The sequence below is a fragment of the Lathyrus oleraceus genome, chromosome 1, assembly GCF_024323335.1.
Source record: "Lathyrus oleraceus cultivar Zhongwan6 chromosome 1, CAAS_Psat_ZW6_1.0, whole genome shotgun sequence".
NCBI lineage: Eukaryota > Viridiplantae > Streptophyta > Magnoliopsida > Fabales > Fabaceae > Lathyrus > Lathyrus oleraceus.
In genome coordinates, this window is record NC_066579.1 from 83,415,295 (window position 1) to 83,487,383 (window position 72,089).

The 72,089-nt window shown below is 37.5% G+C and overlaps 2 protein-coding genes and 3 non-coding genes across 6 annotated transcripts; 3 read left to right on the top strand and 2 right to left on the bottom strand.

Moving 5' to 3' along the window:
- Positions 1–7,554: 7,554 nt before the first annotated feature.
- Positions 7,555–7,661, bottom strand: LOC127116208 (small nucleolar RNA R71). The gene has a single exon (XR_007801179.1). It is a non-coding gene; the product is annotated as a small nucleolar RNA R71 (small nucleolar RNA).
- A 21,433-nt stretch (positions 7,662–29,094) lies between these two features.
- Positions 29,095–29,201, top strand: LOC127117194 (small nucleolar RNA R71). The gene has a single exon (XR_007801952.1). It is a non-coding gene; the product is annotated as a small nucleolar RNA R71 (small nucleolar RNA).
- A 6,402-nt stretch (positions 29,202–35,603) lies between these two features.
- LOC127116322 (small nucleolar RNA R71) lies at positions 35,604–35,710 on the top strand. The gene has a single exon (XR_007801274.1). It is a non-coding gene; the product is annotated as a small nucleolar RNA R71 (small nucleolar RNA).
- A 29,312-nt stretch (positions 35,711–65,022) lies between these two features.
- On the top strand, positions 65,023–67,539 carry LOC127117504 (sugar transport protein 14). Its single transcript, XM_051047547.1, has 4 exons — positions 65,023–65,427; positions 65,575–65,897; positions 66,156–66,785; positions 66,900–67,539. Exons 1-4 carry the CDS (start codon positions 65,286–65,288, stop codon positions 67,335–67,337), a joined length of 1,533 nt encoding a protein of 510 aa, XP_050903504.1. The 5' UTR covers positions 65,023–65,285; the 3' UTR covers positions 67,338–67,539.
- A 167-nt stretch (positions 67,540–67,706) lies between these two features.
- Positions 67,707–70,930, bottom strand: LOC127117492 (U3 small nucleolar RNA-associated protein 18 homolog). 2 transcript variants are annotated; one of them, XM_051047524.1, is made up of 2 exons: positions 70,781–70,930; positions 67,707–69,537 (listed from the first exon to the last, which is right to left on the bottom strand). In XM_051047524.1, exon 2 carries the CDS (start codon positions 69,520–69,522, stop codon positions 67,864–67,866), a length of 1,659 nt encoding a protein of 552 aa, XP_050903481.1. In that variant the 5' UTR covers positions 69,523–69,537; positions 70,781–70,930; the 3' UTR covers positions 67,707–67,863. The 2 variants fall into 2 exon arrangements, with proteins under 2 accessions (XP_050903481.1, XP_050903491.1); XM_051047534.1 differs by lacking the exon at positions 70,781–70,930 and adding an exon at positions 70,504–70,706.
- Between the last annotated feature and the right edge of the window lie 1,159 nt (positions 70,931–72,089).

The following is a 72,089-nucleotide window of genomic DNA, read 5'->3' on the forward strand; positions in this document are numbered from 1 at the left end:
TGAACCCGAACAAATGCACCTTTGGAGTAAGATCTGGTAAACTCTTGGGCTTTATTGTCAGTGGTAAAGGTATTGAGGTCGACCCAGCCAAGGTGAGAGCTATTCAAGAGATGCCAGTTCCCCGTACGGATAAAGAAGTCAGAGGTTTCTTGGGACGTTTGAATTACATTGCCCGGTTTATTTCCCATTTGACCGCTACTTGCAAACCCATCTTCAAGTTACTGAGAAAAAATCAAGAGATGATATGGAATGATGAATGTCAAGAAGCTTTTGACAAAATCAAGAAGTACCTCCAAGAACCTCCAATTCTGGTGCCACCAGTTGAGGGAAGACCTCTAATCATGTATTTGACCGTTTTAGAAAACTCAATGGGGTGCGTGTTGGGGCAACATAACGAGTCTGGTCGAAAAGAGCATGCCATATACTACCTTAGCAAAAAGTTTACCGACTGTGAAACAAGATACTCACTGCTCGAGAAAACTTGCTGTGCTTTGGCCTGGGCTGCTCGCCGACTAAGACAGTATATGTTGAATCACACCACTTTGTTGATTTCTAAGATGGATCCTATCAAATACATATTTGAGAAACCCGCCCTCTCCGGAAGAATAGCAAGATGGCAGATGATTTTAACAGAGTATGATATCCAGTATACCACCCAAAAAGCAATCAAAGGAAGCGTGCTAGCTGATCATTTGGCTCATCAGGCCGTGAATGATTATCAGTCTATGAATTTTGAGTTCCCAGATGAGGATGTCATGCTTGTTACTGATTATGAAGAACCTGGACCGAATGAAGGACCCGAAGTGGGATCCCGATGGACTATGGTTTTTGATGGATCGTCTAACGCATTGGGCAACGGTATTGGCGTCGTGATCATTTCCCCCAAGGGTGGCCATACGCCTTTCACCGCTAGACTATGTTTTGAGTGTACCAACAATATGGCTGAGTATGAAGCATGTATTTTGGGACTCAGAGCTGCTATAGACCTGAGAATCAAGTTTTTGAGGGTGTATGGAGACTCAGCCTTAGTAATCAGTCAGGTCAAAGGAGAATGGGACACTAAACATCCGAACCTCATCCCCTATCGAGAGCAGGTGTTGACATTAATCCCATACTTTGAAGAGATCACATTCGAACATATTCCCCGAGAGGAGAACCAGTTGGCAGACGCATTGGCTACCATGTCATCTATGTTCAGAGTCAGATGGGACAATGAAGCTCCCCGGATTACCATTGAACGACTAGACGAACCAGCATATTGTTATGAACTTAACGCTGATGAAGTAGAAGAGAAGCCTTGGTTCCACGAGATAAAAAGATATTTAGAAGCTCAGGAATACCCTGAAGGGACATCCATCAATGACAGGAAATTTCTGAGGAAGTTCTCCGCTAAATTCTTTTTGAGTAATGGAATATTGTACAAACGTAACCATGATTCGACTTTGCTTCGCTGTGTGGATAGAAAGGAATCAGAGAAGATTATGGAAGACATGCACGACGGTATCTTTGGGACTCATTCTAGTGGACATACAATGGCCAAGAAGATTCTGAGGTCAGGGTATTATTGGTCTACCATGGAAACTGATTGCCACCATCACTCCAGAACTTGTCATAAGTGCCAGATCTATGCGGATAAAGTACATGTGCCTCCTGCTCCATTAAACGTGTTGACCGCGCCGTGGCCCTTTGCAATGTGGGGCATTGATATGATTGGCGAGATTAAACCTACCGCCTCTAATGGACATCGTTTCATCCTTGTTGCTATTGATTACTTCACAAAGTGGGTGGAGGCAGCCTCATTTGCTTCTGTTACTAAGAATGTGGTGGCACGATTCATCAAGAACAGCCTCATCTGCCGATACGGCGTCCCTGAGAGAATTATCACTGACAATGGCACTAATTTGAACAACAAGATGATTACTGAACTCTGCACGCAGTTCAAAATAAAACACCATAACTCTTCTCCGTACCGGCCAAAGATGAACGGCGTTGTAGAAGCGGCTAATAAGAATATTAAGAAGATTATACAAAAGATGACGGTAACATACAAAGACTGGCATGAGATGTTACCATTTGCTCTTCATGGTTATCGTACTTCCGTGCGAACTTCGACAGGGGCAACTCCTTTCTCTTTAGTCTACGGAATGGAAGCCGTTTTACCAGTGGAAGTTCAGATTCCCTCTCTAAGGATCATGAAAGAGGCGGGCTTAGACGAGGACGAATGGATTCAGACTCGACTCGATCAGATAAATTTGATGGATGAGAAGAGACTTGCGGCTGTATGTCACGGGCAGATATATCAGAAGCGCATGACCAGGGCATTCAACAAAAAGGTCAAGAGACAAGTGTATCAAATTGGCGACTTGGTAATCAAACGCATCATCCTACCACAAACTGACCCCAGAGGCAAATGGACTCCCACATACGAAGGGCCATTTGTAGTTAAGAAGGTATTCTCAGGTGGAGCCATGATACTCGCTACAATGGATGGTGAAGACTTCCCACATCCCGTGAACGCGGACATAGTTAAAAAATACTACGCATAAAAGAGACCCGCTAGATCGACGTATCTAGGCAAAAGTAAGGGCATCCCGGCGAACCAAAAGGGTTCGGGCAAAAATTAGGGATATATAAAAAAAAATGTACACCCGGCAAGTCGAAAACCTGAAAAGGCGGCTTGGGCAAAAAAGGGTATCCTGGTGGACTGAAAACCTGAAAAGGCGGTCCAGGCAAAAATTAGGGATTAAAGCGTATGACTATGTCCCGTTCTCAGTCAACTTTCATCCAAGTTCGAGGGACTGACCAAGCCAATCACTTCTATCCGACAGCAAGGGATGAGATGCTCGAAGACATAATGACAGTAGTAGGCTTAAAATCAATAGGACTTCTTCCACATAGCTTTCTCTTTGTTTTCGACAATTTCCTCTTACTAGGATTTCTGTCTCCTTGTACACAAATTGCCTGTTTATAGGCCTCCTTTCAAAATCAATACAACCCTCTTTCAAAAAAAAAGATGCTTTTGTTTTTACTTTTCTGTTTTGGTTGCGTAAATGTCCATTGATTTAATTTGAATTAATATGTGCATTTGAATATGACTGATGTTTACCAAAAATACATGCATAGAATAGCAATAGCAATTACTACCCGACTTCAGGATCAAGGAAAAGGTCTAATCATGCTTCCAATGAATCCGCTACCAATTCTCTCCCCCAGCAAGCCTGTTTTTTTTTTCCTCAGAAAATGGCAGTATCCCCAGGCACAGCCAGTTACTCCCCAACAGAGGTCGGCGTCACCAGACAGATTGATCATCTCATCCATCCCCAGCCAGGCTCTGTTGAATATTTCCACCATCAGACAGAAATCAAGCATCCCCAGCCGAGAAAGGGTCATCGACACAAATGTCTCAAATCAGTAGATGGGGATTTATTTTCCCCAGTAGAGTCCCCAAGCAGAACTTCTCATACGCATAACTCATTCATTACATCCTTTCACAGCATACGCATGCATACAACATTCACATTTATTTTAGCATAACACGAAACATCTCATGCATCATGACATAGCATGAAGCTAACTTTTTCTTTGCAGGTTAATTATCCTCCTGATATAGTCAAAGTAGAAGGTTCATTCAGACAGACACCTTTATCAATCACATTCAAGATTCAGATACATATTTCAAATACAGTTCATGGGAACATTCATTCTGACAACACTTCGATATCCTCCTAACGATGGCATCTCTAAGCCCATCCCAGACATTTATTGCAAGTACAACATATACAGGTTATCAGATACAGCCTAACGTACGGTTCATTCTGATTCAGCCCAACATATGACTTCTTCAGCAACTCCAATGCGGTCTAACGTACGACCCATTTGGACCTTCAAATCCTCAGATGCTGCCTAGCGTACGGTACATTCAGGGGTGTAGTCTAGCGTACGACTACTTTCTTTTTCAGATGCAGCCTAACGGACGGCTCATTCTACAACTCGGATACGATCTAACGTACGATCCATTCTGAACTTCAACAACCCCAACGCGGTCTAACGTACGACCCGTTTGGATCTTACAACCCTCAGATGCTACCTAACGTACGGTACATTTCTGAAGTGTAGTCTGGCGTACGACTACCGCTTTCATCATCAGATGCGGCCTAACAGACGACTCATTCTGCGACGGTCTAACGTACGACCCGTTCGGATGTCCATCCCCTCAGATGCTACCTAACATACGGTACATTTCTGAAGTGTAGTCTAATGTACGACTACCCCTTTCGTCATCAGATTCAGCCTAACGTACGGCTCATTCTGCAACTCAGATACGATCTAGCGTATGGTCCATTCTGATCCTTTATCCCCAACAGCATATGACACACTCCGACTCCCCAGCGAAGTCGGCAGCCTAATGGATGACTCCTTATACGGTCTAACGTACGACCCAGTGTGGCACCCATGTCTTCAAATTGGCCTAATATACGGCGCGATCTGAAGCTTTCGTCATCAAACCTCCCGGATGGCACCTTTAAGCCCATCTCCATCAAGACCAACTGTCGATTCTCAAGTGCAAATTTTTGGGGCATTCTAGTGTTCAATAATCTTCCACCTCCAGACCACGAATGGCGTACACACCATTCTAACTCTCTCGGTCCAAGAATATTGAACAGGGGCAGCTGTCATACCCCAAAATTTGCCCATTAATATTTCAAGACATTTTGCAAGGCATTCCGACTCATATATAACACTGATCTTGAAGAAACAAAGGCCCAGCTCACGGATGGCCCAATCCAGAAAATGGCCCAAACTGGCCTGTTCGCTACGCGCTCGCCTAGCGAAGCTGACAGACAACAAAAATTTCGGGCTTCATTCTGAGCCCAAAAAAAAAAAAAAAAAAAAAGAGAAATTTTTTTTAATTAATTAATTAATTAATTAATTAATTAATTAAATAATTAAAATAAATAAATAAAATATAACAAATTATTTTGGACTTGGGTCTCCCTCATTCCAAGCCCATTACCCACGAAATCAGTCTATAAATACTGAAGTTTCAGTAGAGGAAAAGACTTGGAGTTTACACTGGGAGATTCACTGGAGAAAGAAGGAAGAGAAGCAAAACACTCTGAGGTTTCCTTGGAACAAAACCTTGAGGAAAAAGAAAGAAAGAGAACAGAGAAGGACGGATAGAAACTTTGGCATAGGAACCCTGCCTACCCGGAGAATTCAGAGTAAAGAAACCCTGAAGGCAGCCCATCTGCACCGAAGCCATCGTCGTCCAATTCCCGCTGCCTAACTTATTCCGATACTACAAGTGGTCAATCCCTTCAACCTTGAATTGGCAAACAGGTTTTGCGTATCTCTATTGTTTATACTTTCAATTGGCCATATCTACATATATAATGCATCATGATTAAATGTTGATATATAATTTGCTTTCGTATGGGAATTTAAATATGCCTGAATACCCTGAATGTTTGACCATGTTATTCCTGTGATAAAATGCCATAAAATTCAAAGTTCCTAACATGGGGCTGTTTTCAAATTCAAAATCCGTGGCCTTCGCTAGGCGAGGCAGAGGCGAACGAGACAGTAACTGACTTTTCTATTCTGTTTTTTTTTATGTTTTATCATAGCCATGCATTATTCATCCTATCCTATTTATTGTTGTGATATTTCTCCGGTGTAATCTTCGATTGCACCCTGATTTGGTGTTCTGACATGTTTCTTTTTTTGAGTTTCGTAAAGGTTCACATATCCCAGGAAAAGGTTATTGGCTAGGTATTCCACTTTATTTGTGGGATACCCTTGTGGAGTTTCACCCTAAATTAATTTTTAATGTATTAATTTCTAATGTATTAATTTTTTAATATATTATTTTTAATAATTTTAATGTGGAGTTTCATCCTAATTATATAATTAATTGTAAAACTTTGCCTTTGAATAAGTGATCTTGGACCTCTCTTTGTTGCCTTACGATTACGATATTACGGTCATGTCCCGCGAACGTGGGGATACCCTTAGCAAAGACCCTTCGGTTAAATCATCATAAAATAAATTATAGTCCCTCGGATGTTGCCTTCGAATATACAACTTTGTCCCTCGATGACCCTCCGATGTTGCCTACGGTTAAAAGATGATAGTCCCTTCGAATGCTAAGATATCCTCGTAACTGTTGCCTTCAATGACCTATCGATGACCCTACGATGACCCTTAAACATCCAAAGGATAAAACTACTTATTTCTCAATAATAAGGACAGTTTTACCCTCATAAGGATAGGAAATGCTCATAAAGACCTTGGGTCGGTATAACTCTTAATTGTTGGCTCACAATCTAAAAACAATTTTCACACCTCACACCTTTCAAAATATCTTTAGAAAATCACCACTTGGTATATATTCATACTAGAATCATTACCGAGTTATATTTTTCTAAACAATTTCCAAAACTAAACGAGATAACAACTTTGTATACATTCATACAAGAATCATTACAAAGTTAAATTCTCTTTTCAAAACAATTTTTCTAAACAATTCACAGACACTTTTTTTTTTTCAGACAAAAATAATATAAGTGATCGAGCAATTAAGAGCCCATGGATAACCATGGATACAAAGGGTGCTAACACCTTCCCTTTGTATAATGTACCTCCCGAACCCAAAATCTAAATTAAGGTTTTTCCTGTTCTTTTCCACCTTTCCTTATTGGATAAAAGAAAAGTCGGTGGCGACTCTTGCTAACCGCGACATTGCGATTAAAACCACAAAAAGTCCAGTTCACCGTATGACAGACCCTGTCTTTATTAATTAATCTTTATTCAACACTTTACTTTTCATTTCACACTCCAAAAACACTTATTTTGATTTGCCTTTGATAAACACCATAACGACAGATAACGATAGATTGACACTTGGTCTCTGTGGATTCGATAATCTTTTATATTACTCTGACGCGTTCGTATACTTGCGAAACACCGCATCAAGTTTTTGGCGCCGTTGCTGGGGACCAATTTCGTCAAATTTCATTTTCCTGTTGTTATATCGTTTAGACTTAGGCTATTTCCCGCCGGTCAATGCGAAGAACTCGCAGCACCGGAAGTTTAAGCTTAGTATATCCTCTGGCAGAACCTGAATGTTACGCGCGCGCACGTTTATTCTTTCATAGAATTAAGAGAGCTATGGCCGAAGATCAAAACCAAAGACCTCTTAAGGACTTCGCTCAACCATCAAACGAAGAACCTAGTTCTAGTATAGTAAACCCAACCATCCCAGCTAATAATTTTGAACTTAAACCATCCCTGTTGCAACTAGTGCAACAGAGACAATTCGCAGGTCTCGCTACTGAGAATCCAAACCAACATTTAAAAATATTTCTTCAATTAGCAAACACTTTTAAAACCAATGGAGCTTCTCCTGAGGCAATACGTTTAAGATTATTTCCTTTTTCTCTCAGAGATAAAGCCCTATCATGGTTAGATTCCCTTCCACCCAATTCCATTACGACTTGGGATAACCTTAGAAGAGATTTTCTTGCTAGATATTTTCCCCCGAGTAAAACCGCCGTTCTTCGAAACCATATAACTAGATTTACCCAAAACCAAGGAGAATCGCTGTTCGAAGCTTGTGAGAGATATAAAGAGTTGTTACAAGCATGCCCACATCATGGTTTAGAAAATTGGTTAATCATTCAAACCTTCTATAATGGACTTCATTACAACACAAAGATGACCATCGACGCTGCCGCAGGCGGTGCTCTGATGAACAAACCTTATCCTGAAGCTAGTGCCCTCATCGAAGATATGGCTCAAAACCATCAATCATAGGGAGTCGAACGAGCGACAGTTGAGAAGAAGGAAGCCCAAGGAAGAGTGCATGAACTAAGCTCTATAGACATGATGCAAGCTAAAATGGACGCATTAGCCCTTAAGGTCGAGCATATGTGCATAAACCCGAACACTGTAGCCGCAGTTGTGAGCAAATTCTTTACTTTGAATAAGTTTTGAATGATAGCAAATTGTGTGATCATTGTCCAATTGTTGGTTGTGCATTATGTTACATGGTTCAATTGTGTTTTTAGCCTATACTACTGTTTCGTGTCTATACATAAAGATCCACATTGATACATTTCTTCAAAGAACTCATAAAAACTGTTTTGTGTCAGTATGTATCAATACATGTTCATATGCATCGATCCATAAATGTGTTTAAATCACAAAACGTTTTTGCTTCAGTATGTATCGATCCATACGAGCCTTGTATCGATACATGCTTAGTTAAAATGCTCTATGTATCGATACATACGAGCTTGGTATCGATACATGCTTAGTTAAAATGCTTTATGTATCGATACATACGAGCTTTGTATCGATACATGCTTACATTAATTCTCTAAAATTAATCAAAGCCACAGTATGCATCGATGCATAAGCTTTTGTATCAATACATAATTCTGTTTTGTCTACTAACAACTTCTGTCTTTCATATATAAGAAGTATTTTGACAGCAGTGGAAGGCGACGAATTCACAAGTGAAAAACAATTGTAACACCAATCAAAGGAGTGTGTAGAAGCAATTGTTTGAGCAGTTAGAAACCTGAAAGAGACTTCATCTTCTTCATCTTCTCAATCTCTTTTCTTCAAGAACATCAACACATAATCATTCTTGTTCTTTGGATTAAAGGATCAACGAGATAACGTTCAGTGGAACGATCAAGGATCTAGCTGAGGTGTTCAGTGGAACGATCGAGGATCTAGTTGAGTTGAAGGTTGAAGGGGGTTTCGAGGAAAAACCAAATGGTTTGTCCTTCAAGAACTGGAGTGTTCTTGCGGGTTTGTTAGTCACGTTTGCGGAACAGATTCAGCCGTAGCGTAAGGTTTGGAAATTGAGTAATTTCGCAAACAGGTCGTGGAACCGGTGAATTGTTTGCAATTTCTTGCAGGAAATTCTTGATCGAGCTCAGATCAAGTGGAGGTTTTATACAAGAAGAAGATCTTGGGATTTAGAATTCTGTCTTTGTATAGTAACCTTGTATCAACGAATTCGGCATTATTGATAATTACAGTTCTCAATTTCATTTGAAATTGAGAGGGAGACGTACCCACACACGAGGACAACAGTGGGGAACTTCCTTACCAAATCTCTGCGTATCGTATTCTTTCCTTATCTCTCTTTACGTTTTCAACAGTTTTGTGATTTCATTTGGTATGTTGTGGCTGTACATTTCGTGATACAATAGTGGCAAGAAAACTTCTTTATCTAAACTCCACCATTGTTCATCATTGATCACATACACACCAATTGTTTGACAAAACTGTTAGCTGAGTTTTATTCATTAGAATTAGGATTTAGTGATAAGTGCATTTGATTTGATAATATTCTGGTGTTAATAATCTCTATCGTTCTAATTCAAATCCAGCAATAAATTCGCGTGTCCGGTTTTCTAGTAGCGGTTCAGAATAGACGGAAGTCGATTCGCGACTGTAATTTTCCGCTAAGTTTCAATAACTCTGATAAGATTTTTTAAATCCGTTTATTTTAAAGAGGTGATCTATTCACCCCCCCTCTCGATCACTAGCCACACCGTCTAACAAGTGGTATCAGAGCGCCGGTTCGCTGGTGCTCTGTGGCTGCCTGTAACGATATGGATTCTGAACCAAAGGGGGCGTATAATAGAGCGCCGATTTTCAACGGTGAAAATTACGGCTACTGGAAAGACTGCATGCAAGTTCATATAAATTTTGTTGATAGGCCAGTATGGGCTGCCATTGAAAATGGTCCTTTTCAAATTACTATGACAAATGCGGCTGGCGCCATAGTTCCTAAACCAGAAGCTGATTGGAATGAGAAAGATGAGAAAAAGTGGTCTAGTGATTGGAGAGCTCGAAATATGCTAATTTCAGCACTTGGTGTTGATGAGTATTATCGGGTATCCCATTGCACGACTGCTAAAGAAATGTGGGATGCTTTAGAAGTTGCCCATGAGGGTACTACTGAAGTAAAACAGTCCCGCATTAACACACTCAATCAAGAGTTTGAGCTCTTTCGCATGAAACAAGGAGAATCTATCTCCGACATGCAAAAGAGATTTACTCATCTCACTAATCAGTTAAATGCACTTGGAAAACCTGTTTCCAATGAAATAGCCACTAATAAAATTCTAAGATGTCTTAGCAGGGAATGGCAACCTAAAGTAACAGTTATTAAGGAAGCCAACGATCTAACGACACTTACGATTACAACTCTGTTTGGAAAGCTGGAAGAACATCAGCAAGCATTAGAAAGTCTTGAAAAGTTTGAGAACAAAAGTAAGAAGGAAAAGGAGAAGAAGAGAGACAAAGAGGGAGAGAAGAAGCCAATAGCTCTTGTGGCCTCTAGCTCTAAGTCCTCACGAAAAGAGCAAAGTGACAATGATTCTAGTAGTGACAAAGATTCGGATGATGAGGAAATGGGACTCTTTGTAAGGAGATATAATAGATTCATTCGAAAGAATGGAGTCAAGCATTCCGACAAAAACCTCATGAAGTTTCGAAGACAATCAACAGATTCAAAACAGGAAGAGAATAAGAAGAGTAGAGGAAAAGGATCTTGTTTTAATTGTGGTAAATCTGGACATTATAAAACAGATTGTCCTATGAAGTATAAGGATCAAGGAAAAGCTCCACCAAAAGGGTACAGCAAATAAAGAAGAGCTTACATTGCATGTGAAAGTGATAGTGATTCATCAAACACACAAAGTTCAAGTGATAGTGATGAAACCGCAAATCTGTCCTACCACAAGAAGAAAATCAATGATAAAAAGGTAAAACAAGCCTATTATAATAATTCCTCTTCTATGTCTTTTTCTGAACTGAAAATAGCTTTTGAAAAACTGCATAACGAAGCTGTAGATGCTTTTAAAAGATTATCTTCCGATAAACAAATTTTTTCATTTCTGGAAGGTAAAGTATACAAAGCTGAAAAAGATTTAGAATGGTTAAAAGCTAGTATTGCAGAAAATTCAAAAAATATTGACATTGATGGATGTAGTAAAGTTAGGTATTGTGAAGCTTGTCATATTTGGCAATGAGAGGTAAACTCTCTCAAGGTCAAATTGGAAAAAGCCTTACAACCTAAGGTTACTTATGCCGTTGACTCTAGGTTGTTTAAGAAGTCATTAAATCCACCATATGCAAAATACTCTTTTATTCCAAAGGATTTAATGAACAAGAATAAACAAACACATCATCATGGTTTATGTCATTCTTGTTGTCGCGCTGGCCATACCATTGAGAAATGCAAGTTTAGGAGATTTCTTGTTCCTAAAGGTATTTATCAATGGAAGACAAAAGGCAACCATGTTAGCACTTACCCACTTGGACCCAATGAAAATTGGGTACCAACTTCTCTCTTTTGATATTGTAGGATGAGTGCCTTGCTTCCGTAGATAGGAGATGGTTTCTTGACAGCGGTTGCTCAAGGCACATGACCGGTGACATATCGCTTTTTATAGACTTCAAAGCAAAGAAGAAGGGATATGTTAATTATGGAGACAATAACAAAGGAGCTATACTTGGCAAAGGTAGTGTAGGTAATCCCTCTACCACTACTATTTCTGATGTCCATTTAGTAGAGGGGCTTAAACACAATTTGTTAAGCATAAGTCAATTGTGTGACAAGGGTTATAAAGTTTCTTTCACAAAAACTTGCTGCATAATTGAACATGCTGAACAGAACGTTGTGTTTAAGGGTGTAAGAGTAAACAATATCTATATGCTTGACCTTTTTTATGTATCTTTAACAAGTACTAAATGTCTAGTTACCTTGAATGATGATTCTTGGCTTTGGCATAGACGTTTAGCGCATGTTAATTTTGATTTGCTTAATAAGGTTGTATCTAAGGATCTAGTAGTCGGTCTTCCAAAAATAAAATTTTCAAAAGACCACCTATGTGACGCGTGCCAAATGGGAAAGCAAACGAGGGTCTCTTTTAAATCTAAAAATGTAATTTCAACTTCACGATCCCTTGAGCTTCTCCATATGGATCTCTTTGGACCTTCTAGGACAAAGAGCTTAGGTGGAAATTATTATGGTTTTGTAATCGTTGATGACTATTCTAGATTTACTTGGACTATATTCCTTCATAGCAAAGATGAAACTTTTTCTGCTTTTAAGAATTTTGCAAATCTGTCCCAAAACAAAATGAATTCCAAAATAGTTACAATCCGTAGCGATCATGGTGGTGAATTTCAAAACTATCACTTTGATAAGTACTGTGACAAGTATGGTATTGAGCATAACTTTTCAGCTCCTCGAACTCCACAACAAAATGGCGTTGTGGAGCGTAAAAATCGTGTTTTAGAGGAGTTGGCAAGAACAATGCTAAATGAGGGCGGATTACCAAAATATTTTTGGGATGATGCAGTTAGCACAGCTTGTTATGTTTTAAACAGGATCTTAATTTGGCCTATTTTAAATAAAACTCCTTATGAGCTTTTAAAAGGAAGAAAGCCAAACTTTTCACATCTTCACGTATTTGGTTGTAAGTGTTTTGTTTTGAATAATGGTAAGGAAAATATTGGGAAGTTTGATGCAAAAGCGGATGAAGGTATCTTTCTTGGATACTCACAATCAAGTAAAGCATATAGAGTATATAATAAGCGTTTACTTACCGTTGAAGAATCTGTCCATGTTTCTTTTGATTAGTCTTATCCGAAAAGTGTCGGAAAAGGTATTTCTTTTGATGACGCAGGTGTATCTACAGAAGACATACTCAAGGAAGCTGTTAAGGAAACTGATCAGTCCAGAACAGTTGCCCATGAGAAGGAGGAAGATACTAGTCATGAAGAAGATGAGGAAGAAAGGATAGCTGAAGTGAATGACCTTCCACCAGCTTGGAAATTTTCGAAAGACCATCCTATTGACAACATCTTGGGAGATATTTCAAAGGGAGTAATGACTCGTTCTAAGATAAGTAATTTTTGTTCTCACTTCGCTTTTGTTTCACAAGTAGAACCTAAAAATGCCAAAGAGGCCTTGATTGATGAATGTTGGCTAATGGCCATGCAAGAAGAGCTTAATCAATTTAAAAGAAATGACGTTTGGGAACTTGTCCCTCGTCCGCGAGATCATCATATCATAGGTACTAAATGGGTTTTTAGAAATAAGCTTGATGAAAACGGAGTGATAACTAGGAACAAGGCACATTTAGTAGCACAAGGGTATAACCAAGAGGAGGGCATAGACTATGAGGAAACTTATGCTTCAGTCGCTCGCCTTGAAGCTATACGTCTCTTGCTTGCCTATGCGTGTTCTAATGATTTTAAGCTTTACCAAATGGACGTAAAGAGTGCGTTTCTAAATGGTGTCATAAATGAAGAGGTATATGTCTCACAACCTCCTGGTTTTGAGAATGCTGAAAATCCAGATTATGTTTACAAATTAAAACGAGCTTTATATGGTCTTAAACAAGCCCCTCGGGTTTGGTATGAAAGGCTTAGCAAATTTCTAATTGATCATGGATATTCAAGAGGTAAAGTGGATAATACTCTCTTTATTAAACACAAGGGAAAGCACATTCTTTTAGTTCAAGTTTATGTAGACGATATAATTTTTGGTTCAACTAACATACACTTGGTCGAAGAATTTTCTAAGGTTATGCAGGGTGAATTTGAGATGAGTCTTATGGGGGAGCTGAATTACTTCCTAGGTCTTCAGATAAAGCAACTTGATGAGGGTACAACAGTATGTCAAACAAAGTACTGCAGAGAACTACTCAAGCGCTTTGGAATGAACGACTCAAAATCAATTGACACCCCTATGCCTACCAACGGAAATCTAGATAATGATGAGCATGGTAAGAGTGTAGATGTCAAAAAGTTTAGAGGTATGATTGGGTCTCTTCTGTATCTTTCTGCTTCTAGACCTGACATCATGTTTAGTGTTTGTATGTGTGCACGATATCAATCAAATCCTAAGGAATCACACCTGAAAGAAGTTAAGCGTATATTTAGATATCTTCATGGAACATCTAAATATGGGCTTTGGTATTCCAAAGGAAGTGATTGTAGCTTAGTAGGTTACTCCGATTCTGATTTTGCTGGCTGCAAATCAGATAGGAAAAGCATAAGCGGTACATGTCACTTGTTTTCAAACTCCTTGGTAAGTTGGCATAGCAAAAATCAGGTATCTGTGGCTTTGTCAACTGCAGAGGCCGAGTACGTTGCAGCCGGTAGTTGTTGCACTCAGATTTTGTGGCTAAAGCAACAACTACAAGACTTTAACATTCAACTCAAACGTATTCCAATAAAATGTGACAACACTAGTGCCATAAACCTTACTAAAAATCCTGTTTTACACTCACGCACTAAACACATAGAGATTAGACATCACTTTCTTCGCGATCATGTTGAAAAAGAAGACGTTGTATTTGAGCATGTTGATTCCAAAAATCAGCTTGCTGACATATTCACTAAACCTTTGGCAACGAAACCGTTCTTCAACACTCGTCGTGAATTAGGGATCTTAGATCTTTCTCCATTGATGTCTTAAGCATGTTTGTTCTTATTTATATTATGCCTCACCTTGGTTGATGAGATTTGTTTTAGATTTCATTTATACCTCACAAGGTTATATCAACAGAGGTAATATCACTCCTTTCTATATCTCTTTTAGAACTATGTGATTGTGTATGTTAGAACAAAATTTCTTATTTTCGTTTATGTGAATTTCTTTGCATATATTGTTTGAACATTAATATCTGATTTGTGAATTATACTTGGGCATCATTATCATGACATACTTCATAATGCATAACCATACTGCATAAAAATTAATTAAAATTTGGTTTGACATCAGTATGTATCGATTCAAAGATGTATGTATCGATTCATGTCTTCTTCATTTCACATTTGTCAAAATTGATTCAGTATGTATCGATCCATCCGTCGTTTGTATCGATACATAGACCCTTTAAAAACAAAAATGCGTGACATGGATCGATCCATGCCCATATGCATCGACACATACTGATTGTTATTTGGATTAAATGCATTTTTTCTCACTCATGGATCGACACATCAACAATTCTTATCACATCTTTTCACAAACTTGGTATCAGCAGTTCCCATACCTCCCAAAACCTGCGGCTAACCCTAATTTCCTTCATCATCATTCTTTCCAAAACCCCAAATTCATCTCACTTTTCTTCAATATTTCATCACCATGCCTCCAAGAACCATTCTAGCTAGAGCAAAGGGAAAAGGAAAAGGAAAGGAACCGGTTGGCACCTCTCAGCAGTTACCAGAAATTCCTCCAAATGCCTTAGATTTGCTTCATCCTGCAATTGCTACTGAGTTTGAGGATTCTTTCAAGACAAGGTTAGTTATGAAACCCCATGTCTTCGATAAACATGATGCTATTCATCTGCATCTCAATGATGTGGTTGAACTCCTTCATGCACAAAAACTTGGTTCATTTTTGTCTACAAAGGATGATTACCATGAGGATTTTATCCGTGCATTTTATGTTGGCTTACAATCTGGCAAAGGATATATGTTTAAGTGTTCTATCGGTGTCAGAACCTATACCTTTGAGGCCGGTGATTGAGAAACAGTATTTCAAATTCCGCTTCCGTCGCATAATTTCAAGACTTGGCATGACTTGAAGTTTGATACTGACTTTAACCTGAAGGAGTTTGCTTTGTCTATCTTGAAATTGGACAGACCGCTAGGTGAGGATGAACAGGTTACGTCTGGTATGATTAAGAAAATTCCACGTATACTTCATTGGATTATCTCGCACATTCTGCGTCCAGCAAACAGTGGACACTCTAGGTTAGACAGGGCAAGCATTCATCTCTTGTATATTCTTCAAAATAAGGTTCCATTGAATTGGGCAAATTACTTTGTGAAGCGCCTCTTTTTCGTGGTTAACAGTGCCAAGAATGTTGCTCTTGGTTATGCGTCTCAAATCATGAAAATTCTTAAGTTCTGGAATGTTGCAATCCCCCTAGTTCCTCTCATATCACCATCTGCTGCTCAAGAGTTTGACTCTTCCACTTTATCTCATATGGGATATCGGTGGGACAAGGAACGTCAATGTTTCTATTTCTTTGAAATGAAATCCAAAACAAGGATCTATAACTTTGATGTGCCTTCTGAACGAATTCATGTAGTTGAAGACCAACCTGATGAAGAAATGCATGATGTGAACGAAGCAGATGTGCCTGCAGCTGATGCCAATGCTGGTTGGGGTGATTGGGTGCCACAAAGGTGGTCTCCAACCAACTATGTACCTGAACCAACGGTTCCTCCGTTCTCCGGCGGTGCTTCATCTTTAACACCTACTGCGCACCTAACTTAAATGCTTCAACAAATGGAGCTTGCCAATCAAGAACGTCATGAAGAGGCACGGTCTTGGCATGTACAACAAAGTGAGTGGCATAAGGAGCATCGTGAGTGGCATGACGATCATACATGAATGTACCATAACCAACACTCTTGGCACAAAGACTTGGTTAAGTGGCACCAAGTCTTCTACAATGAAATGTCTGGTATTATGGACGACTGCCGTGCCAATCCTGGTATTATGGACAGATTCAGAAGTGTTGAAGTTCAGGACCGGTTCAGGCACTACACCTTCATGGGCCACAATCCAGATGCAATGCCTCCTCCTCCGCCTCCGCCAAGCTTCAGAGATCCTGATAGAGATGTCGAGGAGTCTTGTGGTGGCTATAATCCACATTAAACCATCATCATTTCATCTCACTGCATTTCATTGCATATTGCTTAAGTTTATTTCGGATTAGTTGTACATTATATGTCTTGGCTTATGTAATTTTTAAACACTTTCTACTAGTTAAATGCTTATTACTTTCTGTTTACTTCTGATGTTATTGCCCTTATTCGTCATTCTTTGTGAGTGATTATTTACTTTTTAAGCTTCCTTCTTTGTGATTGTTAGCTTCTTTATCATTTTTGCTATGTCCTGCTACAACATGTTGCCTTGATTATACTGCTTCTTCTTCTTTTTGATGTTGACAAAGGGGGAGAAATGCAGATGTTGACAGATATGCACAAACTCAGGGGGAGTATCACACATCTTGCTAAAAATTTGCCATCATCAAAAAGGGGGAGTTTGTGAGCAAATTCTTTACTGTGAATAAGTTTTGAATGATAGCAAATTGTGTGATCATTGTCCAATTGTTGGTTGTGCATTATGTTACATGGTTCAATTGTTTTCTTAGCCTATACTACTGTTTCGTGTCTATACATAAAGATCCACATTGATACATTTCTTCAAAGAACTCATAAAAACTGTTTTGTGTCAGTATGTATCAATACATGTTCATATGCATCGATCCATAAATGTGTTTAAATCACAAAACGTTTTTGCTTCAGTATGTATCGATCCATATGAGCCTTGTATCAATACATGCTTAGTTAATATGCTCTATGTATCGATACATACGAGCTTGGTATCGATACATGCTTAGTTAAAATGCTCTATGTATCGATACATACGAGCTTTGTATCGATACATGCTTACATTAATTCTCTAAAATTAATCAAAGCCACAGTATGTATCGATGCATAAGCTTTTGTATCAATACATAATTCTGTTATGTCTACTAACAACTTCTGTCTTTCATATATAAGAAGTATTTTGACAGCAGTGGAAGGCGACGAATTCACAAGTAAAAAACAATTGTAACACCAATCAAAGGAGTGTGTAGCAGCAATTGTTTGAGCAGTTAGAAACCTGAAAGATACTTCATCTTCTTCATCTTCTCAATCTCTTTTCTTCAAAAACATCAACACATAATCATTCTTGTTCTTTGGATTAAAGGATCAACGAGATAACGTTCAGTGGAACGATCAAGGATCTAGCTGAGGTGTTCAGTGGAACGATCGAGGATCTAGCTGAGTTGAAGGTTGAAGGGGGTTTCGAGGAAAAACCAAATGGTTTGTCCTTCAAGAACTGGAGTGTTCTTGCGGGTTTGTTAGTCACGTTTGCAGAACAGATTCAGCTGTAGCGTAAGGTTTGGAAATTGGGTAATTTCGCAAACAGGTCGTGGAACCGGTGAATTGTTTGCAATTTCTTGCAGGAAATTCTTGATCGAGCTCAGATCAAGTGGAGGTTTTATACAAGAAGAAGATCTTGGGATTTAGAATTCTGTCTTTGTATAGTAACCTTGTATCAACGAATTCGGCATTATTGATAATTACAGTTCTCAATTTCATTTGAAATTGAGAGGGAGACGTACCCACACGCGAGGACGACAATGGGGAACTTCCTTACCAAATCTTTGCGTATCATATTCTTTCCTTATCTCTCTTTACGTTTTCAACAGTTTTGTGATTTCAGTTGGTGTGTTGTGGCTGTACATTTCGTGATACAATAGTGGCAAGAAAACTTCTTTATCTAAACTCCACCATTGTTCATCATTGATCACATACACACCAATTGTTTGACAAAACTGTTAGCTGAGTTTTATTCATTGGAATTAGAATTTAGTGATAAGTGCATTTGATTTGATAATATTCTGGTGTTAATAATCTCTATCATTCTAATTCAAATCCAGCAATAAATTCGCGTGTCCGGTTTTCTAGTAGCGGTTCAGAATAGACGGAAGTCGATTCGGGACTGTAATTTTCCGCTAAGTTTCAATAACTCTGATAAGATTTTTTAAATCCGTTTATTTTAAAGAGGTGATCTATTCACCCCCCCTCTCGATCACTAGCCACACCGTCTAACAGCAGTTTCGTCGGATTGTGAGATATGTGGAACCAAAGGACACCAATCCGCAGAATGCAGTCTATTAAACGAAACCCACTCTGAGCAAGTGAACTACACCCAAGGGAACCCATACTCGAATACCTATAACCCTGGATGGAGGAATCATCCGAACTTCTCCTATAAAAACAATAACCCAATCGAGTGCGAGAAAATAAATAATTTAAAGCGAGTGCGAGGAAATAAATAAGATAAAGACAAGTAATAAAAACCTGCTCCAATCGGAGGGTTGAATAAATTTGCAAAGCGGAAATGAAAATGGCGGCAGGATTAACTTCCTTCCAAAGTGCTCCAAACTCGATTACAGACTCTATCACAGACTTGATTACACAATTGTGGTAACACTCCAATGCGAAGCGATTATCACTTTAAAATACTGAATATATGCCTAAGTGAAACAAAGTTGCTCTGAGTTTGCCTCTGTTCTAAGTTTGGATGATTGTAAAAGTGATTTCGAGTTTCTATTTATAAGCAAGTAAAAAGATGGAAATGACAAGGATGCCCTTCAACTTGAAAATGGGAGGGAAAACTTTTCCTCTTGTGGCGCCCACCACAAGGCCATGGCGCCCGCCACAAGGCCAATCTGAGGAGCCTTAGTGGAAGTAGTGGGGAACGTGGCAGTTGAGGGAAGTTGAGCTTGGACACGTCATGGCAGGGTCTATGGCGCCAGCCATGGGGTAGGCCACAAGTACAAAATGCTGAATTTTAGGGTTTTTAGCTCTTTTTCACTCCTTTTCTCGATCGGGGCTCCGATTAAAGTAAAAACCTGAAAACAAAGGAAAACATAGCAATAACACAACAAAATAACAATAAAACAACTAGAATGCATGTGAAATCGGAGTCGAAAATATGGTAAATTTCAGTGTTATCAAACTCTCCCACACTTAAACCTTTGCTTTTCCTCAAGCAAAACATTAAAAACCTCATAAAAGAAAATTTGGTGCAAACGAGTGTTTCAGGTAAAAATTCTAAGTTCAAGTCGGGATGCAGTGATAGGTACTAACTAAGTGAACTAAGGGTATCATGATGACACTAATCCGCAAATACGGACATAAACTTCATTCCTATATTAACCAACCCATATTATCCCACAATACCTAGGCCTTCCTCTTCATCTCTTTTTTGTGTCCTTTTCATTCAGGCACAATCACATAAAGCCCGTTATCCGTACATGCTTCATAGTAGAGTGACCTGTTAGTGATTATGATCTGAGCATGGGGTTTCTGGCACATAAATATGTGTAAACCCTTTTATTAGACCCAACTGTAGTTGTGGGGGATCGGATCGTAATCCGCCCTACCGAGTTCAGTGCCAGATACCTCTGAACCAACTAACAGTGGGTAAGTTTTTCTTTTTCTTTTTCTTTTTCTTTTTCTTTTTTGTAGCAAATTTTTACAATTCTTTGGTTTAAATGACTTTGTGAGGGTCACCTATACCGGAGTTGCCTTTTTGCTTTCTTTTATTTTTTTGTTTTGCTGGATCATTCACTTATTTGCATCGGTCCCCTACGTAGAGGATGCGTAGGCCGGAGCTGACTGCTGAGATAAACTACTGAGGACTTATACGAAAATGATGATTAAGGCCATGGTATATGGGGTTTCGGGAGTGGTTCATATATTTACGAAGTCTATGGTGCTAAAATAATACTGATGTTTCGCAAAGTTCTCCCAAGTCACCGCATCCTTACTCAAAACATGTCTTTAAAACCTGAAAAATTTCGGAATAACACTATTTTCTTTTGCAAAAAAAAATTCGGTGGGGCTAAAGGTATGGGGAGGTAGGATTGTACTAAAGATATACTATATTTGGTGACTCGTCAGACTCATGCATTATACTAAAAAGCAAAATAAACAACTAAAAGGAAATAAACTATCTAAAAACAACAAAGAAAAAGCGATAAAGGAAAAAACGAGAAAGGTAATAAAGAAAAGACGATAGAGTCTCCTCCCACACTTAAATCAAACATTGTCCCCAATGTTTCGAAATAAGATAAGGGAAGAGTTACCTGACAACCTATTGCTGACCACTAGTGCCCTCGCCATCCTGAGGTGGACGACGGGATCGGGCACGACGACGGTCTCTCTGATCCATCCTCGCCTGCAGGGCATCCTGAGCGGTCCTCACCTCTCGAAGGTTACCCATAATGGAACCTTGAGTGTTCTCTATGAGAGCAATATGCTGACGGTGGTGGTGTTGCTGACGGGCTTGTGTATCTGTGATCGTTTGCAGGGACTGTAGAACAGTGTCGTAGGACCTGTCTGCCCTCCACTGCGACTCTTGCATGAAGCTCATGTTATTCGCCAACTGTTGTTGGATGGTAGAGAGTAGGTCGTCACGCCTCTGCTCTCTAGCCATGTGGTCACGCCACATCTCCTCCGTAATATAAAAGCCAGGAGTGGTACCTGCAGAAGAAGAAGATGGTGCGGTGTGTGGTGGTGAAGGATGATGGGGGGACACATGGGGTACGAGAGATCTCTCTCTCCGATCATATTCATCATCAGTGTCATGTCCCGCCTCATCAGGAATGTTAGGAGGAAGAGGACCCAAAACAGGTGGAGCATCTAAAGCATAGGTCCAATTCCTTTCATCTCGTACATCTGTACGTCTAGTGCACGGTAAAACAACAGATGGGATGGCTACACCATGAACCATAAGCATATAGCCTCATTCTCTCCTCAAACGGCACAATTTCATGTCTCTCAAAAATTTTAGGTTAATTGTGCGAGGAGGTAAGGGGTCTAGGGTAGCCATCTCTTTGTTCAGGTTAAGCGCCCGAGCAATAGATGTAATCAATCCACCAAAAGAAATCAGTCCCGCTTTATTCAAAGTTAAAGTCATATGAGCAAGCATGAACGGGACCGAATTAATTCGTCTATTTGTGAGGCTTCCTTGTAAAAATAGAAGCTCTCTAGCATTAACCTTATTTGGATTCTCCCAGCCAAAAATAGTGCATGCCAACAGATATCTAAAAACTCTGATGATCGGGTTATGGATAGTTGAGGCAAGAACTCCTTCAAAAGAGTTTATGGAAGTGTTTGATAAACGCTCCCAGAAGGAAAATACCTCAACTGACCACTCCGAATCCAAAGGGGCCTCACAAATAGCACCTTCCCCATGAGGGATTCCTAATAAGCTGGCTAGTTCGTCGGTACTGAATTCATATTCAACAGCAAACATTCTAAATCTGACAGTACCAATTGTGTTAGCAGTGTTAGGGTTGACAATATAGATTAAGGAACTCAAAAATTCAATTGTCAATCGCTCATAGGTGGGTTCTTTGTTGGAAAAGAAATTATGCAAACCTAAGTTATCTAATAAATGAAATATGCTATGATAGATACCTAAAGTGTAGAGACAGTTTTCGTCAACATACCTTGTCGGGAGGATCTCCCGATTTTGCAACCGTTCGATAATTTTTCTTTGTCTATCCCCCGGTTTCCCTCCTCGAAGAATGAATCCATTAAACTCCATTTGTGTAGCTCTCGAAAAGTGACGAAGAAGATGAAGTGGAATGTGAAAAGGTTGGATTTTTACGAAATCAGACGGATGAAATGAAAATGGAAATCGGAAAAATGATTTGTACGGTGTGGTGATTAGAAAAGTATGAGCTTTTTGTGGGTTCAAGGATGTTTTTCAAAGGTGAAAAAATGGGTTTGGAAGGTTGTAAGGTGTGAAAATGGTGAAGAAAGGGGTTCTGCCCCGACCATTTACAGACGCTGTGGCGGGCGCCACAGGGCCTATGGAGGGCGCCACAAGGCAAAATTTGGCTGGGCCGGATTTTGGTCCTTTGGCTTGGGCTTCTCTTGTCTTTTGGCTTTGAGGGGTCCGAATAGCATTTGTCTTGTGATTTTCCTAGCATCATTGACTTGCATAATTTTATAAAAGTAAAAATAAAAATGAAAATGAAACAAAAATTAATTATTAGACTAATAAATAAATAAATAACTGAAAAATAAAAAATACAAATAAAACAAACATAAGACATATATAGATAAAAGTAGAAATATCAATGTATAAACATAGTTTATATACTATTCCAAATGCGATAATATAAGATGAGTTATGTAAATACGAGAAAAATAAAAAAAAGAGATAAAATAAGATGAAATGGTGAGATCATATAGTATGGATGTCGTCTTCCTTAGAGGATCCACGGAGCATGGCTACCTCCTGCCTGAGCTCTGCGATCTCCTGATATAGACAGTCGGCTTCAGTAGCATGGGTGAGATCAGACACTCCCATCTGTAAAGTGAGGTCAGCCACCTCCTATCTAAGCTCTACGATCTCTCTACGATACTCAGCAATCTGAGTGCGGATGTCGGGGGTCTTCAATGAAAGATTATTAGAGAAAACAATGATCCTTGGAGATGGTGGTGTAGGCGTGTATTCAGCAATGGGTGGTGATCTCGGCTCCTCGACGGTCTCTCCCTGGCCCTCTAGAGTATAACTCCAATTCGCTGGATCATGCACACTAGTCATCATAGGATCTGGCAGTGTGAAATAATGGATAGCCTCGCTGTCGACCAGCAATCGGAACTGACATGGGTGGAAAGAGGCTCTCCTCATCAACCCTCTGGTCAAACAGAAGTCGATGTCCATGGTAGTGTACCCACAGTAGATCCGAAGATGTAACAACTTGCGAGACAGACCTAAAGCGACAGCAATCTGTGTGATGATTCGCCCACATGGATGACTCCTTCGGTAGATCTGGAGATACCACTGAGACTATATAACAAGAAGTTCCCACATGCTACTGGGCGAGACTGGGATGCACAAAATAATAGGAAGATCTCCTCTTCACTCAGTAGTGTGTCTGCATTCGACCTTCCCAGGAAGGAATGTGCTAACATCATCTGAAAGTATCTGAAGGCGGGATTATGTATAACATGAGATAGCTGCGTAGATGGATCTTGGCTTCCGCAACCTGATATATCACTCCAAAACTTCTCCACCTCCTTACCCAGAAAATATCCCATAGGTGTCTCCGGGATATCATCAGGAGTGGTCTGGAAACCCAAAAGGTCGTTGAACTCTTTCTGGCTTAAAGAGTACTCAACTCCAAAGAGCCTGAAAGCAGCATACCCATCTGGTCCAGAGTATGGGTCATAGTTGAATGAACTCAGGAACTCCAATGTCAGGTTCCTGTAGGTGTTACTCAAGTTATCAGCAAACTCGTCCCAGTGAAGCTGGTGGCTAAGGAATCGGATACTCAGCTCGATGCCCAGTGCCTCCATACAGTGCTGATCAGGATAACGCGTGGGTGCCATAGGGCGCTGATACAGAGCGATGTAGCACTCTCTCTGAGCATTATCTCTATAGGCCACGTGCATGTCATCGAAATCCTGCATCCTGTAAAAGTTAAGAAAGTGATCCTGAAAGTGCAAACCATTCAAATTTTAGTCTCAATGTAAAACATGATAAAATAAAATAAAAATAAAATTAAATAAATGCGAAAAAGTAAAATGAAAGAAAAACCATGGGTTGCCTCCCACGCAGCGCTTGGTTAACGTCATTAGCTTGAAGATTAGAATTTATACACCTGTAGTAGTAGGAATTGGTGGATCAATCAGGGTGTGGCTTGAGTAGTATGCTGGAATGTCTCCTCCTTCGTAGAGCTTCAGTCTTTGTCCATTTACAACGAATGGACTACAGGTTTCGTTCTTGATTTCTACGGCTCCGGATCTTAGAATCTTGGATACTTCGAAAGGACCAGTCCATCTTGAACGTAGCTTTCCAGGGAAGAGTCGTAACCTAGAGTTGAAAAGGAGAACAAGATCGCATATATTGAAGTTTTTCTTTACTATTCTTTTGTCGTGATATGCTTTTGTTCTTTCTTTATATATTTTTGCATTCTCGTAGGCAGATTGCCTAAGTTCTTCTAGTTTATGAATGTCCAGGGTACGCTTTTCTCCAGCGGCTAGGTAGTCTAAATTCAAAGTTTTAATGGCCCAATAGGCCTTATGCTCTAATTCGAACGGTAAGTGACAGGATTTTCCATAGACTAGTTGATAAGGAGTAGTTCCTATAGGGGTTTTGAAAGCGGTTCTATAGGCCCATAATGCTTCTTGAAGCTTCTGAGACCAGACTCTCCTAGAAATAGAAACAGTTTTCTCTAGGATTTGTTTTATCTCCCTATTAGATACTTCTACTTGGCCACTAGTCTGTGGGTGGTATGGTGTTGCTACTCTATGCCTAACTCCATATTTTCTTAAAAGTTTGTCAAATATTCTCGATATGAAGTGTGATCCTCCATCGCTTATGACTAAATGTGGTGCTCCAAATCTAGGGAATATATAGTTTTTAAATAGTTTGATTACTACCCTAGTGTCATTTGTGGGTGCAGCTATAGCTTCAATCCACTACATAGTCTACAGCTACTAAGATATACCTGTTCCCTAAGGATGGTGGGAAAGGTCCCATGAAATCTATACCCCATACGTCAAAGAGTTGTACTTCCTGAATGTTTCTTAGAGGCATTTCATCACGCCTTGAAATGTTTCCAGTGCGTTGGCATCTATCACACTTGACAATGCAAGCATAGACATCACACCACATGGTAGGCCAGAATAGGCCAGCTTGAAGAATCTTGGCGTATGTCTTAGAGGTGCTCACATGTCCACCATACGGTGCAGAATGACAATGCTCGATAATACTATTTACCTCTTCTTCCGGGACGCAATGGCGAAAAATGCCATCTTTACCCCTTTTGAAAAGGAGCGGTTCGTCCCAATAGAAGTTTCTCACATCGTGGAAGAATTTCTTCTTGCGGTGGTAGTCAAGATCATGGGGTACTATATCAGCAGCTAGGTAATTAACGAAGTCTGCATACCAGGGTACGTTACTTATTGTTAAGGAATTGTGGGAGTGCTCATAAGGATCTAGGTTATTATCTTCAATGGTTTCTACTCTAGTTATCAGTCTATCATAGGCGAAATCATCATTTATGGGTATTAGTTCTGGTTTTAGATGTTCTAGCCTAGATAGGTGATCGGCTACTACATTTTCAGTGCCTTTTTTATCTCTTATATCTAAATCAAACTCTTGTAGTAATAGAATCCATCGGAGTAACCTGGGCGTGGCATCTCTTTTACTTAATAGGTAACGAATGGCAGCATGATCGGTGTAAACTATAATTTTTGCTCCTACTAGATAAGATCTAAATTTGTCTATAGCGAAAACTACAGCGAGTAATTCTTTTTCAGTTGTTGCATAGTTAAGTTGGGCAGCATCTAGGGTTCTACTAGCATAATAAATGGCATGTAATTTTTTATCTTTCCTTTGTCCTAGAACGGCTCCAACTGCATAATCACTAGCATCGCACATTATCTCAAAATGTTCCGACCAATCGGGCGGTTTCATAATAGGTGCTGAGATCAATGCTTGCTTTAAAAGATTAAATGCGTCATTACATTTTTCATCGAAAATGAACTCAGCATCTTTCATTAAAAGTCCAGTTAAAGGTTTAGTTATTTTGGAGAAGTCCTTAATAAAACGCCGGTAGAATCCAACGTGTCCAAGAAAGCTTCGAACTTCTCTGATAGTTTTAGGGGGTTTTAGGTTTTCTATAACTTCTATTTTAGATTTATCTACCTCTATACCTTTTTCGGAAACTATATGTCCTAAAACTATTCCTTCGGTTACCATGAAATGACATTTTTCCCAGTTTAGCACGAGGTTCACCTCCACGCATCTCTCCAGGATTTTCTCAAGGTTAGCAAGACAATTATGTAAATCAAATCCACAAATAGAGAAATCATCCATAAACACTTCCATGATACCATCTAGGTAATCTGCAAAGATTGACATCATGCAGCGTTGGAAAGTAGCTGGGGCATTACAGAGGCCGAATGGCATTCGTCTGTAGGCAAAAGTTCCATAAGGGCATGTAAAGGTAGTTTTTTCTTGATCTTCGGGATGGATAGGTATTTGGAAGAATCCAGAGTATCCATCTAGATAACAGAAGTAAGAGTGTCTGGCTAGACGCTCCAACATTTGGTCTATAAATGGTAAAGGGAAATGATCCTTCCTAGTTGCTTTATTTAATTTTCTATAATCTATACACATCCTCCATCCTCCTTCTAAACGTTTTGCTACATGTTTGCCCTTATCGTTTTGCACGACTGTGATGCCTCCCTTTTTAGGTACTACATGCACAGGGCTCACCCACTTACTATCAGAGATCTGGTAGATGATACCTGCCTCAAGTAACTTAAGAACTTCCTTTTTAACAACATCACTCATTATAGGGTTTATTCTTCTCTGATGTTCCCTGGAGGGTTTTGAATCTTCTTCGAGCGAAATTCGATGCATGCATACGGATGGGCTTATACCTTTCAGGTCAGAGATATTATATCCTAAGGCTGAGGGATATCTTCGTAAAACATCTAAAAGTTGGTTCGTTTCCTCTTGACTCAAGGTAGCACTGACTATAACTAGACGGTTCATTTTTCATCGAGGAACTCATATCTCAGGTTCTTAGGCAGTTCCTTAAGTTCTAAGGTTGGTTTCTTAGGGTATGGCATAAGATCTGGGGTAAGGGATAAACATTCGTAAAGGTTATCATCGATGTAGGGTTTCTTAAAGTCATCATCTTCCCTTATGAGAGTTGATGGTAACTTAATTGTTTTTATAATTTCTTTTTGTTCTAATTCTCTAACACATTCATCAATGATATCTAAGGCATAACACGAGTCTCCCATCACAGGTGCCATAAGAAATTTCGAAAGTATAAATTCTATTTTCTCGTCACCTACCTCAAATGTCAACTTTCCTTTCTTGACATTTATTATGGCTCCTGCAGTCGATAAGAATGGTCTACCTAGAAGGATTGGTATATCATTGTCCTCTTTGATGTCCATGACAATAAAATCAGTAGGGATAAACAACTGAACTATCCTAACAGGAACATCTTCTAAAATGCTTATCGGATACTTAACAAATCTATCGGCTAACTGAAGTGACATCTTAGTGGGCTGTAATTATCCTAAGTTCAACCTCTCACAAACTGCTAAAGGCATTAGGCTCACACTAGCTCCTAAGTCTAGAAAATCTTTTTCGATGACATGATTACCCAAAAGGCAAGGAATGGAGAAATTTCCAGGATCTTTATCTTTCTTCGCTAATTTGTCCTCGGAAATAGCATTACATTTCAAAGGCTTTGGATCGTCAAGTCTACGTTTGTTGGTAAGGATGTCTTTGAGAAACTTTGCATAAGAAAGTATTTGGGTGATGGCTTCTGTGAAAGGGATTTCTACATGAAGTTTTTCTATAACTTTAATAAATTTTTGATACTGTTTATTAATCTAGGTTTGTTTGAGTCTTTGCGGATATGGTATAGGTGGTTTATACGGCGGGGGTGGTACGTAAGTTTTGTCTTTAGGTTCTTCTCCTTTTTCTCGACCTTCCTGGTTTTCAGATTCCTCTGGTTCCTTTACTTCGTCCGTGGGTTTGGTACATTCCTTAGAAGTTTCGGGTTCACTCGATCTAGGGTTTGGTGGCTCATCATAAGCGTTCCCACTTCGTAGGGTAATGGCATTGGCTTGTCCTCTCGGATTTTGTTGAGGTTGTCCAGGGAATTATCCTCCGGGTGTAGTCTGAGGGGCTTGGTTTAAAGCTACCTGAGAGATCTGGGTTTCAAGCATCTTGGTATGAGTAACTATTTGGTCAACCTTGGTTCCTAACTGAGTAATCAATTCATAACATGAATGTTTTGGTTCATGAACTCCTTGTTTTGTTGGGTTTGAGCGGTGATAAAATTTTCCATAATTTTCTCAAGGCTCGGCTTTGGTGGCACAGGTTGCATAGGTTGATTTGATCTAGGGGCTTGATAACTAGGTCTCGGAGGTGCATTATTTTGGATTGAGTTATTGTTTTTATAGAAGAAGTTCGGGTGATTCCTCCATCCAGGGTTATAGGTATTCGAGTATGGGTTCCCTTGGGTGTAGTTCACTTGCTCGGAGTGGGTTTCGTTTAATAGATTGTATTCTGCAGATTGGTGTCCTTTGGTCCCGCATATTTCACAATCCGACGAAACTGCGACTATAGTATTCGGGTTTATGCACATATGTTCGACTTTGAGGGCTAATGCGTCCATTTTAGCTTGCATCATGTCTATAGAGCTTAGTTCATGCACTCCTCCTTGGGCTTCCTTCTTCTCTACTGTCGCTCGTTCGACTCCCCATGATTGATGGTTTTGATCCATATCTTCGATGAGGGCACTAGCTTCAGGATAAGGTTTGTTCATCAGAGCACCGCCTGCGGCAGCGTCGATGGTCACCTTTGTGTTATAGTGAAGTCCATTATAGAAGGTTTGAATGATTAACCAATTTTCTAAACCATGATGTGGGCATGCTCGTAACAACTCTTTATATCTCTCCCAAGCTTCGAACAACGATTCTCCTTGGTTTTGGGTAAATCTAGTTATATGGTTTCGAAGAACGGCGGTCTTACTCGGGGGAAAATATCTAGCAAGAAATACTTTTCTAAGGTTATCCCAAGTCATAATGGAATTGGGTGGAAGCGAATCTAACCATGATAGGGCTTTATCTCTGAGAGAAAAAGGAAATAATCTTAAACGTATAGCCTCAGGAGAAGCTCCATTGGTTTTAAAAGTGTCTGCTAATTGAAGAAATATTTTTAAATATTGGTTTGGGTTCTCGATAGCGAGACCTGCGAATTGTCTCTGTTGCACTAGTTGCAACAGGGATGGTTTAAGTTCAAAATTATTAGTTGGGATGGTTGGGTTTACTATACTAGAACTAGGTTCTTCTTTTGATGGTTGAGAGAAATCCTTAAGAGGTCTTTGGTTTTGATCTTCGGCCATAGCTCTCTTAATTCTATGAAAGAATAAACGTGCGCGAGCGTAGCGTTCAGGTTCCGCCAAAGGATATACTAAGCTTAAACTTCCGGTGCTGCGAGTTCTTCGCATTGACCGGCGGGAAATAGCCTAAGTCTAAACGATATAACAACAGGGAAATGAAATTTGACGAAATTGGTCCCCGACAACGGTGCCAAAAACTTGATGCGGTGTTTCGCAAGTATACGAACGCGTCAGAGTAATATAAAAGATTGTCGAATCCACAGAGACCAAGTGTCAATCTATCGTTATCTGTCGTTATGGTGTTTATCAAAGGCAATCAAAATAGGTGTTTTTAGAGTGTGCAATGGAAAGTAAAGTGTTGAATAAAGTTTAATTAATAAAGACAGGGTCGAATGTAATTCACGTAATCAATTAATAATCCAAGTACTTGCTAACAGAACTACTTATGGGCAATGTTTTCTACTTTGAAAATAACTAATTTAACAGGAACTGTCGCTTTCGCGTATTCAGAACCGAGTTGTACTCCCTAATCAAACCCTCTTATTGTAACTTATAAAAAGGCGCGCATTGCGTTAGAGTGGTAAACCTATTTTTAAGAAATATAGTATCTTGACTAAGTTGAAAAGTATTATAACCTGGATTTCTTAACCAAAAGAGGTTCTCACGAACCAGACTCTAAACTTATAAACGCGTCTGAAAATAGTTTTAAAATCTCTTTTTTTCTTAAGTTAAAAACTCTTAATGAACTAAACAAAGCTCTTTCGCTGTTTTTGAAATAGTTAAAAACAATTAAGTTTAAATAGACGTTGGACGGCTTTCGATCTTACCCAACGGAATTGAAGTGCGGGAAAACTTAAGTTGAAAGTTAAAATAGCCCTTAAGTGTTTCTACGAACAATTGTACGGATTATCGGTTCAATTATGATCCTTACATTCTAACCTTATAAATTTAGTTAGACATGGTAAAGTAAAAGTGCATTAATTTAAATAAAAGTAGTGCGAGTGTGGAAAGTAAATAAAAGTAGTGCGAGTGCGAGAAATAAATAAAGTAAAGCGAGTGCGAGGAAATAAATAATTTAAAGCGAGTGCGAGGAAATAAATAATTTAAAGTGAGTGCGAGGAAATAAATAATTTAAAGCGAGTGCGAGGAAATAAATAATTTAAAGCGAGTGTGAGAAAATAAATAATTTAAAGCGAGTGCGAGGAAATAAATAAGATAAAGACAAGTAATAAAAACCTGCTCCAATCGGAGGGTTAAATAAATTTGCAAAGCGGAAATGAAAATGGCAGCAGGATTAACTTCCTTCCAAAGTGCTCCAAACTCGATTACAGACTCTATCACAGACTTGATTACACAATTGTGGTAACACTCCAATGCGAAGCGATTACCACTTTAAAATACTGAATATATGCCTAAGTGAAACAAAGTTGCTCTGAGTTTGCCTCTGTTCTAAGTTTGGATGATTGTAAAAGTGATTTCAAGTTTCTATTTATAAGCAAGTAAAAAGATGGAAATGACAAGGATGCCCTTCAACTTGAAAATGGGAGGGAAAACTTTTCCTCTTGTGGCGCCCGCCACAAGGCCATAGCGCCCGCCACAGGCCAATCTGAGGCGCCTTAGTGGAAGTAGTGGGAAACGTGGGAGTTAAGGTAAGTTGAACTTGGACACTTCATGGCAGGGTCTATGGCGCCAGCCATGGGGTAGGCCACAAGTACAAAATGCTGAATTTTAGGTTTTTTAGCTCTTTTTCACTCCTTTTCTCGATCGGGGCTCCGATTAAAGTAAAAACCTGAAAACAAAGGAAAACATAGCAATAACACAACAAAATAACAATAAAACAACTAGAATGCATGTGAAATCGGAGTCGAAAATACGGTAAATTTCAATGTTATCAGTTTTCTCCAATATCTGCTTAATCTCTCTGTTAGATACTTCCACTTGACCATTAGTCTGGGGGTGATATGGTGTTGCTACTATGTGTTTTACTCCATATTTCCTTAAGAGTTTATTAAATATCCTGGATATAAAATGTGATCCACCATCACTTATGACAAGTCGTGGCACTCCAAATCTGGGAAAGATATTATTCTTGAACATCTTGATGACTACTCTTGTGTCGTTGGTGGATGTGGCTATAGCTTCTATCCTTTTGGACACATAGTCAACTGCTACCAAAATGTACTTGTTTCCCAATGAAGATGGAAAAGGTCCCATGAAATCAATACCCCAAACGTCAAATAGTTCTACTTCTTGGATGTTCTTCAAAGGAATTTCTTCACGTCTTGAGATGTTCCCAGCGCGCTGACACCGGTCACATCGGACAATATAAACATGGACATCACGCCATAATTTCGGCCAATAAAGACCAGCTTGAAGGATCTTAGCGTATGTCTTGGATGTTCTTGAATGTCCACCATAGGGTGAAGAATGACAATGCTCTATGATGTTTCTGACTTCTTCTTCCGGGCCGCAACGTCGAAATATGTTATCAGTTCCTCTTTTGAAAAGGAGTGGTTCGTCCCAATAGAAGTGTCTTATATCTTTAAAGAACTTCTTCTTCTGTTGATAGTTGAGGTCAGGTGGTATGATATCAGCGGCTAGATAGTTCACAAAATCAGCGTACCATGGTACTCTGCTAATTTCTAAAATTGTCCCAAGGTTGTCTCTATCAGGTTCAAGGGGAGTGGTATCTATCTTAGCTATCAGTCTGTCATAGGTGAAGTCATCATTTATAGGTAAATGATCTGGCTTTAAATGCTCTAATCTGGAAAGATGGTCAACAACTATGCTTTTTGTTCCTTTTTTGTCTCTAATATCTAAGTTGAGTTCTTGTAGCAAAAGGATTCACCTGAGTAATCTAGGTTTTGCATCCATTTTTCTCAGAAGGTAACGGATAGCTGCATGGTCTGTATAGACTATAATCTTAGATCCTACAAGATAAGACCTAAATTTGTCGATTGCGAAAACTACACCTAGGAGTTCTTTCTCTGTTGTTGTATAATTTAATTGAGCGGCATCTAGGGTTCTACTAGTGTAATATATTAGGTGTAGTTTCTTATCTTTTCTTTGCCCTAAAACAGCTCCTATAGCGAAATCGCTAGCATCACACATTATTTCGAAGGGTTTAGTCCAATTCGGGGTTTGTAGAATGGGTGCTGGAATTAATGCTTGTTTTAACTGATTAAAGGCTTTGATGCATTTTTCATCGAAAATGAATTCAATGTCTTTCATCAGAAGGCCGGTCAGGGGCTTTGTTATTTTAGAGAAGTCTTTTATGAAGCGTCGGTAGAAACCGGCGTGTCCAAGGAAACTACGGACTTCTCTAACTGTCTTAGGAGGGTTAAGGTTTTCTATAACTTCTATTTTTGCTTTATCGATCTCAATGCCTCTTTCAGATATTATATGTCCTAACACTATGCCTTCTTTAACCATAAAGTGGCACTTCTCCCAGTTTAACACAAGGTTAACTTCTACCCATCTCTCTAGGATTTTTTCAAGGTTAATAAGGCAGTCTTCAAAGTCTAATCCACACACCGAAGTCGTCCATGAACACTTCCATAATTCCGTTGAGATAATCTACGAAGATTGACATCATACAATGTTGGAAAGTAGCTGGCGCATTACAGAGTCCAAACGGCATTCGTCTATAAGCAAACGTTCTGTAAGGACAGGTAAAGGTTGTTTTCTCTTGATCCTCGGGGTGAATGGGTATTTGGAAAAATCCAGAATATCCATCAAGATAAAAAAAGTAAGAGTGTCTGGCAAGACGCTCCAGCATTTAATCTATGAATGGAAGGGGGAAATGGTCTTTCCTAGTTGCCTTATTGAGCTTCCTATAATCTATGCACATACGCCATCCGCCTTCTATGCGTTTAGCGGCATGCTCTCCCTTTTCGTTCTGCACGACTGTGATGTCTCCCTTCTTGGGTACCACATGTACAGGACTTACCCATTTACTATCAGAGATCTGATAGATTATACCAACTTCCAGTAGTTTAAGGACTTCCTTCTTTACCACCTCGCTCATTACAGGGTTGATCCTTCTCTGATGTTCTCTGGAAGGTTTTGAATCCTCCTCTAGCAAGATCCTGTGCATACACACGGATGGGCTTATACCTTTTAAATCAGAGATGTTGCACCCTAAAGAAGAGGGGTATCTTCTTAAAACATTCAAGAGTCGATTCGTCTCATCTTGGTTTAAGGTGGAACTAACTATTACTGGGCGGTTCATTTCTTTATCCAAAAACTCATATCTTAGGTTCTTGGGTAGTTCCTTGAGTTCTTGGGCTGTTTTTTTTTTTGAGAATTTGGTGAAAGGTCTGGAGTAAGATCCAAACATTCGCGAGGTTCCGTTTCCTCTATCTCGTCATCCTTTTCATTCGGGTTTGAAAATGGTTCGATCTTAGGTTCTCCTTGATCAAATTCTCTTATGCACTCATCTATGATATCGATCGCATAACATGTGTCTCCTAGAATTGGTGCCATCAGGAATTTTGAAAGAATGAACTCGATTTTTTCGTCCCCTACTTCGAAGGTTAATTTCCCTCTTTTGACATCTATTATAGCTCCGGCTGTTGATAAGAATGGTCTACCTAAAAGGATATGGATATCTTCGTCTTCTTTGATATCCATGACCATAAAGTCTGTTGGGATATAAAGTTGACCGATCCTAACTGGGATGTCTTCTAAAATGCCTACAGGATACTTAACAGACCTATCGGCTAATTGAAGGGACATCTTAGTTGGTTGCAATTCTCCTAGGTTTAACCTTTTACATACAGCTAAGGGCATTAAACTTATACTAGCGCCTAAGTCTAGGAAAGCTTTGTCGATCACATGACTCCCTAAAATGCAAGGTATAGAAAAACTACCAGGGTCTTTCTCCTTCTTAGCAAGTTTATCCTCGGAAATAAAATTGCATTCCAAGGGCTTTGAGAAATTTGGCGTAAGACGGAATTTGGGTAATAGCTTCGGTGAAAGGAATCTCTACATGAAGCTTTTCTATTACTTTTATAAATTTTTGATATTGGTTGTTGATTTTGGTTTGTTTAAGTCTTTGCGGATATGAGATTGGTGGTTTGTACGGGGGTGGTGGTTTGTAAGTTTTATCCTTGGCTTCACCTTCTTGGTTGGTTTGTTTCTCAAGTTCCTCCGGTTCCTCTTCTTGGTTGGTAGGTATATTTCCTTTAGAAGTTTTGGGCTCGCTCATAACGAGATAACGCTAGCTTACCCTCGAGGGTTTGGTTGAGGTTGTCCAGGGAATTGTCCTTCAGGTGTAGTTTGTGGGGCTTGGTTTTGTGCTACCTATGAGATCTGAGTTTCAAGCATCTTGTTGTGAGTGATTAACTGATCAACCTTGGTTCCTAATTGCGTTATAAGTTCGTTTATGTGAATGTTCTGGTGTAGGAATTCTTTATTTTGTTGAGTCTGGCCCGATATAAAGCTCTCCATGATCTTCTCTAGGTTAGACTTCTGGGGAACAACTTGCATAGGTTGGTTTGGTTTTTGGGCTTGGTAACCTTGCGGTCTCTGAGGTGCATGATTTTGGACAGGGTTCTAGTTTTATATGAGAAATTTGGATGATTCTTCCATCCAGGGTTGTAAGTGTTTGAAAATGGGTTACCTTGGGCGTAATTCACTTGGTCGGTGTTCAGGTCGTTCAAAAGGTTACACTTCGCTGATTCGTGTCCTTTAGATCCACAGAGCTCGCACTCTGTGTGGACTACTGATGTGGTGTTAGTGTTTGTAGACATATGTTCGATCCTAAGGGATAAAGCGTCCATTTTCTCCTGCATCTTGTCTAGAGAGCTTATCTCATGTATTCCACCTTGGGTCTCCATTTTCTCTATTGATGCTCGTTCAGTTCCCCATTGGTAATGGTTTTGGGCCATATCCTCAATTAGGTCACAAGCTTCAGGATAAGGTTTGTTCATCAGTGCGCCACCTGCGGCAGCGTTGATGCTCATCTTGGTGTTATAATGGAGTCCATTGTAGAAGGTATGAACGATCAGCCATTGTTCTAGGCCATGGTATGGGCAGACTCTTAATAGCTCTTTATATCTCTCCCAAGCTTCGAAAAGCGATTCTCCTTGGTTTTGAGTAAATCTAGTTATTTGGTTTCGAAGAACAACAGTCTTACTAGGAGAGAAATATCTAGCAAGGAATACTCTCCTAAGGTCTTCACAGGTAGTTATTGAATTAGCTGGAAGTGAATCTAACCATGAACGTTCTCTGTCCCTGAGAGAGAAAGGAAATAATCTTAAATGGATCGCATCGGGTGAAGCGCCGTTAGATTTAAATGAGTCGACTAGTTGGATAAAAACTTATAAATGTTGATTCGGGTTCTCAGTAGCGAGACCCGCGTATTGGTTTTGTTGCACTAACTGCAACAAAGACGGTTTTAGTTCGAAATTGTTAGTAGGAATAAGGGGGTTTACTATACTCGAACTAGGTTCCTCGTCAAAGGGTTAGGCGAATTCCTTAAGAGGTCTCCTATCGCGATTCTCGGTCATAGCTTTCTTAATTCGGATGAGTAAGTGGCGTGTACGAGTATAACGTTCGGGTTCCACTAAAGGATCTACTAAATTTCTGGTACTATGGGTTCTTCGCATTTACCGGCTAATAATGCCTTAGTCTAGACGGTGTAACAATAGGGTACGAAATTTGACGAAGTTGGTCCCCGGCAACGGCGCCAAAAACTTGATCGTGTTCTTGATTCGCAAGTGCACGAATTACGTCAAAGTAATATAAAAGAATATCGATCTCACAGAGACCAATCGTCAATCTATCGATTACTATCGTTACAGTGTTTATCTAAGGCGGTATAAAAGAGATATTGGATTTGAAAAATAACGGTAAATAATAAATGCAGGTAAAGACATGTTGAATGTATTTCACGTCAGTTAAGTGATGTTTCGATTGTCTAAATAAAACTACTTATGAGGCAATATTTTCTGCTCTTGAAAAGAATCCATTTAACAGGAACTGTCGCTTTCGCGTATTCAGAACCGAGTTTACGCTTAAATTAAGGCCTTTTATTGTCACTTATAAAAGGTGCGCAGAACGCTAAAGTAGTAAACTTATTTTTAAGAAATGAGACTTGGAAACTTAGTTGAAAAGTGATTTTGATTTGGAAAGTTTACCCAAAGAGTTTCCTGATTTTAAATCTATCAACGCGTCCGAAAACAGTTTCAAAAATAGTTTTTCCTTAAAGTGATAAAAATTCCTAGTTACTAAGCCAGGGTGCTTTCGCACTCCTTGAATAATTAAAATCAACCAAGTTTGTTTTAAAAAACTCAAGTTAAAAATCAAAACAGCCTTTAAAGTATTTCTACAGATTCAATATGTGAAACATTACTTTAACCGCGATCCTTACATTCTAACCTTTAAAAGATTTAGCCAGACATGGTAACACAAACAAACACAACTGTATTGATCATGATGAAAAGTTTGTTTTAGAATGTGAGGCGTAAATAGCGACTAAAATGCGTAAAATAAATAAAGTAAAGCGAGTGCGGAAAATAAATAAAGTAAAGCGAGTGCAAAAAATAAATAAAGTAAAGCGAGTGCGGAAAATAAATAAAGTAAAGCGAGTGGGAAAAATAAATAAAGTAAAGCGAGTGCGGAAAATAAATAAAATAAAAGCGTAGACAGAAAGTAAATAAAATAAAAGTGATGCGGAAAATAAATAAATAAAGCGATAAATAAGAACCTGCTCCAAATGGAGGGCTTTAAATCTGGTACAAAAATAAACCTCCGACTCCTGAAGCTAAAGACGACAGCAACTCGAAGTGATCCAACTCAATCTCACTAAGGTGCGATAACCCCCCGATGTGACGGATTACCGCTATTACAAATGATAAATATAAGCTTAGTGTTGTAAACTAAGTTGAATGATTAGAAAATTAGATGGAACGAACTATTTATAGAGGATTTCAGCAGCTTGCAAAGACCATGGTGCCCTCCAACTTCTCCTTAGTGGGAACGTGATTTCCAAATGTGGCGCCCGCCATCCCTTCGTGGCGCCCGCCATGTGTGTAAATGGAAAATATCATGGGAACGTGGCGGTTACCTCCTAGTTGAGGGCTGATGACTCATGGCTCCTCCTATAGCGGCCGCCATGTGCAACGCCATGTGTGTAATTTTCGCGGAAAAACTCTAATTTTAGGTATTTTTGCTTCGTTTCTTCCAAAAGAGTCCGAAAGTGCTAAATATCTGAAAACTTGATAAGAGAGAGCATAATAGATTACATTATTTATGATATTTCTAATTTTTTTTGTCCTGTTGCTGATATTGTTGGAAAAAAGGGGGCAATTCTAATTATCTTGTATTCATAAAAAGTTGGGTTTGAAATTTATATGGAGGCCATGAGATTATCAAGCCCCTTCTATAGTGCACGATGGCTTGTTATTTATTTTGCTAAGGTTCTTACTACAAAATCTATGTGATTTTTTTTTGTCATAACTGTTCTCTAAGGATTAAATAAATATTTTTTTCTCTTTCTCTCTTATGTATATATTTAGGGTTCAGTTCCTTTGGATATTGGGAGACTAATAACAGGGTATGAAATGAGAGTCTTTTTCATTTGTACAATGTTGTAGTTCTTGTTGTTCATCCAAATGATTCTCAAAATTTCATTTTTATAGACTTGCATATGTAAGTTATTGAAATTTAACTTTATATTTGATGTATTATTATTATATAAGGTTCCTGTCTTCGTAGTAGAAATTGCGCCAAAAAAACTCTGAGGAGTCCTCACTACTTTAAATCAGGTATATATTTATTAGACATTGTAACTATATGATCATGAAAACAACTAACAATTTGAAACATTTATAAATATTTGCATTTTTTTTTGTATCGTAGTTGTTTTCTTATCTGGACTTATTAGTTCTTAAGTCACAGCATCCACTCAGTTCACACACAGACACAACAACTGGCATGCTATTCTGACCTACCTGCTCTTTTTCTCCCATTCTTATTGCCTTCCTTTTCATCCATTCATTCACCAAAAAGTCACATCAACTTTAGAATTTAGATAAACCTCATCGTCACTAACCCTTATACATTAATTAGGCACCGTCACTCATTAACTAACTCATAACCATGGCATTTTCTGGCTATATCCATGCCATGTTTTATCATCAAAATTCAAAACTAGTCTACGGTATCTTCTTATCGATACGTATTTTTTATTTGTTACCATTACATGCATAAACCTTGTGCCTTTATTACATTAATGTGTTTCATAGATGCATAACAAAACATACGAATTATGGTTTTATTTGTTAGAGTTTTTAAAAGTAATAATTTTTAAAGTATTTATAACTTTGATAAAAGATATTTTTAAAAAAGTGAATAAAAAATTTCACATAAAAAAATTATTTTAAAAACGTTATCTTATTATTAAAAAAATTGAGTGAAAATATTTATGAAATACTTAATTTGAGAAGCTATTTTGATTAATTTCTCCTAATGTAACAGAAAAATTTACTTCTCATAAAATTAATTTTAAAAATATATTTAAAGAAAATTAAAAGTAAATTATTGAGTGTCATAATTTAATTTTTAATTTATAATCACAAATTTAAAATAAATTTTATTTTTTAATAAGTTACTATAAATATTATTTTTAAAATATAAACAAAAAAATATTTTTATCTATAACATACTAACCCTAATATCTATAAATCGCTCCGGCATACAGAAATTCATCACCATTATTTTTTTTTTAAAAACAAATTGGTATTTAAGTTATTGAAACAATGCTTAGAAAAGTACTCCCCTTTCGTTTCTTAAAATTTTCTAAAATTTCTAAAATTACCATACTTAAATTTTAAAATCCGAACACCTCTTGTTATCATGACTTCTTCCTCTTTTAACTCACTTCTTCATTTTTGAGGAATAGAAAAACTTTTAAAATCGTCAGTTTGAAATTCACTTTATTGTGTCATTTTCTACCTAAATTTAATAATGTGTCATTTTTTTTAAATATCTAATTAAAAAAAATGTTACTACCCATTTTCTCAAATAATGTTTTTTCTTCTTAACTATTAATTTTATTTGAATTTTAGAATTTGAGCATTTGTACGTGTCCTCAGATCCTATCATTCAAAATAGTATTCGGTTCTCTTTGATTTTAGAAGTTTTCATTGTTTTCATTTCTTGTTATCACGCGTGTTAATTTATGAGGTATTTTGGATACAATTTTAGTCTCGACAGAGATAATTGCATATTTCAACATGAATTGTGCACGATGTAGTTGAAGTCTAGAAGATGTGTGTGTTGTAGTTGAAACTTATTCTAGCATGTTGTCGAAATATGTTAGTTTGTTATTTAAGTTAGGATGTCGACTTGAGTCAGTTTGTTGGGTCAATTGTTTAGTATGTTAGTTGAAACTTATGATTTAATTTTCTTATAAATAACATATTAATCATCATTTCTCCATCAATCCCTGATTATAATGTTCACGTGGAGAAAGTGGTGTGGTTGAGATTCAATTGTAAACATTGTACTCTAATGTGGAATTGAATTAAGAATTCAGTTTTAAACCACTTTGAGTTGTCTTTATCTCTTCTTCTCTCTTTTCCTTTACTTTGTGGTTTTCTTGTTAATCAAGAAACCGATCATACTTTGTTTTCTTGGCACCAATTTCACAACAAATTGGTGCAGTGGGTGTGGAGGAGAAGATGTCGTCAACTAAGTATGAGATTGAAAAATTCATTGATGTGAATGATTTTGATTTGTGGCGCTTGAAGATGCAAGCCCTACTGGTTCAGCAGGGTTTATTAGAAGCGTTGAAAGGATCGGAGAAGATGGATGTTTCCCTAACGGAGAAGGAGAAGACGACGATGTTCGATAAATCCCACAGTGTCATCTTGAGCTTTGGTGATAAGGTACTCTAGAAGGTCTCGAAGGAGAAGAGGGCAGTGGGTGTCTAAAGCAATCTCGAGGGTTTGTATATGACCAAATCTTTGGTCAATCACTTCTACTTGAAGCAAGTTTTGTATTCATTCAGGATGGGTGAATACAAAGTATTGGCTGAGCAGTTGGATATGTTCAACAAGTTTATTCTTGATCTTGAAAATATTGAGGTCCAGATTGATGATGAATATCAAGTGCTAACGTTGTTGTGTGCTTTACCAAGATCTCATGTTCACTTCAAAGAAACCCTCTTGTATGGAAGAAGGTCTCTGACCTTTGAAGAAGTTCAATCAACCTTGTACTTGGAGGATTTGAATGAAAGAAAATAACACAAGTCATCATCTATTGGTAAAGGATTGTCCGTAAAAGGAAAATTCACAAAGAAAGATGGTAGGTTTGAAAAGAAGAAGGGTAAAGTTCTGCATAATTTTTATGGTGGTATTGCTCCTGCTATTAGGTGTTATCATTGTAAGAAGGAGGGTCACACAAGAAAGGTGTGCCCTGATCGACTGAATAATCATGGTAGAAAGGATGATAGTAATGCAACCATTGTGCAAGATGATTATGAATCATCTGATGTTCTAGTTGTTTAAGCAACGACTCTAGCAAGAAGTGGATTATGGATTCAGGTTTCACTTGGAACATGACTCCAAACAAAGATGTGTTTGAGGAACTATAAATCAAGATGGTGGATTAATGTTGCTCATAACCAACAAAGTATGCAAAATCGCAGTTTTATTTTGTTTTGTCCAAAATAAATTTTCAATTTTACAGACACATTGATTGAGTCGATTTCTTAACCGCGCATAAAATTAGTGAGGAATATTTTTAGGTTTGGACCTACAACTGTCTGTTTTATTGATCTACATTGTGCTTAGGTTAGTTTGATGTGCTCATTTTATTTTTTTGCATCTGCGTGCGGTCATATTTTGATCAACGCGAGCCTTTTCATCTGGGTATTTTTAACTACAATATTTGATCCCCAATTATCTGCTTTACTAAAATTTATTGCGCATAGATTATTTTAGTGCATTCATTTTATTTTTTCGCACATTTGTGCATTCAATTTTTGTTCATTTTTATTTTATTTTTAATCAAAATAAATACTGTTAAATAAGTAAGAATAAATAAAATAATTAATTTTTTTTATTTGTTTTTATTAAAATTATTTGATATTAGTTGTATCAATTTTTAAACTCATTTTGATAATATCTAAGGGTATTAGGATTATTAAAAAAAATGAACCCTAATTATGCTAGTATAAAGCATAATTATTGGCCTTGTGAGAAATGACAGTTGCACCATATCATCTCTCTCTCAATTCAAATTCAAAAATTAAATAACAAAAAAGTAAAAATAAAATCTGAAGAAGTAATATTCTTCTTCTTCACTCACCACCTCACAACCTGCAAATCCCTTTGTATCCATCACCAACATCTTCTTCACTCACCACCTCACGGCTTGCACTTCACAACAACCAACTTCGCCATCCCTGACTCAACCTCCTCACCATTTTTTTCCCGGCCAACCACCCTTGCTCCAACACCATCTCACAACTTCCACTTCAACCATCACCATCTTCTTCCACTATCCACCGCGTGAACTTCCTTGAAAATATGTTTTCACCATCCTCTCGCCCTCGTTTACCAGGCCCTCCTTTTTCCTTTCAACGCAAAATAACACAAGCATTATATTCTCTTTTTTCTCCTCGCCATCAAAACACAATCACCACCATTCAACCCTCTAATTTCCGTTAATGTTCACCAACACAAACCACTTCTCACATCTCCTCTCAGTCACTGTTAACCACTAACAACATACTCCCTCCAACTTTTGGCCACCCATCACCATTCAACGCCTCTCAACAACTATTTTCCACCCTTCCTACACAAAATTGAAACCAACCACCAACCACTTCATACACCTCACAAACTTTCTCACTATCTTCCTTCATCATACTTCACACAAACCTTCTTTCACATTCCTCACCTCCGGCCCTCATACAGACTTTCTCCACCACCCTTCCTTTAGTTTTGATTTGGATTGTGTTTTGTTATTTCGATTTAGTATTACTATGAATCCATCCCTTCCAAAGTCACTCAACATTTCTTCCTTTGTGTCGCGCGGAACCAACGACAACTCAACACTATCAAGGTTGACATGGTATTTTGTTTTTTTGTTTATTTTGCAATCGTGTTTCTGCGTATCTTGTTGTTATGTATAATGTTTAAGAAAAATTTTAAATTGGTTTGTATTATTAATTTTGTTGCGATGTTGTAAATTCGTTCAATTTGTATGTGTTTTCTTGTTTTTGGGTTATTTCGTATCTGAAACGTTACGCAGGTAGTTTTTTTCGATAATGTTATGTGTGTAGCTAACTTGTCAGTGTGTATGTGTGCTTCTTGATGTTGTTTAATTCTGTATCACGTTGTCGGTGGCTTTGCATTATGAGACGCATTATTGTGTTACTTGACGCATTCGTTCATACCAACTCGTGTGTGACGCCTTTGCGTTATGTGACGCATCATTGCGTGATAATTCGCGTGTGACGCCTTTTCACACATTAGCTTAATATATTTTCAATTAACTTTCGATATATGTGTGTTGGTTATGATCATGGTATGCGTGTTTATTTTTCTACATCTCATTGCATTATTTTTATGCGTTGCATTTTGTGTATTCACTTTGTGTTTCTGTTGCCTAATGTTGCATTTGTTTCACGTTTCGTCACAAATACTTGACTTTTGTCACAATTCGTGACCTCACATTAGAATTTTTCGCCTTGCATTACAATTCGCGTGTTAACTTTCATGACGTTAGAATTTGCGCCCTCGCGATAGAACTCACGACCTTGTGTTACAACTCACACCTTACAATTATTTCTCACCATCTTCACCATTAAATCAAAACATTTTCACATTGCAAACACAAATCAAATGCTTGATCTCATCAAGTTCTTTTCAAATTTAATCGCTTCAAAAACTTATTTCACAATAAACAATCAGATGAAAAGGATTAGATGGGGAATAATGACCATTAGTCTATGTGTTAGACCTAGGGCAATTGTCATGTTTTTTATGTTCGGAATGCTTCAATTGTTTCTTGTTTGTAATGCTTTTTAGGTGAGATACTCTTTTAATTGGATTTTGGGCATATAAGGAATACTGACCATTAGTCTATGTGTTGGATCTAGGGTAATTGTCATGCTTTAGCTGGTTAACTAGGAATAGGAAACCCCGAGTAGTGGCTAGTGAATTAACGCTCTGTTGCATCGCCTAATCCTGCTTACACTAGTGGACAAGGGATAGGAAGCTCGAGTAGTGATTAGTGAGCTATATCGCAAGGGATTGGTTATAGCGGTATTGTTAATTTGTCGTGGGATTATAGTGATGAGATTATTCATGTAAGGCATCAAACATCAATAATAGAGAAATAGGAGACCATAATTATGTCTAGACTTTTTGTTTATTTTCGCTTTGAAATCTGACCCCCCCCCCCCCCCCCTTTTACTATTTCCTACGCATTGCATATTTTTTGTCTTGTTCAAAAGCGGTCCATGTGGATTTGATATTTTATTACTACGACAGTATTGGTACACTTGCCGAGAATTTATCAAGTTTTTGACACCGTTGTATTAGGATGCTCCCCCTAAATGTATTAGGAACATGCAACTTCATTTCCCCCTTTTTTATGCTTGACAAGATTTCTCTTGGAACTGAGTCGACTTTGAGTATAACGCGAAAAACATTTATGCCCCCCTAAAAAATTGCACACAAACCATAACATAAAATGCATAAAACAATTCTAGACTCATTACAACTTCTCCCCATTTTACAACATGAAAAAGAGATAGATCGAAATGCGTCTAAAAGCCAAATAAACAACCACCAACAAATAATTTCAATGAACATATGAGATAAAAAACTAAGAAGTATATACAACAACAAAGATCGGTTACATAACACAAATATGAACATGTCACAAGCAACAAAATACAAATAGACATGCAACACCAACATTCAACAGTTAACAATCAAGTCATTAAAACTTGTATGTCAAGGAATGCATTAACAATCATAAATAATGCATGAAAAAATATATAAAAGCTCAAATGCATATAATTAGAAAAATACTTATATCAAAATAAGAACAATCAAAATAAGAACAATTAAAACATAAGCTAGATATGAATGAGTGAGATAAGGAGGAAATAGGCAAACCAACGCACAACTCTAGAACAAACATATAGAATGATATAAATTGAATACAAGAGTTATATAGACACACCATTGTAATTCGGTAAAAACTATGATTTACTACAAAATAATGTTAGTGAGAACAAAATATATAGCAAATGAAACTAAACAAAATCCTCATTCTACTTAAGGCATGAAGAGTCTAAGACTCTCAAATCCCTAAAAGTATTATGAAAGGGATCTAATGACAATGGTATGGTAAAACTGTCAGAAAGCTGACTTTTAGGTGTCAACGTATTCAAAAACAACATCCCCTCAATGTATTTGGTCTGTGAATGAATTACCGAATTCTTAGTAAGGCTTATTGTACTAATATTATCACACTTAATTAGAACACATTCAAATTTTAAATTATAGTCTTGTAATTGTTACTTTAGCCATAACACTTATACATAAGAAATACCAACGGCTACATATTCAGCCTCCGAGGTAGAAAGAGCAACGTTATGCTACTTCTTACTGTGCCAAGAAACTAGACAGCTTCCAAATAAGTGATAGGTATCAATAGTACTTTTCCTATCCGACTTGCACCCTGCAAAGTCGGAATAAAAAACTCTACTAATCTACAAGCACTACCTTTATGATACCAAAGAACGTGATGGGAGGTTCCGTTAAGATACCTTAAAATACATTTTACGATATTAAAGTGGGAATTCTTAGGTGATGCTTGATATCTGGCACACATATACACGCTAAACACGATATTTAGCCTACTTGCAATTAAATAGAGTAAGGATTTGATTATACCTCTATACATGGTTACATTGAAATTCACTCCTCTTTCATCTTTGTCAATAAGCACATTTGAAGTCATGGGTGTTGAGATACTCTTCAAATCTTTCATATTTAACTTCTTGAGAAGCTCTAAGCAATATTTCATTTGACTTATGAAAATGTCATCTTCGACTTAAACGACATTGTCGTTTTCTTTCCCATTTGGCAAGAGCCACATAATTTTTCTTTTAAAAACTTTATTTTAGGAAGACCAACTACTAGATTTTTGGATGTTATCTTATATAACAAGTCAAAATGCATGTGACTTAAGCGTCTATGTCATAACCAAAAATCTGCATTATTTGCTACTAAACACTTAGTTCCATGCATTGACATGTTATCTAGATCAAGCATGTAGACATTTTCAATCCTAGAACCCTTAAAAACAAGTTACTTACTTGTCTTATGCTCAATTACACAACTAAAAGTATCAAAAACTACTGAATACTCTTTGTCACATAATTGACTAATACTAAGTAAGTTGTGTTTAAGCCCTTTGACTAAAAGCATATTTCCAATGCTAATTATGGAGGGATTTCCCATAATACTTTCACCAAGAATTTTAGCTTTCGTATTATTTTCGTACGTGACGTGACCAATTTCCTTCTCATCGAACTTGATGAACATGGAAGCATCTTCTGTCATGTGTCTTGAGCATTCGCTATCTAAAAACAATATTTTTTTTTTGCAGAGGCAAGACTTTTCTGCGACAATTCAAATAGGAAATTTAGGTCCCTAACTAGTGGGCCCTTTAAGGTTAGTTGAGTTACATTTAGGAATCCATGTCATTTTACCATTAAGAACTTGAACATTTATAGCATGACAAAAAGGCCTAATGTGACCCTTATCTCCACAGTAATAGAAAATAGCTTTAGATGAAATGATTTATCTATTTATTTTAGTAACATGAGAGTTTTTCTTAAAAACCTCCCCTCTTTAACTCGAAGAATAAGAACAAGTACAAGATAGTGAAGTAGCAAGGTTAGTTGTCCCTTAAAATTTTCAATTTCAAGTTTTAAAATTGGACACTCAATACATTCCACAACTTCCATATTTTTAACTAAAGTATCTGAAATATTACAACACTCATCTGTTAGAGATATATGTGTTTCCTTAATAGATCCTAAAGTAAGATTAATACGATTTATCTCCTTTCAAGTTTCAAAATCATTTATTTTTGGAGATAAATTTTCTTAAACTTTTTTATAGAATCCACATACATGTTATTGAATACATTCAACAATTCACGATAAGAATACTCATTATCAGAATCAGAATTATATACCTTTGAGATTTCACCTTTCTTACGTGTCGTTAAACAAAAGTTGGCACACTCATCATCTGAACTTGAGAAAGAATCATAGGAGGAACTCTCATCCTCTTCTTTCAATGCGATGTAGGCTCTACGACCTTTGGAACTCTTTCCCTTTGTCTTATAGACATCCTTGTCGTTACTTTTATGATGTTAGGTAAGACTTGGATAGGTGGTTCTATAGTGTCCCAATTTTCCACACTCATAACACGTAATATCATCATCACTTTTCATATAACCTTTATTGGGTGGATGAGTATTTCTGAAATTCATTATACCTTTTATCGATAAGCTTGAGCTTGTCTCTCTTTAGATATCTATTGTAGCGTATGACGAATAAACCCATCTCTTCCTTTTTGGAAGCTTCTTCGTCAGAGTTGTCACTTTCTTCCTTTTACTTATTCACTTTTGATAGTAAAGCTTTTAAAGAAAGATCTTGTTCCTCTTCTTTCCCTTTCTCTTTCTTTTTCGACCTTACTTTGCTATCTACGAGTCGTTTCAGCTCATTCTCATGCTCGACTAACTTTTCAAACAATTTTGTAATATCCAACGTACTAAGATCATTTGATTCTTTTATAGCAATGACCTTTAGTTGGCACTCCATGCACATAGATATCAATATTTTGTTAGTACAATCTTTGTTAGAAAATGTTTTACCCAAATTTCTTAATTTGTTGATTAAATGGAGGAATCTAGTTTTGCTATCTGCGAGTCGTTTCAGCTCATTCTCATGCTCGACTAACTTTTCAAACATTTTTGTAATATCTAACGTACTAAGATCATTTGATTCTTTTATAGCAATGACCTTTAGTTGGCACTCCCTGCACATAGATCTCAATATTTTGTTAGTACAATCTTTGTTAGAAAATGTTTTACCCAAATTTCTTAATTTGTTGATTAAATGGAGGAATCTAGTTTGCATGGAATCCATGGATTATCCAGGTTCTATATGAAATAGTTCAAACTCCTCTGTAAACATATTGATTTTATAATCCCTAACTTCATTTGTTCCCTCATAGAGAGTTTGTAGAGTGTCTCACATACCTTTAGCACTTGTATGCTATGAAATTGAGTAGAAAAATTATGCGCTTAAAGCGGAAATAAGTATGTTTCTTGCTTTTAAATCATATAAAGCCTTTTTGGTTTCAGCATCATCCCAATCTTTTGGATGTTTTACAATGTCGTTGTTACCCTTGAGAATAAATGGTCCCTCGGTGACGACACACCTGTCAACCGGTAACAAGTGTATATACATGTTCGCTTTCCAGTAAGTACGATTTTAGCCTTTGAAAACAGGTGATCTTTATATTATCCCTTAGGATCGTCTTCTTCTTCCATATTCATAACTTTTTTATGTCAATTAGACACAATCAAAAAACCAACTCTTGATGCCAATTGTCGAGTGTGAATATGGGAGTAGAAAAACGGTCTAGAGGGGGCGAATAGACCCAAATAAAAATCAAATTCTATTTTAAAATTTATCAGAGTGTTTTCAAAAATTGTGAGCAGAATGTTTGATGCAAAAATGTAAAAATTATACTATTCGAAATTTTGATCACGTTAATACTATATCGCTTCACAAACAGCAAAGATGAATATGATGAAACACAAGGTATTCAATTGATTCGATTATATATTCCACAGGGTGTGTTTATATAATGATTCAATATACCAAATTCTAACCTCAACTATTTATCAGAATTTAATCACCAATTCAGCTCAAAAAGGTATCAAATTCTATAAAACCTAATGCTTACGTAATAAATCTATATCAATTGAATCAACGATAAACTACGATAGAATTGAAATGCCTAAGCATGCAAATACTATAAAATTAAGTGCAAGAGTAAGAGAGAGAGAGGGGGGGGGGAGGGAGAGAGAACACTAAGATTTATAGTGCTTCGACGTTCGTCCTCGCTTTTCCTACACGCACTCTTCAATGGTTTCCCATTGGAACCTGCATTGTTCCTTTTTATTTGACAAATATTTGCAAGAGTTCATAGAATCACCAATCCATAATAAAGTTGAGAAAAATAAAATCTCCTATATGGATCTTGACTTGAATACAACACAATGCCAAACTCTATTATGCAATCTTTACTCTATTTACACTTCTTAATCTTCCAATACCCTCAATTTGCTTCAAGCCTTCGTGTGTAAAAGTCAACCTCTTGCTCCTACTAATTCCTTGAGCAATGAATTATCCAAAGATTTGAGAAGAAATCAACCTTATTTGTAGCCTTCCACACAGTCACTACTAAGGCAATTATGGAGAAAATAACCTACTCTTTTTCAATGGAATTTGTCATCACCATTGACAGTCACCTCAATCTTTCAAACAACCTAAAAATCTCAACCAAATCTTCAAGAATGATTAATTTCAAGAACATTCCTCCTTCAATCAATTACAAATATCTCGTTATCAAGATCTAAATCAAATTGAAGTTGAAGATGCAATAATTTTGTTGCAAGAACTTTGAACTTTCAAAACAGAGAAAATTGATTTTTTATAGAATCATTATGTTGATTATGATACTCATTATGATTCGTTACATGAGAAATGATGACAAAAAGGTTTTATATGTGCTTGAGATGAAGCACTGAAAATGGTTGAAAAAGTCAGTTAGATTTGAATCAAGAGTAATTCATAATTTGAATCAAATGAACAAGTGAATTAGAATAAAAGAATATCAGAGTTTTGACCCATTTTTTAGTTTATTCTAATCTATAGAAAAGTTTCATTTGAATCAAACACCATGTGATTCGAATCATGTGTTAAATTTGATTCGAATCAAACAGGTTGAGCTAACTGAAAAATTATGGAAAAATTGCATGATTCGAATCATGTATTAAGTGTGATTCAAATGAATTGAGGCAAAGGTGACCCAGAGTTTGATCATTCGAATCATGTGTAAAATGTGATTCGAATTAAATTGTTTTGAAATTTTCTGATTTTTCCCTGCCCAAAATGATTCGAATTAGGATTTGTGATTGATTCGAATTAAACATCCAAAATTCAAATTTTTCAAAATTTTAAGGAGATTTTGAGATTTTTCTTTCCACCTAACTTGAATCAATATCATATATGCTTCTTATTCCACTAACTCATACAATTGATTAAAAGTATCATGATCAAGTTCAAACCTAACAAATGATTTATACATGTTAAAAACGAGTCATTTCAAAACTTGATTCAGCGGCGTGCAATCATGAAGGAGACTTAATAATAGAAAGTAAATCAAAGATGAAAGCGATAAGACAAGCAACAAAATAATTGTATTTAGGTGTTCACGTGAATGTATTAGGGACGTGCAACTTCACGGAGATGCATATGCAGAATCTGAGGGGCATTTTTGGATATTCATAGGGTGTTTTTCCCCCCACATAAGGTGGGATAAGAAATTCACATTATCAAAGGTAGTGGACTATGAGGCCTTTCCTCAATGGGCTATATCTAGATTTATTGTGGGAAGTTTTACCTTGTACCCCTACAATTATACTCATACCCTTACGTTTAGTTTTTTGGACCAAAATATCCTCGTATAAATAGGGTATATTTTCCAAAAATTGATTTTTTTTTATTTTCACTTCAAGACTTCCAGATCAGCGTTTTTGGCCGTGTAAACCGGAACACTAAGAGTAAGTCTTCTGGTACACAAAACATATACCGGAACACTTTCCAGAAGACTTCCGATTCGCTGCAGTTTTTGGACATTGAACCGGAACTCTTTAAGAAAGACTTCCGGTTTGGAAGAGTGTTTACTGGAACTCTTTGTAAAAGACTTCCAGTTTTCATTCATTTAACCGGAAGTCTTATGGAAAGTGTTCCGGAACTCAACCTATTTTTTTATCACACTGGAACTCTTTTAAGAAGTGTTCCTGTGCGTTTTTTTTTTGTTTTTTTTTATAAAAAATTTTATAGTGGTTCGAAGACGAGGTGCATACGGTAGGATTCCATACCGTAGTTTAGAACGAGGCGCATCTACATTTGCAGTAAAGTCGTCTGGCTATCCAAGAGGGTCGCATGATACGTCTCTTTTGGTAAAGTACGAGCATCATGTTGCTCGCCATTTATGGTTTTGTGAGGTAAATAAACGACGTATATTTGAAATTGAATAATATTTGAATATTTTATATTGTGTTTTATAATATGTGTTTTAATTTTTTTTAGGAAAGAGGTTCGAAGAAAGAGTTCAAGGTTGCTGGACACGGACTTAAGCTGACATCGAGGGTTCCACTAGCTCTTCCACAACAGGTGGGAAGTTGGGTTTCTAGGTCTGGGTTATCTTCACTTCAGAGAACTAGTTTGAACAAGATAGACACAAATATGGTATTCGCATTTGTGGAAAGATGGCATCTAGAGACATCTTCATTTCACATGTCGTTTGGTGAAATGAGCATTACTTTGGATGACGTCTCATGTATGCTTAACTTGCCCATCAGGGGTGTGTTCTGAAGATGTCACTGAAGAGGTTGATATTGAACTTGTTGTTGACTACTTATGAGTGTCACATAGTGAGACACAATCACATACTCGTGGCTGCAGGGGATCTTATTATAAATTGGAGTGGTTATACGATTTATTCGTACAGCATAGAGTTGTTTCTAGCTGGGCATATGCGACTAGAGCATATTTGTTGATGTTGGTGGGTTCCATAATTTTTACCGACAAAACCTTTACACTTGTAGAGGCACGATATCTCTTACTGTTTACGGACTTGGACAGATGTTCGTGATATAGTTAGGGAGCAGCTACATTGGTTACCCTATACAGATACCTTGGAGATGCGTCCATGTTCAGTTGCAAGCAGCTCGGTGGATATCCTACTCTCCTACAGGTATATAATTTAATTTAATTTATTAAGTGTTAGATTCATTTTATAAAGTATGTTAATTTAATTTATTTTGTTTATTATGTTTTTATATTGTAACAATGTTGGATTCACGAGTACTTTCCAACTGTTGGAAAAAGATGAGAGAATTGGAAACCAGTTGATAATTGTGGTCTTCCTCGAGCGATGAGATGGTCCTATAGGCAAGGAGTCCTGAAGGTGGATTATTTGCGACCTATTTTGGACGAGCTGACACCTGCCGACGTCATATGGCGTCCATTTGAGGATCATAGAGGATGTCGTCAATTTGATGAGTTATATCTGTACATGGGGTGTTTGAAGTGGGGTGACACGGTTGTTCCATATTTGCCTCACAGATGTTTACGTCAGTTCGGGTACAAGCAGTATGTTCCATCCCTACCTCTTGATTGTATGATGGCTAATGATATTGATGTTGATTGGATTGGTTACCATCAGAGCATTCTTGCTGTGATCCGTCCAACTACCTTGGTCACCACTCCATCTGATATAGAAGATAAATATCTTGAGTGGTATTATTGTGTTTCGCATCCATGTTTGGTCCCTCCCCATCGTGACGAACCAAGAGAGGTGTCAGTTCCTGTTTAGGGCGCAGGATCATCTGATCCTAATTGGGCTCGTGTATCTACATTGATTCATCGTTATCTAATGTGACCGGTGGCAACGGAAACCCCTCTTTCATGTTACCCTGATAACAATAATTAAAACATATATTCATATAAAATACGTACCTGGACATATATTCATAATTAAAATAGTAAGTCATATAAAATAAAATACGTAGCTGAACCCAATGATTTTGGTTAACAAAATCAATGCAATAAATGAAGACATTTGGTGAATGTGAACTTGTAATAGGAAAGAAAGTCATGCACGAATTGCCTAAATAGACAAGTACAACATTATAGCGACTCGCTATCAAGTAACCCATATCTGGTAAAGTCAGCCATTTTCTGGTGGCTATGAACCAAAGGATTCTATCATCAAATATTCTCTCACTTCTGACAACCGATTACAAAATAACTTGTCACACAAAGTTAACATATCCTTGTCTATTATTTCCAACCCCAAGTCTCGGCGAACCATTGACCAACTATCCTCACCATATCCATGCAATGATGCAATGACTCTAATCCACAATTACCATCTAATACAACATTAACTACATCTTCAATGTATGACCTAATATGATTAGGAAATTGAAGAGTGAAATGTTTCTTTGATTGTGGTTGCTTCTTAGATAATTTTAACTTCTTCGAAGTCTGTGATGGTTGAGGTTGCCTTTGTGAAGATTGAGATGCCTTATCAACATACTCATGATACGAAGGGTCCTTATAAACATCATATTATACTGGTTTTTTCCCTTTCTTCTTCACTCCTCCTTTGGTTTTTAATTTCTCGGGTGGTGGACACAATGGAGTCATTGTGGGGTATGCAAGTTCACAAACCCTACTCTTTAATGCCCTTTTCCCAATAACATCTAATGACCTAAATCGTTTCCATAATTCATCTATTGCACAAGTCATATCCACCTCTGATCCATTATCTGCATCTACCTCTAACTCAACTTCCATAGTTAGTTTCCTCCAATGAACATGAACAGCATCTATGGGTATCGGTATAGCACCTAGTGCGTATCTTCCTAACTCACAAGCACAAGGTAACACATAAGATGTTCTAAGAGTACAACCACATATTTGCCTGTTAGTTCCAACATAATCAACTCTCAATAACTATTCAGCAATACGTCTCAAAGCAACTCAAGACACTGAACCACGCAAATTACCATAAAATGGACTTATGTGCGTGTGCTTAACTTCGTAAAAACTTTTTTGAAAAGAAGCTCTAATGTTTCCCGGTTGTAACCTCAAGTTGTTATTCATAGCTTCCCAATATTTGACCATGTCACCTATATTGTTTCCTAACATCTGCTTTTTCCAATGAGCATATTCAACCCTAAAAATAACATATTGAAAATATTAAAAATATCACATATAAAAAAATACATAGTAAAAATTATAACACGTACCGATTAGTCGTCGTGTTACCCAAATGTAGCACTCGATTAATCCATGCTCCAACAAATCTCTGTCTATGTGGAGTCAACCATGTGTCTTTCACATAATTAATAAATCCACTATAATCAACACATGTCTGCTCAATTTGATGCAACTGTTGACCATACTCAACCTCATCACTAGCCCAAACAACTTTCATCCATAATGTGTCTATCGTCTTTTGCATGTCATTCACCACATATTGTTTACATTTTGCACCAACGTTTTTGTTAATGTGAAATCTACATAGCAAATTAATCGACCTGTGAAACATAATTTCAATTTCTTTCATCAAAGCAAGATCTCTATCTGTCAAAATCACTTGTGGACACAAATCTTTCTTCACAAACAATTCTTTAAGTTTCTCCAATACCCAGCAAAAATTCTCTGTCTGCTCAGCCTCTATATACACAAATGCGACAGCAAAAGTCAACTCAGAAGTATCTACACATATTTGGGGAAGATTTTCCATTCCTGCACATTAAAAAAAGTATAAAAAAAAATCAAGAAAAAAAATTATAAATGCAAACCAGAAGTCTTCAACGAAGAGTTCCCGAATACAGAAATATAATACCGGAAGTCTTCAAGGAAGAGTTCCGGTTTATGTCACTTTGTTAACTGAAACACATATGATAAGTGTTCCAGAACGTTTTTTTTTTCAAAAAAAAACGGAACTCTTTAGATAACTCTTCCGGTATACTGTTTGCAGTGTTCCGAATGTCTTTTACAAAGTTTTTCGGTTTGAAAAAAATACATACCGAATGTCTTTTTCAAAGAGTTCCGGTACGAGGGTGAAAAGTGTAATTTTCGGAAGTCTCAATTGAATGGTTAAAAATGAAATGGTAAATTGGTTAAAACCAATTAAGGATAAAATTGGTATTTTTAGAAAATTGTAGGGGTATTAGTCTAATTGTAGGGGTATGAAGTAAAATTTCCTTTATTGTGGCTTACTATCTGTTTTTTTGTTAATAGATCTGCAAATATTGGAATAAAATAGATTAAATTTGATAGAGATTTAAAACGATCAAGCCTTTTAAATTATTTATCTCTCACTATTTGGTAAATGTGTGTATTCTCTAAAGTTACTTTTCTAGTACAACGAAGAATTAACAAATTAGTTATGATCAATTTTTTAGCTCATACCCCTCTCTTTTAATTGCAATGCCCTAATATCTTAGGTGACTTTGTAATCGAAAGAGGTTTTGCTGAATGTTAATTCCTATTATCACAATCGAATAATTCAATATAAATAAAATAATTATTAATTGAACAGTTATATTAGATCGAATTTCAAAAATTGTTTTTAATAATCAATTTCTACTTGAATTTAATTGATACAATCGTCGGTATTAAAAGGTTTTACGCACAAAATTAACTGAATAATACTAAGATTGCAATTTTATTGAATAATATTCAATAATTACATGATTCAAATCATTCAAAATAAATTCATCAAAAAGGGTCTAATAAATAAGAATTTGACTACTCATGATGTAAGTAATCATAGTCAATGCGTTTGAGAAAGTATACATGAATTACAAATGAAATATGAACTTTAATAGTGTAGAAACTTCAATGTTTCTCTTTTGAACCTTTCAGCCGCCTATGGTATACTCAAATTCTGGACGGTCTCTTAGAATTAACTTTTTGTGGCAAATTTACTGAGATAACCCACTTTTTCGAAGAAATTCCCAAAATAACCTAGTTTTCAAAAAAATTCCCAATCTACCCCACTTTTAGGAGGAGACGCCAATTGGATTGGCGACCCCTCTTAAAAATTGCAAGGAGGCGCCAATTGGATTGGCTAGGGCACCTGCCCTAGCCAATCCAATTGGCGCCTATGTGTAATTTTTAAGAGGGGGCGCCAATCCAATTGGCGCCTCCCTTAAAAAAGCCTCAAATGAAAAAACTTCCAACATGAAAGTTGTAGATCTTTTCAAGAAAATGAATTTGGATATAAATTTTGCATCATTTGGATTTTTTATGAGAAAGTTATGGGTAGTTGAAGTTGGACTTCTGAGTTTTAGAACTGTTATCTGACCGATAATGTTTTGTATTATTGCATGTGTTTCTTTTAGGAATATGAATTTTTGTCCAACATAACATTTGAAGTAGACATCTTAAAGTTTCCAATGCACTTGGTCCCACCTCAAAATAATTAAAAATGAGTGAGTTAGGTCTTTGCGAACTTGACCCAAAATTAGGGTTTATGTCAAAACAAGTGTATGTGAATTTTGCCAAAAGGGACCAACTTCAAGCCCTTTAGTTTGAATGATAAAAGCCTCAAATGACAAAACCTTCAACATAAAAGTTGTAGATCTTTTCAAGATAATGAATTTGGACTAAAGTTTTGCATCATTTGCAATTTTTATGAGAAAGGTATGGGCACCTGAACTTGGACTCTTTGATATTTTATCTGTTATCTGACCTATAATGTTTTGTATTATTGCATGTGTTTGTGTTAGAGTTATGAATTTTTGTCCAACATAACAAGTGAAGTAGACATCTTAAATTTTCCAATGCACTTGGTCCCACCTCAAAATAAATAAAAATGAGTGAGGTAGGTCCTTGCGAACTTGACCCAAAATTAGGGTTTCTGTCAAAACATGTGTATGTGAATTTTGCCAAAAGGGACCAAATTCAAGCCCTTCAACATAACAATAACAAGTCCTTGAATTAGGGTTTCTGACCTATAAATTTTTGTATTATGATATGTGTTTATTTTAGAATTATGAAAGAAACCTAATGTTTGGAGTTTACACAAAGATAAATTTGACATAATACGAATTGATATTAATAAAATTTGGATTTTACACAAAGAATCCTAATGGTGATGACCGGGATCACCTAACCGACCTCTGGTCCCACATCCCCTAGCTACCCTAACCCTTGGCCCTAACCCACGTTGACGATTCTGCACCGGTGTTTGTTCATCTGATGGTCCAAGAGCGTCATTACCTCCTACATGAGAAGATCCGTTGAGGTATTCAGCCAACTCAGCATAGTTTTCAGTATTCAATGATGGTGTACCGGCGTAGCTGAGCTCATGACCCATGCCAGAGAAGTTGGGGTGTGGTTGACTCATGGATGGGCGACCGGGACGGTTGAAGGGAGACATGGGTGACAATGATGGGTCTAGGAAAGGTTGGAAAGGTTGTTGGGGTGTTTGGAAGAGATATGGTTGTGGGATGTTTTGGTATTGTGATGTTTGGGGTTCTTGGCTACGGTAAGTGATGAGGCGGTTAGTGTTTTGGCTAAGGCGACTTTGGTAGGGTGATGGTGTGGGTGCGAAGCGATGTTCGGTCGAAGGTTGATGGTCCATTTGTTGGTGGTGGTATGGGGGATGTTCTTGGTTTTGGGGTTGGGTGAATGGCATGTTTTGGTTGTATATTTGTGTGTTTGTGGAACGGAAAGTTTGTCGGATAGGTGGTTGTGAGTAACCGGGCTGAGAATGTTGTTGGGGGTTAGATGTTGATCCTTCTTGTGTGTAACTTGTCTGGCGTGGGTCGTAGAGGTACATATCATCGGCGATGAATTGAAATCCAACTGATCTATACCAAGCCATATAAGTACGACTTGGTTTTACCTCATTTGGCATGACTGCGTCAGTTAAGACATGGTCATGACGGTGCTTCCACTTGCGACACTCTGATCTTGCGAAGGTTTGCCAAGGGTTGTAGTTCCATTGGTCGTTCACTTTACGCATATGCCATTCTCCTAGGCTAGCTGGGGGATCTGGGATATTCTAGACCATACCAAACTGCAGCTTCACACGATCGGTGTTGTGCAGCTCCACTGTTGTGAACCGTATTATCGGTGTGCATGTTGTCCATACGGCTGTGTCTTCAGGGTTGATTTGATGCTCATGATCCATATTAAGGTATGGACGCCAAATGAACTGAAATGTTAAAGACGATAGGATTTAAATGAATGTAGAAAAAGTCAACATAATATGAAGAAATAATGAAATTATTTTGCTTACGTCTGCCGGTCGAAGGTGATCCAACAGGTTGCGATATTGAGTAATACAGTGTCTCGGACATCTGCTGTAATTCATACCGCGTGCCGACCATCTACACCAAAAAGTTAAAATAAATTAGTTATGGGTAATAAACTGTAAGGAAGGAAGTAAAGATATAGCAATTTAAACAACTTACTTTTTTGCATATGGAAAAGTGAAGGGGTTGTTATTGACCGGTGCTAGAGACGGTAGTCTTGACCATCCCCATGCTTGTAGCAAAACAGCACATCCAGAAAATGTAGAAGTATCTTTGTGGGAGTTTTTGCACAACGAACTATAGAGATAGGCTAGGCATGCGGATCCCCAACTATAACTACCTATTCTATCTATATGTCTAAGTAAAGGTAAGTACATAATATGCATGCTAGAACCACTACCTTCGGGAAATAAAAAGGATCCTAGTAACAACATAATGTAACACCTAGTTTTGATGATTCGAGCATCTTCGGTAGAATGCTCTTCTAAATAAAAACTATTATAATATGACTTTAGGCGTGAAAGTAGTATACCTTGTCCCCTAGCATTATCATCTAACAAATCAGTGTTTAAAAGCTCCATGCAAATTGAATTTGCATAGTTGGTCTTACCATTAACAGCTTTGCCTTCAATTCGTAGTCCTAAAAGCATGTAGACGTCTTCTAACGTCACGGTACACTCACCGGTTGGAAACCAAAATGTGTGTGTCTCTGGCCTCCATCTTTCACATAAGGCTAGAATGAACTTGTTATCTATAGACCAAGACATAATTTTGCTAATGTGACCAAAACCGACGAGTTCAACATAAGGTTGAATCATCGGGTCCATTGGGACAAATTCGTGGACTCGAGTTCGAAACCTTGAGACATCCTATAATAGAAATAATGTAACACTTGACTAAGTCGGTATTTCAAAATAAAATGGGGTTGGTGGAGATGAAACATAAAAAATAAGTATAAGAAAAAACTTACGTATGTCGCGATGTTTGCAACTGTTCCTCTGTGTGCTTCGCCCATTGTGAGTAAAGACATATTGTTGGGGAGTTGGTGTAGATGAAAATGGAAGATTTTGTTGAAGATGAAATTGTAAAAGAAGTAATGTAGATGAAGTAGTGAGAAATGTAGATGAAGTAGTGAGAATGTTGGTGTGGAAGAATTGTTGAAGGAGTGGATGAATTTATAGGCAAATGGAGGAGTGCATGAAAAATTGTGTTTGCATGGTGTCTCCACCTCATTTGGCGACCATGTACAATATTAAAGAGGGGGCGCCATTCAAATTGGCGACACCATAGGGTACATGCATGCAAGGCTAGTTCTGAATGCTTGGTTTCGAGGACTGACTCCATGGGGGCGCCATTCAAATTGGCGACCATGTACAAGCCTTAAAGGTAGGCGCCAAACCAATTGGCGCCACCTTCTGCATGTCTGACACGTGACATTGTTGTCTCCTGCATGCTGAACAACTCACTTATGGATGGCTTGCATGATTGACACATCATCTCTGACCATCTTAGGTGTCCGACACGTGTCTGTCTTGTCTCCTGCATGCTGATGACTACCTTCTTGATAGCTTGCCTGGTTGACACATCAAGTCACACTGTCTTACAGGATTGACACATCATCTCAGACACGTGGCTCTCTAGTATCCTGCATGCTGAATACTCACTTCTGTCTTGACTAGCTAGCATGCTTGACACATCATCTCTGACCATCTTAGGTGTCCGACACGTGTCTGTCTTGTCTCCTGCATGCTGATGACTATCTTCTTGATAGCTTGCCTGGTGGACACATCAAGTCACACTGTCTTGCAGGATTGACACATCATCTCAGACACATGGCTCTCTAGTATCCTGCATGCTGAATACTCACTTCTGTCTTGACTAGCTAGCATGCTTGACAGACACATCAACTCATGACTAGCTAGCATGCTTAACACATCAACTCACACTGTATTGCATGACAGACACCTCATCTCTGAAATTACTTGCATGCTTGACACAGTATCTTAGAGTAGCTTCAATGTGAGACACTGATACCATCTATTTAAGTGTCTTACTATCACATTCATCTGCACTTGCAAAATACTTTTCATCTCCAAAATACTTTTCATCTTCACTCACATTCATCTGCACTTGCAAAATACTTTTTATCTCGAAAATGTCATCTTCATCATTATACAGTATCAACGTTCACTGCAACGGTGAAACTTTTGAGTCTGAGCTTCATGGTTTTTGTTTTAGAAACACTGATACCATTAGAGTGACAATGAAGAGAAATGCAACCTTTTTGCATTTCAAAAAAAGAATACAATCCTTTATAGCATCAGGTATTGTGTCAAATATGACATATCAGAATCCTATATTTTTTGAGAATGGTCAATGCAAGTTTTTCCCCCTAAAGATACGAGACGATGAAGATGTTGAAAGCATGTTTCTTAGTCATGAACATTCAGGCATGGATTGTATCGAGTTGTACATTACTATACAACCATGTATACCGTCTCAACAGTCTCAACTAACCGATCAGGATCCAGCTGGTGAAGATGTTGCAGATGATGCACAATGGTCAGATGAACTCAACCCAGAAGCCGAAGTAGAGGTCGACGTTGTTGATGAAGAAGAAGAGGAGACTGAGGTACAGGTTGATCACATCCTGAACAACGACGATGAAGATGAGGCTCAACCACCACCAATACCTCCTACTCATGCCTACAATCCTCCTCAACATATGACAAATATGGATCTTCACGACGATGAAATGTCCGGCAGTGTCTTCCATAATCCGTATCCGAGACCAGTAGGCGAATTAAAGGTGGGAGACATGTTTCGTATCAAAGAGGAATGTGTCTTGGCAATAAAAAAATACCATATGAACAACTTTGCTGACTTTACAGTGAAACGCACTGACTCTAGAAGGTATGTTATCGAATGTCGTAACATGCTTTGTAAGTTTCGTTTGGCTGCATCTTACAAGAAGAAAAATGACTTTTGGGAGATCGCCTCAATAGACCCACCACACAGTTGCGTTGCAACTAACGTTGAACAAGATCATCGTAAACTGAGCACAACTTTGATATGTCAAGACATTCTGCCATTGGTAAATAAAGACCCATCAGTGAAGGTGAGTATAATTATATCCCATATCCGAACAACATATAATTATACTCCATCTTACAAGAAAGCATGGATTGCGAGGACAAAGGCTGTTGAGCAGGTTTTCGGCAACTGGGAGGACTCATTCAAGGAATTACCATGGTTTTTATGGGCACTAAAAACTTATGTCCCAGGAACTGTGGCAATTCTGGAGACAGTGTCAGCAATGATGCCAGACGGAACCTGTGCTACAGGTAATAGAATATTTCACCGTCTTTTTTGGGCATTTGACCCGTGCATCAAAGGTTTCGCTTTCTGCAAACCTCTCCTGCAAATTGATGGCACTTGGTTATACGGAAAATACAAGGGTACTTTGCTCATGGCAGTTGCACAAGACGGTAACAACAATGTATTTCCCATTGCCTTTGCTCTTGTTGAAGGTGAAACGGCTGGTGGATGGGGTTTCTTTCTTCGACATCTCAAAACGCATGTCACTCCACAAGCCAATCTATGTTTGATTTCTGATAGACATGCTGTCATCGAAAGTGCCTACAACAACCATGACAACGGATGGCATGATCCTCCTTCTACACATGTCTACTGTATCAGACACATTGCACAAAACTTCATGCGTGCTATAAAAGATAAGAATCTTCGCAAGAAGGTGGTGAATGTTGGGTATGCTTTAACTCAACCGTCTTTTCAATATTATCGTGATGAGATTCGTCTGTCTAATGAAGACGCGGGGAGATGGATAAATAACATCCCAGTAGAGCAGTGGACAAGAGAATTTGACGGTGGTTGTCGATGGGGCCACATGACAACAAACATTGTGGAATGCATGAACGGGGTTTTCAAAGGAATTCGAAACCTGCCGATAACCGCCTTGGTAAGATCAACCTATTATAGGTTGACTTCTATGTTCGCAACCAGAGGTGAAAGATGGAGTGCAGTGTTAATATCTGGACAAGTATTCAGTGAGTGTTGCATGAAGGTCATGAAAGAGGAGAGCATCAAAGCTACGACACACGCTGTAACAGTGTTTGACCGTCAAAGACAAAATTTCAGCGTCCAGGAAACAATGGGCAACAGCGAGGGGAGACCAAATTTAGCCTACGCGGTTAAACTACACAGAAGTTGGTGCGATTGTGGAAAATTTCAGGCCTTCCGCATACCTTGCTCCCATGTCATTGCAGCATGCGCTTATACTCGTCAAGACGCTTACACCCATTTATCTGATGTGTACAAGGCCAACACCATCATGAATGTATATGGTCAAAGCTTTTCAGTACTACCAATGGAGGATTACTGGCCTCCATATGAAGGAGATATTGTTTGGCACAATGAAGAGATGCGTAGAAAGAAGAAAGGAAGGCCAAACAGCACACGTATCAGAACAGAGATGGATTCCACAAATAAAATGATAAGATTATGTAGTATCTGTCGTCAACCAGGACACAACAAAAACAACTGTCCCAATCAAGGAGCATCATCTAGATCTTAAGATTTTTGTAACATTTTATCTAGACCTTAAGCTTTTTGTAACATTTTATCTTGATCTTATGCTTTTTGTAACATTGTATTTCTGTAACAATCAATCAATATATATCATTAAGTTCTTGTTACAACGAGTTTCATAACCAACATCAGTACAAAACATCTGAAAACATAAATAATTCTAACTGATTACAACAATCAAATTAATGTCGTCTCGACCAAACATCATTTCCCTAGCATCCTTATCAGTCTTCATTCGCACCCAACCAAAGATACTGTCAAGTCTCTCAATACTTCTGATTTTTCCCCTTCTGGTATTTTCCCGTCTAACCATCGAACCAGCTCCCTCTTCAGTTGATCTAACGTGGTGATGTTCCAAAACAGCATCAACAATTGAGGTTTGTCTCTCGCATAAATCACCTTACCGTATCGGCGACGAACACCAAACATGATAGCCAAATGATTATATGAGTTGTGGAACAATAGGTCACACAACGCATCTATTTATAAGACAAAAAAGGCATTTTATGAGGGACTCGCCAATTGAGTTGGCGCCTCCTTTTAAAACATACACATAGGCGCCAATTGGATTGGCTAGGGCACCTATCCTAGCCTAGGGCACCTGCCCTAGCCAATCCAATTGGCGCCTCCATTCAAGTTTTAACAACAGTTGCCATATGAACAACTTTCATGTTCATCAAAAATCCATTTGAAACTTGGAAGCTCATCATTCATTTCAAAACATTATAGATCATTTTGACAGAAACCCTAATTTTAGGTCAACTTCGCAGGGACCTAACTCACTCATTTTTAATTATTTTGAGGTGGGACCAAGTGCATTGGAAAATTTAAGATGTCTACTTCAAATGTTATGTTGGACAAAATTTCATAACTCTAAAAGAAACACATGAAATAATGCAAGACATTATAGGTCAGATTACAGTTGAAAAACTCAGAAGTCCAACTTCAACTGCCCATAACTTTCTCATAAAAAATCCAAATGATGCAAAATTTATATCCAAATTCATTGTCTTGAAAAGATCTACAACTTTCATGTTGAAGGTTTTTTCATTTGAGACTTTTTTAAGGGAGTCGCCAATTGGATTGGCGCCTCCTCTTAAAAAATACACATATGCGCCAATTGGATTGGTTAGGGCAGGTGCCCTAGCCAATCCAATTGGCGCCTCCTTGTAATTTTTAAGAGGGGTCGCCAATCCAATTGGCGCCTCCTCCTTAAAGTGGGATAGATTGGGAATTTTCCTGAAAAGTGGATTATTTTGGAAATTTCTTCGAAAAAGTGGGTTATATTGATAAATTTGTCACTTTTTGTCTTTATATTAGGGTTCATACACACTCAAATGGTATCACAATCTTATCAACCACACCATGATTCCTTCATTAGTCCACCTGGCATCACCTGATTGCACACAAAATCGTGTCACTACTATCAATTACGCCACAATTTCTTTAAAATTACGCCATCATTTTTTTCAAAATCGCGCCACGATGTTTTCTTTATCTCATCACTATTTGTACATAAGCAAATAAAACTTCTTTTATGCAAATTTTTAATTTTTAACTACTATATCTCTAATTATATTAGATTTTTCTGTAAAAGTTATAATAAATGCTACGTGATTCTTTTTCTTAAATGATAAACTTGTACAATAATATTAATTATCTACAAACTTAATATTATTGTCAATTTTCTAAACTGTAGTAACTTAGTCCTATCTGTAGGAAAACTGCTAATAATTTTAAAAATGAAAAAGTTATAGTGAATTTTACATTTGTTAGTCATATGATTTCCAAAATAAAAATTTCATGTAAAATTATACGGAAATGTTGATATATCATATTTGATGTAATAAAATACTCGATTCAACCAAGCTTTTATATTACAATATTTTTTAATAAAATTTATTCAAAATACCAAAAATACATGATATGTCATATATTTTTTAATATAAGTGTTCTAAAATCCTGACCGTTCTAACCAGTTGAATCGATTAGACCGTGAATCGAAGGAAAGAGCGGTTTTATAAGATCATTAAATCATACTAGTAATTATATATTAGTTGATTAGTTTATAGTATTACTATATCATACCATTATTTTTCCAAGTTTTATTAATTTATAAGCATCAAAAAATTGTTATTGGAAGAATTTTAAGCATCAAAAAAATTATTATGTTTGGAAGGTAGAATTTTATTTAAGATTGTTATTCAACTAAATAAATTTATACAAAAAAAAATTAGATTGTATAGTTATGAAATTTATATCAAGAAGTTTATGAATATTTTTTTTTAATTTATATAAATTGAATTAGAAATCATGCAGTTCAATCGATAACCAATCAGGATTTTAAAACATTGAGAAAAAACTCCGAGAAACTTTTATATAATATATGATATGCACATTTAAATTGACTTATGAAGAAAGAAAGGAAGAAAAAAAACATATAAAAGAAGATCTAGAAAAAAATAGGATGGAGAAGAAAACCAATGGATAAGAGATTTCGCAATAAGTGGAAAGAATTCAACTTATTTAAGGCAAAGAATTAGTCAAAAAGAAATTAATTTTTTTTTCAAATCTTCATACATCTAATTTAATTTATTCTTAGTTAACAACTGTCGCTACACTTAGGCCTTCTTTCTTGTACTTGAGTGGCTTGCACAAAAGAATCACTAATATCCTTCCAATCCTATTTACTAAATCAAGAAATTTTGAGTAATAAAGTAACGAAAAATCAAGTAACACTTAGTATATGAATTCATCAAGAGAGTTACCACTTATCACTATTCTCTTAATATCACTTTGAGTTTGTTTAAATTAAGTTAATGAAGTTTTTTCTTGTGTTAATCTGAAAATACTCATCAACAAACTGATTAATAATTTATTAAGCATATAAAAAAGTGAGGAAAAATGGCTGGAGGAGGATTCTCAGATGGTGGAACCCTCAAGAGGGCTCATCTTTATGAGCATAAGATTACTTCATATCTCATATTTTCTTGCATCATTGGAGCTCTTGGTGGCGCTCTATTTGGCTATGATCTAGGTGTTTCTGGTGAGTTCAACTTAATTGTAAATTTCAAATCTCCTTTTAAAAATAAATTACTAATGAAAAAATTGATTTCGACGTAATTTACGAGGTTAAATATGTCTTATAAAAAGGATCAGAGAGTAATAACGTAACATTGTTTGATAATCGCAGGAGGAGTTACCTCTATGGACGATTTCCTCGTAGAATTCTTCCCGCATGTGTATGAGAGGAAGCATGCAAAGCTTCAAGAAACAGATTATTGTAAATATGATGATCAAATATTGACACTATTTACTTCATCTCTCTACTTTGCTGCTCTTGTGTCAACATTTGGGGCTTCAAGTCTCACAAAAAACAAAGGCAGAAAAGCTAGTATCTTAGCCGGTTCTGTAAGTTTCTTCATAGGAGCTGTTCTTAACGCAGGTGCTAAGAATATTGCAATGTTGATCACTGGACGTGTCCTTCTTGGAATCGGTATTGGATTTGGAAATCAAGTAAGTTCAATTTTTTTTTGGTCTGGTAGCTTAATGTCCGAAATTCCACCCTTAAACAGATAACAGTGTTCGAATAAATATTTATCAGAATTGTTAGATAGCGGTGCTACAATGCTATTGTGTAGCAGAATTTGAACAGACTGTTATTGTTCTGTGATACACTATTTAGTAAAAAGTACTGTCAAATAGTGAATATTGTTGCGCTAAATGGTTCAACGAATTTTACTTACATTGTATGATTTTGTGATTTTGGTGCAGGCTGTTCCACTATATCTATCTGAAATGGCACCTGCAAAAATTAGAGGAGCAGTGAACCAACTCTTCCAATTAACAACATGTTTAGGAATTTTGATTGCTAACCTTGTGAATTATGCTACTGAGAAACTTCATCCTTGGGGATGGAGATTATCCCTAGGTTTAGCAACAGTTCCAGCAACATTCATGTTCGTTGGAGGTTGTTTTTGTCCCGAAACACCAAACAGTCTTGTTGAACAAGGACGAATCGACGAAGGAAGATTAGTGTTGGAGAAGATTAGAGGAACTAAAAATGTTGATGCTGAATTTGATGATCTTCTTGAGGCTAGCAGAGAAGCAAAATCTATTAAGAATCCATTTCAGAATCTGCTTTTGAGAAAGAACAGACCTCAGTTCATAATTGGTGCATTGTGTATTCCAGCATTTCAACAGTTGACAGGAAACAATTCCATTCTGTTCTATGCTCCTGTCATTTTCCAAACAATAGGATTTGGATCTGGTGCATCTTTGTATTCATCTGTTATTACTAGTGTAGCACTTGTTCTTGCCACACTCATCTCAATGGCTTTTGTTGACAAGTTTGGTAGGAGAGCTTTCTTTTTGGAAGCTGGTGTTGAAATGGTACTATGCATGGTAATTACATCTTTCATACATAATATTAACCTATTTTCGATAACTATTTCTATAACACATTGTTTGGATCGACTTGTTTGAACTTATCTGCTAACGTAAGCGATTAATCTGCAGCTTGCTACAGCTATAGTTTTGGCTGTTTCGTTTGGAAAAGGAAAACAACTGTCATTTGAAGTTGCTATCTTTTTAGTTATCGAGATTTTCTTGTTTGTTCTGGCTTACGGAAGATCTTGGGGTCCCTTAGGATGGTTGGTTCCTAGTGAGCTCTTTCCATTGGAGATAAGGTCAGCTGCACAGAGTGTTGTGGTGTGTGTCAACATGATCTTCACTGCTATTGTGGCACAGTTCTTCCTCGTGTCGCTTTGCCATCTCAAGTATGGAATCTTCTTGCTGTTTGCTGCATTGATTACCCTTATGAGCTGCTTTGTCTACTACTTCTTGCCAGAAACCAAGCAAGTTCCAATTGAAGAGATTTATCTTCTGTTTGAGAGGCACTGGTTTTGGAAGAAAGTAGTAAAAGATGAAGGCAGCACTTCAGGAACAAGTGTATAACCCAAGATCTTGAATCTTGTTCCTTTGAGTTTTTCATTTCATAGGCAAATGTTATTATTAAAGTTAGGGGGAGGGGGAATTTGTTAGCAGCAAAGATCAAATCTTGTACCTTCTTAATAACCCTTCGGGCTACACCTTCGGGATACGCCATCGGGGATTGTTCCTTCTGATTTTATGTGGAAGAGTTTTACAATTTTCATCATGTGCTGATTCTCTTTTCATTGCTAGGGTGTATAAGGTATATTTTGACAAATACTTGAATTAGCATTTAGATACAATTATAATTAAAAAATGACATTCAAAAACTATTTTCAATAAGAATCTAAATAGAGCTTCAACAAGCACATAATTTAGATGATAACACAAGCATTGAATCTTGCCAAGTCTATCTTTATAATGCTGACTAAAGCATACTCATTAATTAATGATAAAATACAACTAAAGTCTCAAAATTCACTATTCCCTCCATAAAAACATAAAACAAAACGAAATACAACAAAAACGATGCTGGTGTTTCTAAGCTACCTTAAGCATGCTGATAATGGTGCAACTTATACAGTAACACTTTACCTGAAGCGTTTCCCACAGCCATAAAACCACCACCTGGACTAAAATCAAGACAGCGGGGATAGTGCAGGTTTGCATTTGGCGGTGGCCAGTTAGAGAATACAGTATAGGACGGAATATGTATTAATTTAAAACTGCTCTTCCTCATGCCGGAACAGATAGCTAATATTTGAGAGTCGTGATTAAATCTCATGAAATCCACTGTGGTATTCAAATTGTCAATGACCTTCATAGGCTTTTTCTTTCCCCCAAGAAATTCCTCTCTGTTGTAAATATTCACAACTCCACTGTCTGAACCAGCTGCAAAATGTGTCCCTCCTGGATTAGTACAAAGCGCTGTGCTGTTTATGCAGCCTTCATCGACACCTTTATGTATGCAAGTCCTTGTTCTGAGATCCCAATGGTAAACATGGCCATCGCCACCAGAGCTCAACAACTTTTGCCCGTCCTCGGTGAAAGCTAAGGTACGGACCGTTCCATTCATCTTCAGTGTACCGATTAGTTGCTTTGATTTTGTTGAGACCAGTAAAATATAACCTTCGTTACCAACAAAGGCTATTGTTTTGGAATCGGGAGAGACCTCAAAAACTTCCAAACTCTTTTCTTCCCTACCCAGCAGTGGACCGATTTTGTCAACTCGAGCCTTAACTAAATCAAGACTGTAAAAAAACTTCCTTCTTCCCGATAGTATCACCTGAGACCCATCAGGCAAAAAAGATGCTTTTCGAATGGGACAATCTTCAAGGAATATGCTTTGGATTTTGGTGTTTCGTTTTCCATCAATTTGAAAAAATCTAAGCTTCCGGTCTAATCCGGCAGCAAGAAGCAACTGACCATTTCGATGGAACTGAACCGAATTTATAGGACCATTAGAAGGATCCTGTATATTTGCATCTACAAGTCTTGAGTATTCAATATGACCTGGCAACAATTTTGAGCTGCTCTTCACAACCAGGTCTTCATTTGTTCTCAGAATATCGTTCACATCTTCATAACCTTGACTCACAACAGCAGCTTTATTATCATCATCTGTTAACTCATCATCAGAAGATCCATCCATTTTCTCCCCTGAATCGAGTTGGGCCCAGTCAGTTCCTCGGTTAAGCTTTATGTGTTGAGCCCTCAATCTTGACACATACTCTGAACCAGATATCAAATCCTCATCCTCTTCCTTTCTCAGCTTCCTCAATCTATTAACTTTGGCTATGTTAACAGTGACTTTTTCTTCTTCCTCATCGACCCACGCAGGTTTTCTTTTCAAAGCATCCTCATCTGACAAGTCAGCATCCTCCTGGTAAACAGAGACAACACTATCTGCAGAACGGTCGGTGAAGAATAAATCAGAAGCCTTTGCACCAGACACAGCTTCCACTTCATCATCACCGCCCTTTCCAAATTCAAGAGGGGAATAGAGAGACCCGAACAAAAAGTTTTCCAGCTTTTTCATTTCTTTCACTTGTTCTAATTCCAACTGTTCTGCCTTGCCATCTCGCTTCCGCTTCTTCACTTCCATAGCATCAGCATCAGACTCTTGCCCATCTTCAACCTCCTTTTCTTTAATGTCTTCCTCCCTCTTGGTCTCTATTTTAGAACGAGCATTTTGAGATATTAAACTCATCTTTCACAAGCGAACCTGCAACATTAAAAAGTGAATATGTAACCAGAATATTAAAATGTTACAGCCACAGCATCAAGGTTTTCAATATCCAAAGCCGCGGTTGAGACAAAATCAGTCGCATTCAACCATGATTCTCTGTAATATATCAATGATTGAAAGAGACCACAATCCAGCCATGACATCGGAGCTTTTGATGTCCATGACCACATTCGAGGCTCAAAAATAATAGAAACCTAAAAGAACAAACTCATAATAGAAAAGTTGAGAAAGAGTGAATCATTATCAGATTCTTGTATTTCTGTAAAATGAAAAATGATTACAAGACACCAAGACTACGATTTGTATACCTAACTAAAGTAATTTAACTGATTTCAGAATCAGTTGGTTACTATGTGCTGACTCAGCATAAGCTGATTACAAAGAGACACCATCTTGGGCTATCTTAGACTACATTTAGGACCTGTTTGGATTGAGTTATTATTTGAGCTTATCAACTAATATTAGTTTTGTGAGACTATTTATAAAACCTTAAGAAAATAGCTTATGACATTGTTTATAAAACTATATTCAGCTTATTTTCATAAGTTTTCTAAGATAGTTTATGAAAACAATTTACAGCTTATCCGAAAACAATTTAACTTTATTTTATCTTTTACTATTGAAATAGCTTATACAGAAGTGTTTATAAGTTATAAGCATTTGTGATATAAGCTGCAAATAAACCGTTCATCCAAACAGAGAGCCTAGTAGCTAAAATTTCACATTTTAAAGGTGAATAGATGGGATGTTGTGGGTTCAAACCCACGCCCCTGCAGTCGGATGTTCCTGCACAACTACCAATTGAGTTTGGCAAAACGGTACTCAAAGATTTCATCCAAACATGGGTTTTAATCACTATTCTCATAGATTTCAAAGATTGCATAGCTATCAAATTTTACAACTTTAGATTCAAATTCAACATTTTGAAAGAGAGCTACTAACATCAGTTGTAAATTTGAGTATACATACAATGATATAAAGCAATTCACGGAAATATCCATTGAAAATTATTATCAAACAAATCAGCATCATGACCAGTAATGATAAATTGATAATGAAAACACTTGCTACAAAAATAAACATTTCAATAGCGAAAATCTAGAAGCACTATGGTATTAATCCTATAGAATGAACCATTGCATCAAAATTGAAGAAAAAAATGCAATTGAAAGCAAAAACAGCTGTTAACATAGAATATAGAAAGTGTTGGTTAAGATACCTGTGACCTAGATGCACGGGAGAGAGCAAGGTGGGGAAGGAAGGAACGGTGGCGACGGAGGCGTGAATGGTTCAGTGTGAGACAAAACGATGAGTTCAGTGTATATTTGAAATGGGGATTAGGGTTGAAAAATACCGTGAGTGTGTAAGAGAAAATATTATATTGGTTTTATTATTTAAATGTTTTCTTACAATTAATTGAATTTTTTACAAAAATAACTCATTTTTAAAGGAAATTCTCAAAATACCCTTGATTTCAAAAAAAATCTCAAACTACCCACTTTTATGAGGAGGCGCCAATTCAATTGGCGACTCTTCTTAAAGATTGAATTGAGGCGCCAATTGGATTGACGAGGGCATGTGCCCTAGCCAATCCAATTGGCGCCCATGTGTATTACTTGAGAGGAGGCGCCAATTGGATTGACACCTCAGTGTAAAATGCAATTTTTTTTGCTAAATGGTCTACGTGATACATAAATTTGAAATACGACCAATTTATATTAAGAAAATTATCTGTTTACACAAAAAAGCCTAATGGTGATGACCGGGATCACCTAACCGACCTCCGGTCCCACATCCCCTAGTTACCCTAACTCGTGGCCCTAACCCGTGTTGATGATTCACCACTGGTGTTTGAGCATCTGAGGGGCCAGGAGATGACATGTTTATGTAGTCAGACAATTCAGCATAGTCTTCAGTATGCATCGAGGGTGTACCGCTGTAGCTGAGTTCATGACCCATGCCAGAGTAGTTGGGTTATGGTTGACTCATTGGTGGGCGGCCGGGACGGTTGAAGGGAGACATGGGTGTGAATGATGCGTCGAGGAAAGGTTGGAAAGGTTGTTGGGGTGTTTGGTATATATAGGGTTGTTGGAGGTTTTGGTTTTGTGAGGTTTGAGCTTCTTGGCTATGGTAGGAGAAGTGGCGGTTGGTGTTGAATGATCGTTGGATGTTCTGGCTAAGGCGGCTTTAGTAGGATGGTGTGGTGGGTGCGAAGCGATGTTGGGTCTCAAGTTGATGGTCAATTTGTTGGTGGTGGTATGTGGTATGCTCTTGGTATTAGGGTTGGGTGTATGGCATATTTTGGTTGTATGTTTGTGTGTTGGTTGAACGAAACGTTTGACGGACAGGGGGTTGTGTGTATCCGGTTTGACATTGTTGTTGGGGGTTTGATGTTGAGGTGTCAGGTGTGTAAGTTTGTTGGCGTGGGTCGTACAGGTACATATCCTCGGCGATGAACTGAAAATCAACCGATTTGTACCAAGCCATATAAGTATAACTTGGTTTTTCTTCATTTGGCATGACTGCGT

Bases quoted from the DNA above. Each gene is read 5' to 3' on its own strand.
- LOC127117504 (XM_051047547.1), top strand. From the start codon at position 65,286: ATGGCTGGAGGAGGATTCTCAGATGGTGGAACCCTCAAGAGGGCTCAT. The intron at 65,898-66,155 runs GTAAGTTCAATT...ATTTTGGTGCAG, and splicing joins GTATTGGATTTGGAAATCAA to GCTGTTCCACTATATCTATC. The intron at 66,786-66,899 runs GTAATTACATCT...ATTAATCTGCAG, and splicing joins TTGAAATGGTACTATGCATG to CTTGCTACAGCTATAGTTTT.
- LOC127117492 (XM_051047524.1), bottom strand. From the start codon at position 69,522: ATGAGTTTAATATCTCAAAATGCTCGTTCTAAAATAGAGACCAAGAGG.